The sequence below is a fragment of the Amblyraja radiata genome, chromosome 26 (genome assembly GCF_010909765.2).
Source record: "Amblyraja radiata isolate CabotCenter1 chromosome 26, sAmbRad1.1.pri, whole genome shotgun sequence".
In the NCBI taxonomy this organism is placed as follows: Eukaryota; Metazoa; Chordata; class Chondrichthyes; order Rajiformes; family Rajidae; genus Amblyraja; species Amblyraja radiata.
Genome location: NC_045981.1, coordinates 37,003,011 through 37,072,665, shown reverse-complemented (window position 1 = coordinate 37,072,665; position 69,655 = coordinate 37,003,011). Strand labels below are relative to the sequence as shown.

At 53.4% G+C, this 69,655-nt stretch overlaps 4 protein-coding genes across 10 annotated transcripts; 1 reads left to right on the top strand and 3 right to left on the bottom strand.

Annotated features, from left to right (window-relative positions):
• The first annotated feature begins 10,194 nt into the window (after positions 1 to 10,194).
• On the top strand, positions 10,195 to 27,658 carry utp6 (UTP6 small subunit processome component). Of its 2 annotated transcripts, XM_033044739.1 has the most exons (20): positions 10,195 to 10,310; positions 11,046 to 11,130; positions 11,387 to 11,428; positions 11,525 to 11,617; positions 11,802 to 11,849; positions 17,253 to 17,316; positions 17,634 to 17,752; positions 18,641 to 18,718; positions 18,989 to 19,070; positions 21,101 to 21,185; positions 21,643 to 21,845; positions 22,069 to 22,148; positions 22,613 to 22,690; positions 23,193 to 23,372; positions 23,911 to 23,991; positions 24,863 to 24,972; positions 25,190 to 25,256; positions 25,824 to 25,896; positions 26,379 to 26,540; positions 27,463 to 27,658. In XM_033044739.1, exons 1-20 carry the CDS (start codon positions 10,219 to 10,221, stop codon positions 27,630 to 27,632), a joined length of 1,992 nt encoding a protein of 663 aa, XP_032900630.1. In that variant the 5' UTR covers positions 10,195 to 10,218; the 3' UTR covers positions 27,633 to 27,658. The 2 variants fall into 2 exon arrangements, with proteins under 2 accessions (XP_032900630.1, XP_032900631.1); XM_033044740.1 differs by lacking the exon at positions 27,463 to 27,658 and having other exon boundaries at positions 26,379 to 26,664.
• Positions 27,659 to 31,086: 3,428 nt separating this feature from the next.
• LOC116988166 (rab11 family-interacting protein 4-like) lies at positions 31,087 to 48,000 on the bottom strand. 2 transcript variants are annotated; one of them, XM_033044738.1, is made up of 14 exons: positions 47,803 to 48,000; positions 45,334 to 45,421; positions 45,067 to 45,158; positions 43,210 to 43,388; positions 42,885 to 42,983; positions 36,464 to 36,499; positions 35,944 to 36,037; positions 34,829 to 34,932; positions 34,353 to 34,487; positions 34,146 to 34,227; positions 33,055 to 33,192; positions 32,444 to 32,599; positions 32,137 to 32,280; positions 31,087 to 31,878 (listed from the first exon to the last, which is right to left on the bottom strand). In XM_033044738.1, exons 1-14 carry the CDS (start codon positions 47,983 to 47,985, stop codon positions 31,762 to 31,764), a joined length of 1,647 nt encoding a protein of 548 aa, XP_032900629.1. In that variant the 5' UTR covers positions 47,986 to 48,000; the 3' UTR covers positions 31,087 to 31,761. The 2 variants fall into 2 exon arrangements, with proteins under 2 accessions (XP_032900629.1, XP_032900628.1); XM_033044737.1 differs by having other exon boundaries at positions 34,347 to 34,487; positions 43,210 to 43,385.
• A 10,244-nt stretch (positions 48,001 to 58,244) lies between these two features.
• On the bottom strand, positions 58,245 to 66,128 carry coil (coilin). 5 transcript variants are annotated; one of them, XM_033044733.1, is made up of 9 exons: positions 65,785 to 66,128; positions 62,413 to 63,152; positions 62,280 to 62,298; positions 61,862 to 62,234; positions 61,135 to 61,224; positions 60,986 to 61,033; positions 60,059 to 60,128; positions 59,143 to 59,234; positions 58,245 to 58,521 (listed from the first exon to the last, which is right to left on the bottom strand). In XM_033044733.1, exons 1-9 carry the CDS (start codon positions 66,111 to 66,113, stop codon positions 58,438 to 58,440), a joined length of 1,845 nt encoding a protein of 614 aa, XP_032900624.1. In that variant the 5' UTR covers positions 66,114 to 66,128; the 3' UTR covers positions 58,245 to 58,437. The 5 variants fall into 5 exon arrangements, with proteins under 5 accessions (XP_032900624.1, XP_032900623.1, XP_032900625.1 ...); XM_033044732.1 differs by having other exon boundaries at positions 61,862 to 62,298; XM_033044734.1 differs by having other exon boundaries at positions 61,862 to 62,346; positions 62,548 to 63,152.
• LOC116988165 lies at positions 64,065 to 65,762 on the bottom strand. Its single transcript, XM_033044736.1, has 2 exons — positions 65,278 to 65,762; positions 64,065 to 64,840 (listed from the first exon to the last, which is right to left on the bottom strand). Exons 1-2 carry the CDS (start codon positions 65,616 to 65,618, stop codon positions 64,114 to 64,116), a joined length of 1,068 nt encoding a protein of 355 aa, XP_032900627.1. The 5' UTR covers positions 65,619 to 65,762; the 3' UTR covers positions 64,065 to 64,113.
• Positions 66,129 to 69,655: the final 3,527 nt, after the last annotated feature.

Below are 69,655 nucleotides of genomic sequence, written 5' to 3'. Positions count from 1 at the left end.
GGGCGAGGTGGGTGGGGAGGGATGTGAGGCAGATATATCACCACTTTTTTCCTTCTTTCTCTTTTTGTCCCTTTATTTTTCTTATTTTTTCAATTTCTCTCTTCTTTCTTTCATTTATTCACTCTTTGACTACATCACTTTGGTAGTCTAGGGGTTCTATCTTTGCACATCTCACTTTTTCTCTTTCTTGCTTTTTCTCCTTTCTTTTCTTTGTATTGTATTGTATTTTAATGACCACACAGCCAGGCTGGTGGAATTTGTTATCAGTACAGCTCGGTCCAACATTTCGTCAAACATTAAACATATAACATAGATATACATACAGACAGACACATTACATAATACATAAGGGCCATGCTTATTCTTATTCCTCACCGTACAGAGTTTAAAATGTTAATTGCAGTGGGAATGAAACTGTTTTTGAAGCGGTTTGTTTTGGAGGCAATTGTCCTGTAACGCCTCCCAGAGGGCAGTAGCTGAAAGGCATAGTGTGCAGGGTGAGTGGGATCAGAAATGATCTTGCGGGCTCTGTGTAGTGTCCGTTTGTGGTAAAGTGATTCAAGGGATGGTAGGGGTAAGCCAATAATTTTAGATGCTCTGTTGATGATGCGCTGTAATTTCTTCCGGGAGAGTGAGTCGAGACTGCCGAACCAGACTGTGATGGATGAAGTGAGGATGCTTTCGATGATGGCTGTATAGAAGCGGAGCATGAGATGAGACCTTACTCTGAACTTCCTGAGCTGTCGGAGATGGAAAAGTCTTTGCTGGGCTTTTCCATAGATGTGGTCTGCGTTTGTCCTCCATTTGAGGTTGTTGCTGATGTGGGTTCCAAGCAGTTTGAAAGTGTCAGTGATGGAGATGGATTCACCTTTAATGAGCACAGGAGTTTTGGGGGATGGCTGGCGTCTTGGGTCGATGATGAGTTCTTTTGTTTTTGATGAGTTGAGTAAGAGATCATGGTCTGTGCACCAGGTCACTGCTTGGTTGACCTGTGCAGTTTCTTGGTTGTTGGTGATGAATCCTATGATGGTCGAGTCGTCCGCGTACTTGTACAGGTTGACAGAGCTGTGGTGGGATGTGAGCTGGTTTGTGCAAAGGGAGAATAGCCAGGGTGAGAGAACACAGCCTTGGGGTGTGCCTGTACTGAGGAACAGAGGGGAGGATGTGTTATTGTTGATCCTAACCCTCTGTTGCCTGTTCCAGAGAAAGCTGTGAATCCAGTGACAGATGCATGGGTCAATGTTCATGTCCAGTAATTTAATGAACAGTTTGGCCGGGTTTATTGTATTGAATGCCGAGCTGAAATCCATGAATAGGATGCGGGCATATGTGTTTGCGGACTCCAGGTGGTTCAGAATGTGATGAGTTGCTAAGTTGACGGTGTCCTCAACTGACCTGTTGGCTCTGTATGCAAATTGGTATGGGTCCATGAGTGGGGTGGTGACAGTTTTCAGGTGATTGAGTATGATGCGCTCCAATGATTTCATGACTGCCGATGTCAAGGCAATGGGTCTGTAGTCATTGAGGCAGGAGATGGTCTTGGTCTTGGGAACCGGGATGATAATGGATTATTTGAAGCAATTGGGTACTGAGCTTTGACAGAGGGAGGTGTTGAAGATGTTGGTAAAAACCCCAGCCAGTTCCGCAGCGCAGTGGTGGAGAACGGAGGGGCTGATGTTATCTGGGCCGGGGGCTTTATTCCTCTTAAGTGCCCTGAAGGTGCTCCTCACCTCCTCCTCGTAGATGGTGAAAGTGGGGGGAGGGAGGGGGTCGGGGGGAGATGGTGGTGGAGCCGGTGCCTGCTCAAACCTCCCATAGAAAAAGTTGAGTGTATCAGGAAGCTGATTGTCGCTGTCAGGTGTGGGGGTGGGTTTCTTTTTGTAGTTCGTCATGTTTTGGAGTTTTTTCCAGATTAAACGTGTGTCACTAGTAGTGATTTGTTCTTCTAGTTTAGTGGCATAGTTGGATTTTGCTCTTCTTATAGCAGATCTCAGTTTGTATTTGGCAGCCATATATTGTTCTTTGTTTCCTGCCAGATGTGCTGAATTTTTCTCCTTTCTTAATTTTTTAATGTCCTTGTTAAACCACGGTTTATTATTATTGTAGTGTTTGACTTTTTTGAGGGTATGCACAGGTCCACGCAGTAGTTAACATATGACATCACTGCAACGGTGACGTCGTGGAGGTCACCTGCAGCATGGAAAACATTCCAGTCTGTGCACGCGAAACAGCCCCGGAGTTTTTCGATGGCTTCAGGGGACCAGCACCGGACAAGTTTTGTTGGTGTCTTGGAGGATTTAACTTTTTGCCTGTATTGTGGAATTAGCAGCAGCATTGCGTGGTCGGACCTGCCCAGCGGATCCTTCGGAAATGCACAGTAAGCCTCTTTGATGGTAGTGTAGCAGTGGTCTAGCGTGTTGGTCCCTCTGCTGGGGCAAGTTACCTGCTGATGGTAGCCGGGGAGCTCAGATGACAAATTGGTCTGGTTAAAGTCCCCAAGGACGATGACTGCTGTGTCCGGGTGTGAATTTTCCACTGAGGAGACGTAGTCGGCTAACTCGGCTATGGTAGTGTTAGCGTTAGCCTCAGGTGGAATGTAAACACAGAACATAATTACTGATGCGAACTCCCGTGGGAGGAATGATGGTCTGCATTTGACAGTGAGGTATTCCAGGTGCGGGGAGCATGCATGGGTGAGTTCTGTAGAATTTGTACACCAGCGTTCATTGATTATTATGCAAACGCCGCCGCCTTTTGCCTTGTGCGATAGTTTGGATGATCTATCGGCACGATGTAATGTGAAACCTGGAAGTGTTACCGCTTGGTCAGGTACTGATTGATCCAGCCAGGTCTCTGTCAGGCAGATGGCAGAGCAGTCACTGTAGTCTTTGTTAGTTTGTATCATAAGTTGGAGTTCATCCATTTTGTGCCGGAGGGATCTGACGTTTGACAGCAGAAGGGCTGGGAGCAGTGGCCGGTAAGGGCGTCTCCTGAACCTGGCAAAGGTGCCGGAGCGGCGGCCATTTTTGGCCGGCAGCCATGATGTAGAGTGGCTTGAGATGTTTAAGTCCCGTAATTTCTCCTCCAGCAAGGATGTAGATGGGCCCGAATCACTGAGGTTTAAAAGCTCCGAACGGGAGTACTGGATTAAGCACGACACTTTGCAAACAAATAACGCAGACACTAAAACGGCAGACAGGAACACTGCTAGTACTGCGGCAAGCCTCACTGCCGCCATTTTTCTTTTTCATTCCATTCTTCCAACTAAAGCTAAAATTTAAAATTGAAGCTGTACAATAACTGTATTATTTTATATGTCATTAGTTTTATTTTTGTACATTTGCTTCTAATAAATAAATAAATAAATGAAATTTAAAAATAAAAAATCAGTTGTTACCATTAAAGATTCGCATACACAGTCTAGCTGGGTAGAGCAAGGCGGGGCGCAACTGTTTCTTAAACAACTCAGACATTACATTATGGAAAGACTTTCTCAACCCCATAAGCTCACGGCTTAATTCAGGAACAAACCGAAACTTGCATCCTTCATATTCAACCATGCCCAACTTTTTTGCTGCTCGGAGGATATTCTCCTTCATCTGCAAAAAGTGAAACTGAACGATCAAATGTCTCGGTTTATCTTGGAGTCCAGATTTCTTCCCGATCCTGTGTGCGTTATCCAAAATTGGAAGATTTTCATAGTGCTCGGTTGAAAGTCTCCTTTATCATTTTAAAGGCATATTTTATAACGTTATCCCCTTCTTGACCTTCAGACAAACCAACAATTCGCAAATTCAGTCGACGGCTTCTGTTTTCCAGATCCATGTTTTTAATTTTGTATTGCTCGAGTGCCCGAGTATTTTCATTCATTATCCGTTCCAGTTTGTCAATCTTCAAATCTCTTTCCTGGCCCAAGGTTCGGAAGTTATCAATTTGTTCCTTCTGTTCACGAGATTCAGCTTGTAACATAATCAGCTTGTCTTGAATTTCCTTCAATTTGCTTGAAATTCCTTTCATCATTTTTTCCAAACTGCAGAATCTTGTGTTCATTTCTCCATTCATTTTTGATATTGCTTCTAAGATACCAGAGTCAGAAGCTGCACCTTCCCCACGCTCCTTCCTTGGAGAAGCTCTTTTTCCTCTTTTCTCCATCCTTTACATGATTGAAGTGTATAAAAGTGTTATCAACACTTTAAGAAAGGTTAGACCGTGCCTTGAAATCAAGTAATAACAAGTTGCATTGAAAGAGTGGTAAGCAAGAAGTTAAAAGTTAAGGGAGCAAACAAAGTTACAACCTTTACAGCATGCTGCCACTAGGAGAGTCCCTTAGAGCTAAATCTAACTCTCTCTTGAATACATCAAGTGAATTGGCCTCCACTGCCTTCTGTGGCAGAGAATTCTACAGATTCACAACTCTCTGGGTGAAAATGTTTTTCCTCATCTCAGTCCTAAATGGCCTACCTCTTATTCTTAAACTGTGTGTGACCCCTGGTTCTTGACTCCCCCAACATCGGGAACATTTTTCCTGCATCTAGCCTGTCCAATCCTTTAAGAATTTTATATGTTTCTATAAGATATCCTCTCTTCCTTCTAAATTCCAGTGAATACAAGCCCAGTCGACCCATTCTTTCATCATGTCAGTACCGCCATCCCGGGAATTAACCTGGTGAACCTACGCTGCACTCCCTCAATAGCAAGGATGCCCTTCCTCAAATGAGGAGACCAAATCTGCACACAATACTTCAGGTGTGGACTCACCAGGGCCCTGTACAACTGCAGTAGGACCTCCTTGCTCCTATACTCAAACCCTCTTGCTATGGAGGCCAACATTGGCTTTCTTCACTGCCTACTATACCTATGCGAGGATCCTGTTTGTTGATTTTAGCTCTGCATTCAACATCATTGTGCCAGAGCTACTACACTCCAAACTCTCCCAGTTGACTGTGCCTGAACCCCTCTGTCGGTGGATCACCAGTTTCTTGACAGACAGGAAGCAGCATGTGAGGCTGGGAAAGGACATCTTGGACCCGCAAACACTCAGCATAGGAGCACCGCAAGGCTGTGTACTCTCTCCTCTCCTCTACTCTCTCTACACCAATGACTGCACCTCCACAGACACCTCTGTCAAGCTTCTCAAGTTTGCGGATGACACAACCCTGATTGGACTGATCCAGGATGGGGAGGAATCTGCCTACAGACAGGAAGTGTCACAGCTGGCGTCTTGGTGCCATAGCAACAACCTAGAGCTCAATGCTCTTAAGACAGTGGAATTGATTGTAGACTTTAGGAGAACTGCCCCTCCCCCACTCACCATCAACAACACCACAGTCACATCTGTGGAGTCGTCTCCAAGGACCTTAAATGGGGGGGGGGGGGGGGGGAACCACCATCGACTCCACAGTCAAAAAGGCACAACAGAGGATGTACTTCCTGCGGCAGCTTAGGAAGCACAATCTGCCACAGGCAATGATGGTCTAATTCTACACGGCCATCGTAGAGTCTGTCCTCACCTTCTCCATCATGGTCTGGTTTGGCTCAGCCACCAAGCACGACACCCGGAGGCTGAAGCGAATCGTCCGATCAGCCGAGAAGGTTGTTGGCTGCAACCTAATAAAATGTATTCAATTCAATTCCCTCGTCTAAATCGTTAATATACATTGTAAATAACTGGAGTCCCAGTACCGAGCCTGCGGCACCCCACTAGTCACTGCCTGCCATTCTGAAAAGGACCCGTTAATTCCTACTCTTTGCCTCCTGTCTGCCAACCAGTTCTCTATCCATGTCAATACCCTACCCCCAATAACATGTGCTTTAATTTTGCACACTAATCTCTTGTGTGGGACCTTGTCAAAGGCGTTTGAAAGTCCAGATACAGCACATCCATTGGCTCTCCCTTATCCATTCTACTTAGTCAAGTATGATTTCCCCTTCATAAATCCATGCTGACTTTGACCGATCCTGTCACTGCTTTCCAAATGCGCTGCTATTTCATCTTTAATAATTAACTCCAGCATCTTCCCCACCACCAACGTAAGGCTAACTGGTCTATAATTCCCCGTTTTCTCTCTCCCTCCTTTCTTAAAAAGTGGAGTTACATTGGCTGCCCTCCAGTCCACAGGAACTGATCCAGAGTCTATAGAACATTGGAAAATGATCATCAATGCATCCACGATTTCTAGGGCCACCTCCTTGAGTACTCTGGGATGCAGACAATCAAGCCCTGGGGATTTACCAAAATCTGACAAAGGTGAATCATTATTTCCTGAAGGGGCTGTCCCACTTGGGCAACCTAATTGGCGAGTTTAGAAGAGTTTAGGAGAGTTTGAAAAAGTGTCAAGTTGAAGACCTCCTTCGGCTATGTTGAAGACTAGCTTCGACTAGCTTTGACTAGCTTCGGGAAAATTGGACACCGAATAGTGGAGAGTGAAGACGACCTCCTTCGATCTCCTTCGACCTCCCTTCGACTATGTTGAAGACTATCTACGACTACCTTCGACTACCCTAGATTACGTACGAATAACATGCTGACCTACTACGACCTACCTCGACTAAACCTACGAGTAAAAAAAGTATTTGATTTTTTCAACATGTTGAAAAATATGCCGCGACCTAGCTGAGGCCTCGAGTACACGGGGACTACTATCGAGCATGAAGGAGAGTTACAAAGACCTCCTAGGACCTCGTGTCGACCATGTTGCGAGTATGAGTCGAGGGCAAACTCGCCAGAACTCGCAGATTAGGTCGCCCAAGTGGGACAGCCCCTTTCTCAATGCTCTGCCTATGAGAGCAACCCCACTGTACACCTTCTTAAGTACTCTGTCACCTTGTGTTGCCACCTTCATACTCCCCTACATCAATGCTAATAAGGGTCATGCCATTATTTGTACTTTTGCCCGGATTAAACTCCATCTGCCATTTCTCTGCTCATTTCTATAGTTGATCTATATCCCGTTGAACACTTTGACAGCAACCCTCAGTCCGTGAGCCCAGAAATCATCTACAAACTTCCCGACCAACCCGTCTATGTTTACGTCCATTTATACATCACTAACAGCAGAGGTCCCACCCAGCACAGATCCCCACTGGTCACAGATCCCCACTGGTCACAGATCCCCACTGGTCACAGATCCCCACTGGTCACAGATCCCCACTGGTCACAGATCCCCACTGGTCACAGATCCCCACTGGTCACAGATCCCCACTGGTCACAGATCCCCAGCCTGAATATTGTCTTTCCACCACAACCCTCTACCTTATAAACAATAGACAATAGGTGCAGGAGTAGGTCATTCGGCCCTTCGAGCCAGCACCGCCATTTGTACTCCTACGCAAAACATGTAGTACGGACATGGGCAGATTCATGGGTAATTATAGGACCCATTTTCGTAACCAGCTTCCGTCCATCTTGCTTCCGCCTCCGCTCTCGAATCCAAAGATCCGATAGCGGAGCAAAATGGACCACTCCTGCGAAAACAATCGGCAATGTAGGCAACATGACTTGTTTTTCTTCAGGTTCCCCATTAAGGAGGAAAGGTAAGAAAACATTTATTACTTCTGTGGCATATTGAAAATGTTATTTATTCTGTTCAATCTCGCACTGTAGTTAGATCATAGAGCTCAGATGGTTGAGTCCTCATGGCAACATCCTTGTAAAAATCTTCTCCTCGAGAGCTTCTTTCTACCTCTCTGTTATTTAATGCAGAATAAGAACATATTGACTCTGTTTTATATTGAGAATTTTATTAAGTCTGCCCGAACTTTCACTATAGTTCAGATCTTAGAGCTGGATGCTCCCCTTTGTCTCAGATACAGTCAAGGCCTCAATAGACAATAGGTGCAGGAGTAGGCCATTCGGCCCTTCGAGCCAACACCGCCATTCAATGTGATCATGGCTGATCATCCATAATCAGTACCCCGTTCCTGCCTTCTCCCCATATCCCCTGACTCCGCTATTATAACCTTGTAAACCTACGCTGCACTCCCACAATAGCAAGAATGTCCTTCCTCAAATTAGGGGACCAAAATGGCACACAATACTCCAGGTGTGGTCTCACTAGGGCTCTGTACAACTGCAGAAGGACCTCTTTGCTCCGATATTCAATTCCTCTTGTTATAAAAGCCAACATGCCATTCGCTTTCTTCACTGCCTGCTGTACCTGCATGCTTACATTCATAGACTGATGAACAAGGACCGCCAGATCCCGTTGTACTTCCTCTATTGCCAACTTGACACCATTTAGATAGTGCTGGAATAGGTGCAGGAGTACTAGTTGCCTCATGGCAACATCCTTGTAAAAATCTTCTCAAGAGCATTTTCTTTCTACCTCTCTGTTATTTAATGCAGAATAAAACATATTGACTGCATGATATTTTCTGTAATTTCAGATGTCGACAGTGGGTCCAGAATACTCGCCGACATGATCTCATACACCGAACTGCGGAGTATTTGTCAAATAACTGCCGTCTTATGCACATTGTGTGAAATTGTAATTTGTTAGCTGCGCAAAACAATGCAAATGGCGATTTATTTATTATTGTATCTACGTTGGACGTTTTGCTCTTTGGTGTAAGCAGGGGTGGGGCTGTCATTGTGTTACATACGTTGAATTGTACATCACTTTCACTGGTTAGCTGATATGCTGATCACTGTAACCCTGTATATCCCGCGCACAGAATAATGTGAATTGTGTAAATCTTACTATGCATGTCAGAAATAAAGTGTTAACCATGTTAATGGATTTCTATTATGAATGATTTAAAATTGAGTGGGTTGGTGCAATATTGGTGCCATATGCTGCTAATGTGTCGTTATCAGATATTCAGTGTTAAAAAGAGAAATAAATCCCAATAAAAGCGAAAAGATGTTCCTTCCACAGCGTGCGGGGAGTCTAGCCTGGATCAGCACGGCCGAGGCACCAAAGTGAAGTTGCGGGAAGGTTTACAATGTTTTTTTATTTAATGTTGTCCCTTGTCTAGTCTGAAATATAGTTCATCATTGGATATAAAAATCGGAAGAAATGTAAATGTGTGTGTTATATTATTATATACATCTATATCACATTCATGTATGTGTATTCTTTCCAGCACAATTTAATCAGCTCAAAACAAATTTAATTTTGTGAAAGACTTAATTTAGATAACCCCACCATTACAGACAGATCTCATTCCACTCTCTGGCTATTGGGAAGACCAGACCCATTTTATTGTTGAGAAACAACTCCATAGACAGAAAAACATTAAGGAACATTCCAGGGCTTGAGCAACTGCAATCTTCATATTGCTATTATTTTCCCAAATACTGCAGTTGTGAACAGTGTGATTAGATGAATGAATTACAGAGTGCAAGTGTAATACAAACATCAACTCAAACACAGCACATGAGCCATTTAAAAAGAAATGATTTAAAAAACATTAAAAAAGAAAATTACCAGAGTCAAAATTGATAAACATTTTATTCTTTAACAAGAATTAACAGAATAATGAACTAACAAAAACACACAAACGTTGATTACACTGCGAGTCGGGTCGGGTCCGGTTACTGAAATGGGTGAAAAACATGCCCACGTTCTGCTCCGTAGCTACTACACGTCAGCCCATTGTATTTAGCAGGTGTGGTCTATCTTGCTCCGCTATAGGATCTTTGTTGTGGACAACATCCCCCCCCCCTCATTGATCACCTGCCCAGTGACCCCCCCTCATTGACCACCTGCCCAGTGACCCCCCCTCATTGATCACCTGCCCAGTGACCCCCCCCCTCATTGACCACCTGCCCAGTGACCCCCTCCTCATTGACCACCTGCCCAGTGACCCCCCCTCATTGACCACCTGCCCAGTGACCCCCTCCTCATTGACCACCTGCCCAGTGACCCCCCCCTCATTGACCACCTGCCCAGTGACCCCCCCCCTCATTGACCACCTGCCCAGTGACCCCCCCCTCATTGACCCCCCCCCCTCATTGACCACCTGCCCAGTGACCCCCCCCCCCTCATTGACCACTTGCCCAGTGACCCCCCCCTCATTGACCCCCCCCTCATTGACCCCCCCCCCCCTCATTGACCACCTGCCCAGTGACCCCCCCTTCATTGACCACCTGCCCAGTGACACAAAGCCGGGGGGACAATCCCGCTGACGGACTCGGGGCCGGAACAGGAATCCTGGAGCCGACGCTGGCGGAGCGGTTTCCGGGCGGAGCGGATCGGATCCGGAAGCGGTGGTGCGATGGCGGAGCTGGTGCAGCGCGGGCTGGAGCGGCGGTTGCCGGAGTTGGAGCGGCTCGAGCGGGCGGGGCTGCTGGAGGCGGCGGAGCGGCGGTGAGGGGGGGCGGGGCTGAGGGCCCGGGGCCCGGTTCTTGCCGCCGGCATCGCCGTTGGTGCAGCACATGGTGTCCCCGTGACCCCGTGTGTCGTGTCCGTGTCCCCGTGTGTCGTGTCCCCGTGTGTCGTGTCCCCGTGTGTCGTGTCCGTGTCCCCGTGTGTCGTGTCCGTGTCCCCGTGTGTCGTGTCCGTGTCCCCGTGTGTCGTGTCCCCGTGTGTCGTGTCCGTGTCCCCGTGTGTCGTGTCCGTGTCCCCGTGTGTCGTGTCCGTGTCCCCGTGTGTCGTGTCCCCGTGTGTCGTGTCCGTGTCCCCATGTGTCGTGTCCCCGTGTGTCGTGTCCGTGTCCGTGTCCCCGTGTGTCATGTCCGTGTGTCGTGTCCGTGTCCCCGTGTGTCGTGTCCCCGTGTGTCGTGTCCCCGTGTGTCGTGTCCGTGTCCCCGTGTGTCGTGTCCGTGTCCCCGTGTGTCCGTGACCCCGTGTGTCGTGTCCGTGTCCCCATGTGTCGTGTCCGTGTCCCCATGTGTCGTGTCCCCGTGTGTCGTGTCCGTGTCCCCATGTGTCGTGTCCCCGTGTGTCGTGTCCGTGTCCCCGTGTGTCGTGTCCGTGTCCCCGTGTGTCGTGTCCCCGTGTCCGTGTACCCGTGTGTCGTGTCCGTGTCCCCGGGTGCACGCCTGCTGCATCTTGTCGGGTGTTGGGGCTGAATCACTGTCGTGTGCTTTGTGGTGTTTGCAGAGCTGTTATACGGAAGGTGACGGCGCTGGAGCACCGGGTGCATAGGAGGGTGCTGAGCAAGGACAACTTCATCAGCTACATCCAGGTGAGACCCAGGCTCTTCCTCGGGCCTGCACTGTGTGGAGGTCACACACACCTGACTCGCGCACCTGCGCGCTGACCCTGCTCTGACCCCGTGCTGACCCTGCTGTGACCCCGCGCTGACCTCGCTCTAGGCCTGTGTTGACCCCACGCTAACCCCGTGCTGAACCTACATTGACCCCGTGCTGACCTTTCCTGACCCTGGGCCAACCCTGCGCTGACCCCAGACTTCTCTCTTCATCGCGCTGTTTTATTTTCAGTATGAAATCAACTTTCTGCAGTTGGTGAAGAAGCGTCGAGCGGTGAGTCTCAGTTTTGTTGCTCATTTAGTTTTTGACTCTAATTTGCCGTTAGTTTTGAGGTTTTTACTCAATCCCTGCTGATCTCTGCCCTTCCAGAAAACCGGCTACCACTTTCAGAAAGAGGAGATTGAATATGCCATCGTTAACCGTGTCCATGGCCTGTTCCAGCGAGCCCTGGCCAAGTGGAAGGTAAAGCCCGGCCCTGGCAGCCTCCAGAGGCACCGCATGTCCAGGGTGGAGGGGGCGTGTCCAGTGGGGGGGTCGTGTCCGGGGGTGGGGGGGGGGGGGGGGGGGGGTGTTCGGCGCAGGGGGGCGTGTCCAGTGGGGGTGGGTGCTCGTAGCGTTGACTAAGTGTCGGTCTGGTGTGTTACAGGGCGATGTCCAGTTGTGGCTTTCCCACGTGGCTTTCTGCAAGAAATGGGTAAGTGTGGTCACACGCTCACACTCACTGCCCCTGATTGTATCTCCACCGGTGTTAATCCAATTACCTCACACCCCCCCCCCCCCCCCACAGCGACCCCCCCTCTCCCAGTGTAAAGGGCTCAAACTCACACAGGTTGAACCACAAACATCTTTATTGTTTAGGTCATTAGCAGGTGATCACACGTTCACACTGCTACAGGTCGACAGTGGGTCGATCTTACACTATGAATGCTATAATTAGGCGGGGTTATAATTACTAAGCATTCTAATTGGCTAACACACTACAGGTAATCTACATCTCTTCTTCTATAAATGAAGAGTAGATAAAGCGTTATCACTACATTGAGCAAATAAATTGTTAAATGCAAATTGCCACATCTAATAATAATGGGGTTAAACATAATCGCCATATCTAACAGGTGGCTTGCTAACCGCCCGGTCCTCGTACAGTAAGGAGCTGCCTCATCAACCTTTTCCTCCGAAAAGTTGAAGGCGCGTTTCTGTGAGCCCAGGCGGCTGTGGGGAGAGACCGTGGGGGAAGACCGTCGCGGGGACACCGGTGAACCGGTTACAAAAGAGAAAGAGGGAACAGCCCGACACGGGGAGTGGATGGGACTAGCAGCTGCAGGTGCTGGAACGGCTGGAACAGCGATCACTTTAAAGTTGAGTGGAGAGGCGTCAGGACCCTGGAGCGCCGTTCCTTCACAGGAAGGAGGTGTTGACGGTTGCGTCTATAGATGGTACTACCGACATCGACCAGGTAGGAATGTGGTTCCTTTGCGGGGCCATAAATGTACCCCAGTTTGGTATGTCCTTTGTCAGTCTGTAGTCGGACCACTTGGCCTTGGATGAGTGGCTTAAGTGGTTTGCTGGTTTTATCGTGTTCGTTTCTGCGCGTCTCGATTGGATTGCACACGTTTTTGAACTACGGCAGGGCTGAAAATTTTGGGCTTTAAGTGATCCTGTGTCACGGGCAGTGGAGGTCACGTTCGGCGGGACATCAGGTGCTGGGCTGGAGAGCCTAAAGCATTGTCTCTCGCAATATTTCTCAGGTTCAACAAGTCCAGGTAGACATCAGATTTGGCCAGATAGGAGCGCTCCATGAGTTGTTTAGCGCTGAGAACAGCACGTTCAGCAAGTCCGTTGGACTGTGAGTATTCTGGGCTGATGGTGACATGTTGGAAGTTCCACCATTTGGCAAAGTCTTTAAACTTTTGGCTGGTGAATTGTGTCCCGTTGTCAGTCTGGAGATGAGCTGGAATGCCACGTACAAAGTGTTGTCGGAGCTTCTGGACAACTATCTCTGAGGAGATGATTGGCAGAACCAGTACAAGTCCACTAACACAAGGTAGTGCTTCCCGTGCCAGTCGAAGATATCGGCAGCCACTGACGACCATGGCAGGGAGGGAGCCGGTTGAGACAGCAGCGGTTGTTTTTGCTGGTGTGGTGCCTGTCTGTTACAGATCGCGCATGATTCTGTTTTCTCCCGAATGTACTTGGTCATTCCGGGCCAGTAGATCATTTCTTTCGCGCGCTGTAAGGTGGCCTCCACGCCTGGGTGGCCACCGTGGATCTCCTCGTAGTACTCATTTCGCAGGGAGGGGGGGGGATAACTGTCTTGTGACCCTTTACTATCACTCCATCCTGTAGTACAAGTTCATCACGTACCAGGAAGTAGGGTCGCAGTTCAGAAGGAGTATTGGACTGTTTGTTTGGCCATCTGCCTTTGATGATTGAAGTTAGCAGCTGGGAGGTTTTGGCTGCAGCGATGTGTTCGGCGCGGTCAGTTGGAACGAACGAGACTTTCAGAACGGAGAATTCGTCTTGTTCAAATGGGTGTTGTTCGCTGGTGGCCTGTGGTGCTCGAGATGGAGTGTCTGCGATGTGCATGTCTTTACCTTTTTTGTAGACAATGCAAAAATCAAACCGTTGTGGCTGCATCATCATGCGTTGGAGCGGTTTCCTCAGCATGGATCGGTTTGCTCAGGATGGTGACTAGCGGCTGGTGATCCGTCTCCACCGTAAAAGTTTTGCCGAAGATAAAGTCTTTGAATGTAGAGCAGACAAAAACCACGGCAAGCAGTTCCTTCTCTATCTGTGCATAACGCTGCTCAGTATCCGTTAAGGTGCGCGGAGCATAAGATACCGGCATGGCATCGCCGTTGAAGGAGGTCTGCAGGCATGCAGCGCCTTGTCCATACTGGGATGCATCACAGGTAATTGTGACTGGCAGATCGATGTTGAAGTAAGACAGGGTAGGTGCACTGGCGAGCTGGAGTTTTAAAGTCTGGAAGGTTCCCTGGTGGTTTGGATACCAGGACCAGATGTTGTCCTTGTGGGTTAGTTGACGCAGAGGGACTGACAATTCGCTGAGATTGGGGTTAAATTTCCCCAGGTAGTTGACCATACCTAGAAACCGTTGTAGGCTGGTGGCGTCAGTTGGTACTGGCAGCTCGTTGATTGATGCAGTCTTCAGCGGATCAGGTTTTAGCCCATTGCTGGTGAAACATAGAAACATAGAAATTAGGTGCAGGAGTAGGCCATTCGGCCCTTCGAGCCTGCACCGCCATTCAATATGATCATGGCTGATCATCCAACTCAGTATCCCGTACCTGCCTTCTCTCCATACCCTCTGATCCCCTTAGCCACAAGGGCCACATCTAACTCCCTCTTAAATATAGCCAATGAACTGGCCTCGACTAACCTCTGTGGCAGAGAGTTCCAGAGATTCACCACTCTCTGTGTGAAAAAAGTTCTTCTCATCTCGGTTTTAAAGGATTTCCCCCTTATCCTTAAGCTGTGACCCCTTGTCCTGGACTTCCCCAACATCGGGAGCAATCTTCCTGCATCTAGCCTGTCCAACCCCTTAAGAATTTTGTAAGTTTCTATAAGATCCCCTCTCAATCTCCTAAATTCTAGAGAGTATAAACCAAGTCTATCCAGTCTTTCTTCATAAGACAGTCCTGACATCCCAGGAATCAGTCTGGTGAACCTTCTCTGCACTCCCTCTATGGCAATAATGTCCTTCCTCAGATTTGGAGACCAAAACTGTACGCAATACTCCAGGTGTGGTCTCACCAAGACCCTGTACAACTGCAGTAGAACCTCCCTGCTCCTATACTCAAATCCTTTTGCTATGAAAGCTAACATACCATTCGCTTTCTTCACTGCCTGCTGCACCTGCATGCCCACTTTTAATGACTGGTGTACCATGACACCCAGGTCTCGTTGCATCTCCCCTTTTCCTAGTCGGCCACCATTTAGATAATAGCCTGCTTTCCTGTTTTTGCCACCAAAATGGATAACCTCACATTTATCCACATTATACTGCATCTGCCAAACATTTGCCCACTCACCCAGCCTATCCAAGTCACCTTGCAGTCTCCTAGCATCCTCCTCACAGCTAATACGTGACCTACTTAGGTGAGTTCGGGAACTTACACTTCAGAGGGTTCAGTTTTAAATTAATGTCTCTGGCACGGTTCAGCACCTTGCGTAGGTTGGCATCATGCTCGGTCGCATCGCGGCCATATACTAGGTCAAATTCAACAATGATGGCACAAGGGTTCGCTGACTTCAGCAAGAACTCCAATAGAGACCATATGCTTCAATTCATCATGTATCTGCTCACGCATACCATGCGGTGAGGGGCACGAACGATCGGGGTGGCCGTATGGTCAACACTGATCTTGTATGTTGTGGGTAGTTTGCCGAGTTTGTTGTCAAACAAATCTTTGTAGTTGGATAGCATCTGTTTAGTTGGTTCCTCTGTCAATAGACAATAGGTGCAGGTGTAGGCCATTTGGCCCTTCGAGACAGAGACAGAGACTGCTCGAGACAGAGTTTGTGGACAGCACGTCCGAAATAGACCAGACCCAGGTCATGGCACACATTGATGCCTAGCAGCGTTTCAGAACTTGGCTGAACGATGTAAAAGAGTAAGTTCTTGGTCTGTTCATTGATGGTACATTTGAAGTCAGCTTTACCCAGCGGGTGAAGAATTTCTCCTCGTAAGCATGTAGAGTGGAGGAGTCTTTTTTCATGAGCTTAGTGGTTCTTATCTTGTTGAACACTTTCAGTGACATGACCTTTACCCTGGCGCCGGTATCGAATTTGGCGATCAGGGGTTTGTTATTGATTATCATGGTCACAGCAGGATCAGTGACTTTGCCTGGGATGCAGGTTTAGGGAAAGTACAGTAAACTCAGTGTCTGTGTTATCAGAGTCGTTCCCGTGGGAAGATTCGTCTTGTTCATGGGAATCCGAATCAGACGGGTCTTGTTGAATCAGGTGCAGCTTCGACCTTGAAGCTGTACTCCCACTAGACCGACAACAATTAGCAAAGTGATTGAGTTTCTTGCAATTATGACAAACTTTCCCATGGGCTACGCAAAATTGGCGCCCCCTGGGGTGGGAATAGTTACAGTTAGTGCACCTTGTGGCAGGCACATTCTGATCTTTGCGGGACGCATTGAGAAATCTTTGTGGCGAATAGCTAGCCAGATTCACATTCAATTGTTTATTAGCATTCACACTATCATAATCAGCCAGTGGTGCTGCAGTCTCAGCCATCCGACAAGCATGAATTGCTTGCTCCAAAGTCAGTTCAGCGTTCCGCAGCAGTTCGGCTCGTAGCTTGCGGTCGCTCATTCCTCCCACAATTTTATCACGAACCAGCTAATTTGTCAACTCACCAAATCTGCATAGAGAGCTGATATGTCTCAAGTCGCTGATAAATCGCTGAGTTGTCAATAGATTCAACCGGCACCACTACCAGTCCATTCCCGTCTAGTTGAGCTGGTGCAAATTCTAAAGAGTTAGCGTGGATGATAGCCTCCGGACCCGCTAGATTCAACAACAGTGAAGCCTTCAAATCATCTGGATCGTTGCGGTGAACGATGCGGTATAATGAGAGTAGTCCTTCTCAAACATTCGCCATCGCTCGGTGATATCAGAATCACACACGAGCGGTCTAGACTATCGACAAGAGTTAGCCATGTCCTCAAATCACAAACAAAACTCGAAAATAAAAACTGGTAAACTAAATAAATTGCAGTAAACAGACGCAGGGTAGACCCGATTATCTGACACCATGTAAAGAATTCAGACACACACAGGTTGAAACACAAGCATCTTTATTGTTCAGGTCATTAACGACTAAGCAGGTGATCACACGTTCACACTGCTACAGGTCAACAGTGGGCAGATCTTACACTATCAATGCTATAATTAGGCGGGGTTATAATTACTAGGCATTCCAATTGGCTAACATGCTACACCCAGCGACCCCTCCTCCCCCAGCGACCCCTCCTCCCCAGCGACCCCTCCTCCCCAGCGACCCCTCCTCCCCCAGCGACCCCGTCGCCACGATGCTACCACGACCTCTCTGTGTTTGTTGCAGAATGCCAAGGTGAGGTTGAGCAAGGTGTTCACTGCCATGTTGTCGATACATCCTGACAAACCAGGTGAGATCCCGCTCCCTCGCCACTAACTGCCAGCGCAGGCGTGTGCAGCGCTCGCTCATCGGTACTGTTACATGCCAGCGCTGGCACCGTTACACGCCAATATTTGTCCATTATGTTTACACGCCGACGACACATCACACACCAGAGCTGTCGTAGTCATGGTTACAGTTACATGAGAGTGACACGTCATCGTCATGTTACACGCCAGCATTACGTTACCGTAATGCTCACACGCACGCGACACTTCGCGGTTACACGCCAGCAACACGTCACGGGCTGCGGTTGACATGATGCTGACACGCTATGCGGTGCCGCAGAACTGTGGATCATGGCGGCAAAGTGGGAGATGGAGGAGCGACTGTCGTCACACAACGCTAGGAACCTGTTCCTGCGAGCTCTACGCTACCACCCCCACACACACAAGCTGCACCACGAGGTGGGTGGGGTGGGGTGGGGGGGGGGGGGGGGGGGTGGGTGGGTGGGGGGGTGTGTGTGTGGGTGGGGGGGGGTGTGTGTGTGGGTGGGGCGTGTGTGTGGGGGTGTGTGGGTGGGTGGGGGGGTGTGTGTGTGGGTGGGGGGGTGTGTGTGTGGGTGGGGGTGTGTGTGGGTGGGGATGCGTGTGGGTGGGGATGCGTGTGGGTGGGGGATGCGTGTGGGTGGGGATGCGTGTGTGGTGGGGATGCGTGTGTGGGTGGGGATGCGTGTGTGGGTGAGGATGCGTGTGGGTGGGGATGCGTGTGTGTGGGGATGCGTGTGTGTGGGTGGGGCTGCGTGTGGGTGGGGATGTGTGGGTGGGGATGCGTGTGTGGGTGGGGATGCGTGTGTGGGTGGGGATGCGTGTGGGTGAGGATGCGTGTGTGGGTGAGGATGCGTGTGTGGGTGGGGATGCGTGTGTGGGTGGGGATGCGTGTGTGGGTGGGGATGCGTGTGTGGGTGGGGATGCGTGTGTGGGTGGGGATGCGTGTGGGTGGGGATGCGTGTGTGGGTGGGGATGCGTGTGTGGGTGGGGATGCGTGTGGGTGGGGATGCGTGTGGGTGGGTGGGGATGTGTGGGTGGGGATGCGTGTGTGGGTGGGGATGCGTGTGTGGGTGGGGATGCGTGTGTGGGTGGGGATGCGTGTGGGTGAGGGATGCGTGTGGGTGGGGATGCGTGTGTGGTGGGGATGCGTGTGGGTGGGGATGCGTGTGGGTGGGGATGCGTGTGTGGGTGGGGATGCGTGTGTGGGTGGGGATGTGTGTGTGGGTGGGATATGTGTGTGGGTGGGGATGTGTGGATGGGGGGGGATGTGAGGTGTGGGTGTGATCATTGCCTCGTCTCCGCCAGTATTTCCGCATGGAGCTGATGCACGCGGAGAAAGTCCGGAACGAAGAGGAGTGTCTGGAGACGGCAACGGTGGAGCCGGTACGTGGGGGGGGCAATGGGGGGGAGGAGGGGGCGGGCTGGGGATGGGTAAGAGGGGGGTGGACGGGGAGGGGGGAATGCTGGAACTGGTACAGAGACGTCCGTGGGGCAATGGGGAGTGGGCCCATAGCGTGTGCGGGGCCATAGCGTGTGCGGGGCCATAGCGTGTGCGGGCCAATAGCATGTGCGGGGCCTGGCGTGTGCGGGGCCATAGTGTGTGCGGGACCTGACGTGTGGCGTGTGTGGGTGTAATGGCCGCCCCCTGTACAGGGCGACTCTGTGTCCCGGGGGGACATCGGCAGCGGGGAGCTGGCACGTCTGGTGTACAAGAACGCTGTGCAGACGGTCACCGGTAAGTAGCTGCCACTAGTAGTGGTGGATGGGCCGAAGGGCCACTCAGCACGGGGGGAAGGGAGGGGAGGGGAGCCGTCTGGAGCATCGTGGAATACAGGTGGAATATAGCGTAGCAAAGTGTGGAGTCGTGCATTTTGGTCGTAGGAATAAAGGCGTAGACTATCTTCTAAATGGGGAGAGAATCTAGAAATCGGAGGAGCAAAGGGACTTGGGAGTTGGCGCAGGATTCCCAAAAAGTTAATCTGCAGTCGAATCATTAGTAAAGAAAGCAAACTCAATGCTCGCATTTATTTCAAGAGGGCTTGTATACAAAAACAGGATGTAAGAGGAGGATGCTAGGAGGCTGCAAGGTGACGGATAGGCTGGGTGAGTGGGCAAATGCATGGCAGATGCAGTATAATGTGGATAAATGTCAGATTATCCACTTTGGTGGCAAAAACAGGAAAGTAGACTATTATCTGAATGGTGGCCGATTAGGAAAGGGGGAGATGCAACGAGACCTGGGTGTCATGGTACACCAGTCATTAAAAGTAGGCATGCAGGTGCAGCAGGCAGTGAAGAAGGCGAATGGTATGTTAGCATTCATAGCAAAAGGATTTGAGTATAGGAGCAGGGAGGTTCTACTGCTGTTGTACAGGGTCTTGGTGAGACCACACCTGGAGTATTGCGTACAGTTGTGGTCTCCTAATCTGAGGAAAGACATTCTTGCCATAGAGGGAGTACAGAGAAGGTTCACCAGACTGATTCCTGGGATGTCAGGACTTTCATATGAAGAAAGACTGGATAGACTCGGTTTGTACTCGCTAGAATTTAGAAGATTGAGGGGGGATCTTGTAGAAACTTACAAAATTCTTAAGGGGTTGGACAGGCTAGATGCAGGAAGATTGTTTCCGATGTTGGGGAAGTCCAGAACAAGGGATCACAGTTTAAGGATAAGGGGGAAATCTTTTAGGACCGAGATGAGGAAAACATTTTTCACACAGAGAGTGGTGAATCTCTGGAATTCTCTGCCACAGAAGGTAGTTGAGGCCAGTTCGTTGACTATATTTAAGTTAGATGTGGCCCTTGTGGCTAAAGGGATCAGGGGGTATGGAGAGAAGGCAGGTACAGGATACTGAGTTGGATGATCAGCCATGATCATATTGAATGCCGGTGCAGGCTCGAAGGGCCGAATGGCCTACTCCTGCACCTATTGTCTATGTTTCTATGCTGAGGCTCTATAAGGCGCTGGTCAGGCCGCTTTTGGAATATTGTGAGCAATTTTGGGCACCTTATCTAAGGAAGGATGTGCTGGCTGTGGAGAGGGTCCAGAGGAGGTTTACAAGAATGATCCCAGGAATAAGTGGGTTAACCTATGATGAGCGTTTGACGGCACAGGGCCTGTACTCGCTGGAGTTTAGAAGAATGAGGGGGGACCTCATTGAAACGTACAGAATAGTGAAAGGCTTGGATAGAGTGGATGTGGAGAGGATGTTTCCACTAGTGGGAGAGTCTAGGACCAGAGGGCACAATCTCAGAATTAAAGGACGTTCCTTTAGGAAGGCAATGAGGAGGAATTTCTTTAGTCAGAGATGTGGAGGCCAAGTCAGTGGATATATTTATGGCAGAGATAGATAGATTCCTGATTAGTACGGGTGTCGGGTTATGGGGAGAAGGCAGGAGAATGAGGTTTGGAGGGAGAGATAGATCAGCCATGATTGAATGGCGGAGTAGACTCAATGGGCCGAACGGCCTAATTCTGCTCCTATCCCTTATGGACCAATTCCTGCCCGACAACATTAACTCAGACTAGTTGGAGAGGAGGGGCTAGTGGGGCACAAATGGTGCCACCACCCCCCCCCCTGTGGCCCCACCCCCCGTGGCCCCCCCCCCCACATCCTGCCCTAGAGTCTGATACCACCCCCGTTGTGTCGTGTCGTCGTCGTCCCCCCCCCCCCGTGGTCCTACCCCCCCATCCTGCCCTAGAGTCAGATACCCCCCCCCCCCCCCCCCCCCGTGTGGGCGTTGACCGCTCGGCTCTGTGTCCAGGAGACGCCGACTTCCACGTGTCATTCTGGAACATCGCCGCGCTCTTCACCTTCACCAGCCGCCTACAGGACGACATCCTGGCAGAGTGAGTGGGTGTGTGTGTGTGTGTGTGGTGTGTGTGTGTGGGAGGTGTGTGTGTGTGGGGGCGCGTGTGTGTGGGGGCCCGTGTGTGTGGGGGCCCGTGTGTGGGGGCCCGTGTGTGTGGGGGGCCGCGTGTGTGGGGGCCCGCGTGTGTGTGGGCCCGCGTGTGTGGGGGCCCGTGTGTGTGTGGGGGTGCCTGTGTGTGGGCGCGTGTGTGTGTGTGTGTGGGCGCGTGTGTGTGGGGGCGTGTGCGTGGGGGTGCGTGTGTGTGTGGGGTGCGTGTGTGGGTGGGGGTGCGTGCGTGCGTGGGGGTGCGCGTGTGTGGGGGCGTGTGTTTGGGGGTGTGCGTGGGATGTGGGGGGGCAGTGAGAGGGTTACTGGGAGGGGGAGGATGGGCAGTGAGGGGGGGTAGATACCCACTGACGCCCCCTTGTCCCTCCCCCCCCCCCCCCCCCCCACAGCCTGCGGGAGCAGCACCCCCACCGGACACAGACGTGGGACTTCCTGGCGCGGCGAGAGCTGGTGCAGGGGTCAGCGGCCGGAGAGGGAGGGGCCGGCACCCCCGCAGAGCAGCCACGCAGGAGCAGCAATGCAGCCGAGGTGGCGCGCAAGGAGCAGCGTTGCTGGGACATGTACGAGCAGGCAGTGGGTGCCGTGCCCACAGGTCAGTGGCCGGGGGTGGGGGTGGGGTGGGGAGGGTCTCATGGGGGGGGGGGGGGCGTTCCATGGGGGGGATCGCAGGTCAATGGCCGGGGGTGGGGTGGCGAGGGTCTCATGGAGGGGGGGGCGTTCCATGAGGGGGTCTCTACGGGGGTCACAGGTCAGTGGCCGGGGAGGTGGGGAGGGTCTCCATGGGGGGTCCGGGCTGACGTTCTGCACGGTTTCAGCGCACATGTGGAAATGTTACGTCACTTTCTGCCACGAGCGCTTCCGCCGAAAGACCAACAACAGTGAACTACGGCGACAGGTAACTCCCCCCCCCCTCGCTCCCCCTCTCCCTCGCTCCCCCCCCCCCACTTGCTCCCCCCCCACTCGCTCCCCCCACCCTCGCTCCCCCCCCACTCGCTCCCCCCCCCTCGCTCCCTCTCTCCCCCCAATCTCGCTCCCCCCCACCCTCGCTCCGCCCCCACCCTCCTCTCGCTCCCCCCCACCCTCGCTCCCCCCCCCACTCGCTCTCCCCCCCACTCGCTCCCCAATCGCTCCCCTCAGCCCCTTTCTCTTCCCCCCCCACTCTCTCCCCCCCTCCCCCTCCCCCTCCCTCACCCGCTCTCTGCACCCCCCCCCCCCTCTGCCACCCCCCCGGCCCCCCCCCCCCCCCGCTCTCACGCCCCCCCGGCCCACTCTCACCAGCCTCCCCGACACTACCGTAACCTCTACCCCCCTCCGTGCCTGTGTGTGCGTGTGTGGTGACGGTGTGGGCGGTTATTACAGAGACTGGAGCAGTTGCTGTCTGTGCTGGGACGGGCACAGGACACCGCCATGTTGCCCCCGGACCTGCACCGGACCTGGGTGAGTGGGAGAGGGGGGAATTGTGGGGGGGGGGGGGGGGGGGGTTGCTCCTTGGTACGTGGTTGGTGGGCGCTCAGATACGGTGGTGCTGCATGGGGCAGGGGTGACGTGTGTGTGGGGGGGGGGGGTGACTTGTGTGTGGGGGGGGGTGACGTGTGTGGGGGGGGGGTGATGTGTTTGGGGGGGGGGGTGTGAGGGTGGTGTGTGTGTGGGGGGTGATTGTGTGTGTGTGGGGGGTGACGTGTGTGGGGGGGTGATTGTGTGTGTGGGGGGTGGTGTGTGTTTGGGGTGGTGTTTGTGTTTGTGTGTTGGGGGGTTTTTTGTGGTTTTTTGGGTGGTTTTGTTTTGGTGGGGTGCTGTATTTGTGTTTGGGGTGCTGTTTGTGTGGGTGCCCACGTGTTTTTGTGTGTGTGGGGGTGATGTGTGTGTGTGTGTGGGGGGTGATGTGTGTGTGGGGAGGTGAGGGCGAGGGCCTCCTGCTTGACCGGTGTTGTCCCCACAGCTGGCGTTGCTGGTGGGCAGCGGGCAGTGTGAGCGGGCGCTGGTCGAGGCTGAGCGGATGTGTACCGGTGCCGGCCGCTGTCTGCAGACCTGGCAGAGCGGGCTGGAGGTGTTGGTGGAGCAAGGCTGCCCCCGTGTGGCTGCACTGGTACAGCAGGCATTGCGTGAGGTCCCCCCCGCGGTGAGTGCCCCCCCCTCCGGCCAGTCTGACCCCTCCCCCGTGACCAGACTGACCCCTCACCCCTCCGGCCAGTCTGACCCCTCCCCCCTCCGGCCAGTCTGACCCCTCCCCCCTCCGGCCAGTCTGACCCCTCCCCCCTCCGGCCAGTCTGACCCCTCCCCCCTCCGGCCAGTCTGACCCCTCCCCCTCTGGCCAGTCTGACCCCTCCCCCCTCCGGCCAGTCTGACCCCTCCCCCCTCCGGCCAGTCTGACCCCTCCCCCCTCCGGCCAGTCTGACCCCTCCCCCCTCCGGCCAGTCTGACCCCTCCCCCCTCCGGCCAGTCTGACCCCTCCCCCTCTGGCCAGTCTGACCCCTCCGGCCAGACTGACCCCTCACCCCTCTGGCCAGACTGACCCCTCCCCCCTCCGGCCAGTATGACCCCTCCCCCCTCCGGCCAGTCTGACCCCCCTGGCCGCGAGCTTGGCTTCACCCTCGCCCCTTGGTGCCCCCTCCCCATGGCACAGGGGGTGTAATTGACTGCTCTGTGTCACGTTGCAGGAGTGTTTGCCCCTGTGGCTCCTGTACCTGGAGTGGAGCGAGACCAACGACTGCCCTGACCACACCGAGACCCTCTACCAGGTAGGCACAGAGTGACCACACTGACCGCACCCACACTGACCACTGACCGCACCCACACTGACCGCACCCACACTGACCACTGACCGCACCCACACTGACCACTGACCGCACCCACACTGACCACACCCACACTGACCGCACCCACACTGACCACTCCCACACTGACCACACCCACACTGACCGCACCCACACTGTCCACACCCACACTGACTGCACCCACACTGTCCACACCCACACTGACCACTGACCGCACCCACACTGTCCACACCCACACTGACCACTGACCGCACCCACACTGACCACTGACCGCACCCACACTGTCCGCACCCACATTGACCACTGACCGCACCCACACTGACCGCACCCACACTGACCGCACCCACACTGTCCGCACCCACACTGACCGCACCCACACTGACCGCACCCACACTGACCACTGACCGCACCCACACTGTCCACACCCACACTGACCACTGACCGCACCCACACTGACCACTGACCGCACCCACACTGACCACTGACCGCACCCACACTGACCGCACCCACACTGTCCGCACCCACACTGACCACTGACCGCACCCACACTGACCACTCCCACACTGACCACTCCCACACTGACCGCACCCACACTGAACCGCACCCACACTGAACCGCACCCACACTGACCGCACCCACACTGACCGCACCCACACTGACCGCACCCACACTGACCGCACCCACTGACCGCACCCACACTGTCCACACCCACACTGACCACTGTCCGCACCCACTGTCCACACCCACACTGACCGCACCCACACTGACTGACTGCTGCCCCTGTGCCAACAACACCCCCATGCTGACCACAGTGACCTCTGACCTATGCCCACAGATGGCCGTGCGGTCGGTGGTTCCGGCCGTGTCGGTGCCGGTGAAGGAGCAATACCTGGACTGGGGGCTGCGGACCGGCGGCTACAGGAAAGCCCGGCTCGTGTTTGCCCGGTAGGTGGGGGCGGTCCGAGCAGCGACACGTTGGGGGGGCTAAGGGTGGTGGGAGGGGGTTAAGGGTGGAGGGGTTAAGGGTGGAGGGGTTAAGGGTGGTGGGGTTAAGGGTGGGGGGGGGGTTAAGGGTGGGGTTGAGGTTAAGGATGTGGGGGGTTACGGGTGGGGGGGGCTCGGACAGAGTTGTGACCCCCCCCCCCCCCCCCTCATGTTCCAGTCTCCGGGAGGAACGGCCGTTTTCCCTGGAGTTCTTCAGGAAAATGATCGCGATCGAGAAGGACCAGGTGAGCTCGGGGGTGGGGAGGGGGGGGGGGTGCAGGTGCAGGGGGTGTGTGGGTGGGGGGGGGGGGGCGTGGAGGAGGGATGGGGGCGGGGCTTGTAGGGGGAGGTGCAGGAGGTACGGGTGGCCTGGGGGGGGGGGGTTGCAGGAGGGGTAGGGGTGGGGAGGGGCGTGTGGGGGGGGTGCAGGTGCAGGGGGTGTGTGGGGGGGTGGAGGTGGGGGAGGGGCGTGTGGGGGGGGTGCAGGTGCAGGGGTGTGTGGGTGGGGGGAGGTGCAGGAGGGTGTGGGGGTTGCAGGAGGGGTAGGGGAGGGGCGTGTTGGGGGGGTGCAGGTGCAGGGGGTGTGTGGGTGGGGGGGAGGTGCAGGAGGGGTGGGGGGGGAGCGTGTAGGGGGAGGTGCAGGAGGTTGGGGGTACAGGTGGCCCGGGGGGGAGGGGGGGGATGACCAGGTGTGCAGAGGGCAGGTGGGACTGAGGGAGGGGTGACGGATTGGGGTTTAGTGCTGGGGAGGCACCAGGACCTCCCCCACCCTCACTGCTCTATGTCTCTCCCCCCCCCCCCCCCTCCCCCAGGGTGGCGGGGACATGCATCGTCTGCGGGAGTATTACGAGCGAGCTGTGCGGGAGTTTGGATCCACTACTGCAGGTGGGAACATCGGGAATAACGTGAGCGTGGAGGGGCCGGGAGGGTGGAGAACTCTGGGATTCTGCAGAAGGACTTGGGCAGGTTGGGAGAGTGGGCAGATGGAATATTGTGCAGCAAAGTGTGGAGTCGTGCATTTTGGTCGTAGGAATAAAGGCGTAGACTATTTTCTAAATGGGGAGAGAATCCAGAAATCGGAGAAGCAAAGGGACTTGGGAGTTGGTGCAATATTCTCAAAAAGTTAATCTGCAGTCGAATCAGTAGTAAAGAAAGCAAACTCAATGCTAGCATTTATTTCACATTACATCCCTGTATACAAACACAGGGATGTAATGCTGAGGCTCTATAAGGCGCTGGTCAGGGTGCAGTATTGTGGATAGTTTAGGCTCCGCTGACCCCACCCCAGGGCCCTGGACAGGGGGGGTGGGTTAGGGGCGGGGGTGTCCAAGCATCGCTGACCGACTTTCTCTCCCCCCTCCCCCCAGGGCTGTGGCTGGACTACATTGGCGAGGAGCGTCGGCACGAGCAGGGCAAGGCCGAGCACTCGGGCCCCCTCCACTGGAGGGCCATGAAGGCGCTGAAGGGGCCTGAGGTGGAGAGCTTCGTGTCTCAGTACACCCTGCTTCAGACCGGGCACCTGGAGCCCACTGCCCACTGACCCACACTCTTCACTGACCCCCACTGCCCACTGCCCCCCACTGCCCACTGACCTACACTGCCCATTGACCTACACTGCCCACTGACCTACACTGCCCACTGCCCCCCACTGCCCACTGACCCCCACTGCCCACTGACCCCCACTGCCCACTGACCCCCACTGCCCACTGACCCACACTCTTCACTGACCCCCACTGCCCACTGACCTACACTGCCCACTGACCCCCACTGCCCACTGACCTACACTGCCCACTGACCTACACTGCCCACTGACCTACACTGCCCACTGACCCCCACTGCCCACTGCCCACTGACCCCCACTGCCCACTGACCTACACTGCCCACTGACCTACACTGCCCACTGCCCCCCACTGCCCACTGACCCACACTGCCCACTGACCTACACTGCCCACTGACCCCCACTGCCCACTGACCCCCACTGCCCACTGACCCACACTCTTCACTGACCCCCACTGCCCACTGACCTACACTGCCCCCCACTGCCCACTGACCCCCACTGCCCACTGACCCCCACTGCCCACTGACCCCCACTGCCCACTGACCCCCACTGCCCACTGACCCCCACTGCCCACTGCCCACTGACCTACACTGCCCACTGACCCCCACTGCCCACTGACCCCCACTGCCCACTGACCCCCACTGCCCACTGACCCACACTCTTCACTGACCCCCACTGCCCACTGACCCCCACTGCCCACTGACCCCCACTGCCCACTGACCTACACTGCCCACTGACCTACACTGCCCACTGACCTACACTGCCCACTGACCCACACTGCCCACTGACCCCCACTGCCCACTGACCTACACTGCCCACTGCCCTACACTGCCCACTGACCTACACTGTCCACTGCCCACTGACCCCCACTGCCCACTGACCCACACTGCCCCCTGACCCACACTGCCCCGGCCCCTCCCTTGATTCCTGGTGTGCACTCAGGCAGGGGGTGTCGGGGGAGAGGGGGTGGGGGGGGAGGGGTTGTCGGGGGGGATGGGGTGGGGGGGGAGGGGTTGTCGGGGGGAGGGGTGTCGGGGAACTGCAGCATCATCTCTGTAATTGACAAATAAAACTCTAGACCCAATATGACCCCGTGCCCTTTGTGTGTGAGGCCAGCCAGGGGAGATGATTGTGGGGGTGGGGAGGTGCCCGGGCTCGGCTCCCTCTATGTGGCCTGAGCCAGGTGTTGGATTTCTCTCACCTTGTCCCAGCCTGGGGTGGACGTGCACCTGGCCAGGTGTTTGCCCCATGGTGCTGTGCGAGCACCTTCTCCTTCTGTTCATGCCCGTGGTTTAGTGTGCACTGTGTTCCCCCTCAGCCTCCCACTCCCCAGCTCACTGTCTGCGTTTGTGTGCAGCTCGTTATCTACCTGACTTGTGTTCCAGTCCTGGGTTGTAGCAGGTAATGCGACCGGTACTGAAGGCAGGAATCAGCCCGTCCCAAACTCCTCGCCCCGTTCCCGAAACAGAAACATCCTCTACCTGTGTCCCAGGAAATCTCCGCCATCTCCTCCCCCGTCCCAATCTCAAGCCCCAGGTCACCACGCACCCAGCCCCTCCCACACCCGGCCCACCTATCCACACCAGGGCTGATCAGCCAGGAAAGGCCCAGACTCCATCTTTACCCCTCACTGTATTTCCCTCAACTCTCATGTTGCACAGAAAACAATCCATGTTTGTCCAACTCCCCCCTGTAGCTCACTCCCTCTGACAGAAGCAGAGAGGGGGGGGGGAGGGGGGCAGGAGTGGGAGGGGGGATGGGAACAGGAGGAGTGGGGGGGGGGGGGGGGTGATGGGAACAGGAGTGGGGGGGGTTGTGATACACAGAAGGGAGTTTACAATACCACCTGCCTGAGGAAAGGTGCAGAGGCCGAGTCGTGTGTAGAATTGCCCATGCTGCTGCACACACACAGAGTGTTGGAGTAACTCAGCGGGCCAGGCAGGAGGCCATGCCCATTCCTCATGGACCAGTACAGGAACAGGCCCTTCGGCCCACAATGTCTGTGTTTTACATGACACCAGCCCGCCTGTGCTCCGCTCCCCTCCATATCCATGAGCCTATCCCAAGCCACTACCGTATCTGCCATGTTGCTGGTGTGTCTGGCAGCTGCCGTGTGTTCACCATCTCCGTCTCAGGCAAAGCCGCGCATTGGACGCACGTCCCCGTTGGAGTGGCCCCTGGTATCCAGGGGGGGACATTGGTGAGAGAGAACATAGAGCCTTGTGGACAGCAGCTGGTCAGCCAGTCCAAGCTGCCGTGAATTGAATGTGGCCTGAGCCAGGTGTTGGATTTCTCTCGTTGGATATCCGGAAGTGGCGGCGCTGGGAACGGCTGCGGCTCGCCTGCAGTCCGTTTGTCTTTTACTTTTTTGTGTTGTTTTTTTCGTTTTGTCTAGTAACGTTTTTGGTTTTTAGGTCGTGTTTATGTGTGGGGGGGGGGGGGGGGGGGTGAAACGCGGCTTGCTGTCTCTCCCTTCGGGGGAATACGACCTTTTTGTCGTATCCCCCTTCTCTGCCTCCGTCTACGCTGAGGCCTAATGGCGGAGCTGGCGACCTCGGGACTCTGGAGGCAGCTGACAGGAATCGCCCTGAGCTCGCCCCCGTGAGGGTGGCCCAGCCCGGGGCTGGAACTGCGCTCTCGTGAGAGCGGCCTGGCGAGGGGCTGAGAGACTTTCCCGTGAGGGGCTGTGGCCCGTCGGAGTGGCCCAGCCCGAGGGTGGAACGGTACTCACGTGAGGGCGATCCGGCTCGGGGCTGGAACGGTGCTCCGGTGGCTGGGACGGCGTTCTGGCGGCGGTGACCTGAGTCCTGGGTTGAGCCGCGGGCCAGCGGCTGCGTGTGCTGGACTGGAGGGCGGCAGCTTCGACCAACCCCGGGCCGCGGTTTTTGAACCGGCCCGTTTGCGGGGTTCGGTGAGCCGCAGGACTGTTGTGCCATCGCCCGGTGGGGAATCGCCTCAGCGCAGAGGGAGAAGAGGAGGGAAGAGACAGTAACCCTAAGATTTTTGCCTCCACCACAGTGAGGAGGTGCTTGGAGGATACACTGTGGTGGTGTTAATTTGTGTTTATTGTTGTTTATTATTGTATGATTGTATGTATGACTGCAGGCACGAAATTTCGTTCAGACCGTAAGGTCTGAATGACAATAAAGGTATTCAATTCAATTCAATTGACTAGAAGCATTTTAATTTGACCGCTAGAGGGGTAGTGTGCGGTCAGATACGTCTCTATAATCACAACAATGACTGCACTTGAGACTTCATGGTGTAGGCGTGAGATTCGAGGACATTTTATTAATGTGTTTGTGTTAAATTGCCACATGTGCTGGGACCACAATATCACTTTACTACAGCTTCAAGCCCATTCAACACAATAAATGAAGATGAGATACAGATGAGTTGCTGCAGCTGAAGCAGGCGGTGTGAGGACAGGTCCATCGCAGCTCAGTGTTGCAGGGTTGGGGTCATGCAGAGGTTACTGGTGAGAAGCTCCTGAACCTTGCCCCCAATGGTGGCAGCGAGATGTGAGCGTGGGCTGGTGCCGGTCGTTACAACATTGAACAGTACAAGAACAGAACCTTATTTACCTGCGCATAATCCATCCCTCCATGTCCAACACCTCTTGTATCTGCCTCCACCACCACCACCACCCTCTGTGTGAAGAACCTGCCCCACACATCTCCTTTAAACTTTGCTCATCTTACATTACAGCTGGGCCCTCATCCTGGGAACAAGGTTCTGAGTGTCTACCCTATCTACGCTGCTCATAACTTTATCAACTTGTGTTAGGTTTCCCTCGGCTTCCGGCGAAAGCGATCCAAGTCTGTCCAAGGAAAACAGTTTTCACCCAGAGAGTTGTGAATCTGTGGAATTCTCTGCCACAGAAGGCAGTGGAGGCCGATTCACTGGATGTTTTCTAGAGAGTTAGCTCTGGGCCCCCCCCTCCCTTTCTCCTCAAAACCCCCTCCTCCCTTTCATAATTTGAAGAAGGATCCAGACCTGAAACGTCACCTATCCATGTTCTCCACAGATGCTGCCTGACCCGCTGAGTTACTCCAGCACTCTGTGAAACGTCACCTATCCATGTTCTCCACAGATGCTGCCTGACCCGCTGAGTTACTCCAGCACTCTGTCTGTCTATCTTTGTGCAAGATTGTTGTTCTCTGACACTGTTCCCCATTATTATTCCAACCAGTGTCTGTCAGTGAATGTAACGAGAGTGGAGCTGGGTTTCGTCACATGGTCACGGGGGCCGGAGGCAGGAAATGTGGGGACATGCGGAGAGGTCAGGGGTCACAGCATCATGCAGCACGGAAACAGGCCATTCGGCCCAACTTGCCCGTGCTGACCAACATGCCCCACCCACCCTGGTTCCACGTTTGGCCCATATCCCTCTACACCTGTCCTATCCATGTACCTGTCCAAACGTCATGTTGTACCTGCCTCAACGACCTCCTGTGGCAACTCGTTCCATAAACCCACCACCCTCTGTGGGGGAAAAAGCTGCCCCTCAGCTTTTTATTTAATCTTTCTCCTCTCTCCGTAAACCGGTCCTGTGGTTCGAGATGCCGTCAGGTGGCAGCAACCTGCGCTCCAAAGAATAAAATCCTAGCCTGTATCTCCCTGTATCTCAGGAGCTCTGGTCCTAGTGACATCCTTGTCAATCTGCAATCTTCCTGCCTTCAGCAGGGTGACAAGACCCCAAATGCCGCCTCACCACCATCTAGTTCAGCTGCAACGTGACACCCCAACTTCCATACTTGATAGGGTGGACACAGAGTACTGGAGTAACTCAGCGGGTCAGGCAGCATCTGTGGAGAGAAGGAATGGGTGAAGTTTCAGATCGACACCCTTCTTCAGACTGATGAAGGACAATGTACAAAGGCAGTCCTCACCTCCTTGTCTCCCTGTGACGGCACCTTCAGGGAACGATACACTGCCCCAACAACCCACCCCGGGGCCCTGCCATTCACTGTGAACGTGCTGGCTGACAAGTGACCCTTCAGCCCATTGCTCTCTACTACCCCGCTCCCCGCAGTCACCAAGGTTACAGACTGGGTCTCGGACTGACCTCTGCCCCTGGAGTCACCCCCAGAGTAACCATTGCCCCTCCCCTCCCATCCGCCGTACCCCAGTCCGGGCTGCTCCAGCACTGGAGAGCTGCCACCCTGGGGTGCTCCCTCGCTGGCACTCCCTCACTTCTTGATCTCCAGGATGGAGGGGCTGTGATCGATGATGGCCAGGATGATGCGCTCCATGTATTCCCGCAGTCGCTCACTCACTTCCTCCTGATCACGCAGCGCGAACAGTAGCTGTGGGGAGGGGGCAAAGGGTAAAGGGGAGAGTGGAGGGGGCAAGGAAGAGGGTCAGATGCAGACACAAACAGACCCCACCCACCCGGACGCACACATTCACCTGGTTGCAGCTGGTACGTGCATGAACACACCTGGTCATGCCAGGTACATGCATGTATTTACCTGTGCATGCCTGGTACACACATGCACTCCATCGATCCCGCCAGGGTCACATGTGCACACTATTCGTCATGCTAGGCACACGCATGTACTCACCTGGTCCTGGCTGGCGGTGTCGATCTCCGTGGCCAGGTTTTGGGCCCTGGCATGTGCACCGCACAGCTCAGCGGCTCCGCTCAGACTCAGCGCCAACACCTGGCCATTCAGCCCATCGTTCTGTTCCTGCAGCCGCTCATTGTCCTGTAACACACGAGGGTCAGCACACAGACACACCAACACATGGACACGCACACACACACACACACACCAACACATGCACACGGACACACACCAACACGGGCACACACACACGCATACTGACACATACACACGTACACACGCAAGACCCCCTCCCCACCCCTACCTGCGTGAGCCGCTCCACCTGGTACTGCAGCTCCAGGGGTCGGGGGGGGAAGGTGAGGTCACAGAGCCGGGTGCAGGGGGCTCCCCACGGGTTGAGACCCCCCCTCCCCCCACAGCGGCTCTGCACCAGTAGTTCACGGCGCAGGTCCTCCACAAGCTGCGGGGGTGAGAGGATCGGCAGTCATGGTATCAGTCTGTGTCACAGCCTAACCACCCCTGCCCCCATCCCCCAGCCCCACCTCCCCACCCACCCCACATCCCCACCCTCCTCACCCACCCACCTCCCCACCCACCCCACATCCCCACCCTCCTCACCCACCCACCCCCAGCCCCACCTCCTCACCCACCCCCCAGCCCCACCCCCAGCCCCACCTCCTCACCCACCTCCCAGCCCCACCACACACGCCCACCCTCCTCACCCAGCCCCACCCACACACCCTCAACTTGGCCGCAAAGCCTTCAATCCCCTCCTTCAAAGCATTAATATACAACGTGAAGAGTTGCTGCCCCAGCATCGACCCTGCGGAACTCCACTAGTCACCGGCCCTACCCATACCCCCTTCCCCCCCCCCCCCCATACCCCCTCCCTCCTCCCCCCCAGCCCCCGCCCACCTCCTGCATGGCCTCGCGCTCCCGCTGGAACTGCAGCCGGCTCTGGCGCATGCGCTCCACCATCCTGCGATGCAGGTGCAGCTCGTCCTGCAGTCGCAGCCCCGCATCCTCCCACTGGTAAGAGATGCACTGGTGTTCCTGCAGGGGGGAGAGAGAGAGGGAAGAGAAGATTTACGAGGATGTTGCCAGGACTCGAGGGGCCTGAGCTACAGGGAGAGGTTGGGGCAGGCTTGGAGGATGAGGGGAGATCTTACAGAGATTTAATAGGAATCTTTTTCACACAGAGGGTGTGGGTGTACGGAACGAGCTGCCAGAAGAGGTAGTTGAGGCTTTGACTATGCCTCGGGTACATGGATAGGACAGGTTTAGAGAGATATAGGCCAAACGCAGGCAGGTGGGACTAGTGTAGATGGGGCATGTTGGTCAGCCTGGGCAAGTTGGGCCGAAGGGCCTGTTTCCGTGCTGTATCACTCTTTAACTGCGTGCAGTTCCGGTCGCTCCATTGAGGACAGATGTGGAGGCAGGAAGTTTACCAGAACCATGCCTGGAGCTCAGGGACAGAGATGGACCTTTATTGTTTCTGAGGAACATCGGAGATTGTGGAGGCAGCGATGGTATAAACAGTGACAACCTCGCTCCCAGTGGCAATGTCCCACACTGGAGGGTTGGAGGTGAGAGGGGGGGATATATGTTACACAGAGGGTGGGGGGGCCTGGAACATGGGGGGTGGAGGGAACCACGGGCAGGTGGAGGTGTCTGCATTGAGGTAGCCACAGGTCAGGTACCTGGGGAGGTGGAGAACGTCAACGGGTGGAAGAGAGGCAGTGGGGGCGGGGAGGGGAGACCCCCAGGGTCTGCTGCTGGGTCTGTGTCGATGGGGGTGGGCCTCCCCACCACATACCCCTGCTCCCCATAAAGCACCCCACCCCCCCCACCAACCACCCTCACCCCCCCAACACCCCTTCACCCCCCCCCCCACCAACCCACCATCAACACCCCTCACCCCCCCCACCAACCACCCTCACCCCCCCCACCAACACCCCCCCACCAACCACCCTCACCCCCCCACCAACACCCCTCGCCCCCCTCACCTGTCCTAGCCGCTCGCTGCGACACTTTATCCGAGCCGCCGTCAGCTTCAGTCGCTGCGATTCCTCATCCAGCTGCTGCGCCCTGGACACAACATCTGCATTTACTGCCCCAGCGCGGGAACATCTGGGCTGTTGGGGGTCTCGGGGCGGGGCCGGTGCGGGTGACGAGGGTCGCGGGTCAGAGTCAGGGGTCACACCCACCTGTACCTCAGGCTCTGTGTCTGCGTCTCCGTCTCCCCGCGGACACGTCCCAAAAGCTGCCGGTGTCGCCACCGCGTCTCCCGCATCGTCTCGTGTGCGCCGCCCTGCTCGTCCCGGACCAGCTCCTCCGCCGCATGTACCCTGGGGTGGGGGCAGTGACGTCAGAGAGACGGGAACCCCCCGGAACAACCCCCCTCCCCCGACAACCGCCCCCAAAAATCCCCCCCCCCCGACAACCTCACCCCCCACAACCCCCTCCCCCGACCCCAAAAATCCCTTCCCCAACAACCCCCTCCCCCGACAACCTCACCCCCCACAACCCCCTCCCCCGACAACCGCCCCCAAAAATCCCCCCCTCCCCGACAACCCCACCGATAACCCCCCCCTGACAACCCCACAACCCCCTCCCCGACAACCTTCCCCCTCAACAATCCCCCCCGAGAGCCCCCACCTCACCTCCCCGCCCCACCCCCAGAAGCTACCTGTGCACCAGGTGGATGTTCTGATGCATGAGTTTACTCTTCTGCTCCCCCTTCATCAGACGCTCCATCTCCAACTCAGTCACCTTCCTCTCCAGGTAACACACCTGACAGGTAACGACATGCACTGTGTTGATGCTGGTTTAAACCAGAGATGGACACCAAGTGTTGGAGTCACTCAGCGGGTCAGGCAGCGTCTCTGGAGAAGGGAGTCGACCCGAAACGTCACCCATTACTTCCCTCCAGAGACGATGCCTGTCCCGCTGAGTTACTCCAGCACTTGGTGTTGTGAGTGTGGTGTGTGGGCTAAAACGTTGCAGCCGCCGATGGGGGTCTCGGGGAGGGGCAGTGGGGGTCTCGGGGAGGGGCAGTGGGGGTCTGCTCTCATAATAAAGGAGGGTGTCGTGGAGAAAGCCCCTGCCTCATACCGTCGCCAACACTGCCAGGTGATCGAGAACCAAAACATCCTGCAGCCATGCGTGCTCTGCCGTGTGCGGGTATACATGAGTGTGTGTGTGGATACGCGAGTGTGTGCGGGTATACATGAGTGTGTGTGGATACACGAGTGTGTGTGTGGATACATGAGTGTGTGTGTGGATACGCGAGTGTGTGTGTGGATACGCGAGTGTGTGCGGGTATACACGAGTGTGTGTGTGGATACGCGAGTGTGTGTGTGGATACGCGAGTGTGTGTGTGGATACGCGAGTGTGTATTCAGTAGTGTAATAAATTGCTGAGTGAATCAAACTGTTGGCTGAATGCGGTGATTTATTGAACACAAGTCACTCCCGGGGTCAGACACAGTCCGTGACCGTGTCCCTGGCCATGTCTGTGTGCGTGTCTATGTCCGTGTCCATGTGCGTGTCCGAGTATTGGTCGAGTTTTGTAAAGTTGACACAGTTTTAATCTGATCGCTGCTTGACTTTGTTACTGGTCTGTATTTGTATTTAATTGAATAAAAGCATTATGGATTATAATCAACGAGGGTGAGACAGTGTGAAGCCACGACCCGTCCCCTGTGTGTGAGGTTATTCATAACACTACGTGGGGGAGGGGTGGGGGAGGGGGAGGGGGGACGGGGAGGGAGGTGTACGGTGCACGGTGCCCCCCCCCCCTCACCTTCTGTGCGATGTCGGGCCGCGGTGAGTCGTCGCTGTCCCGGGTCAGGTCCTCGGTGCTGCAGCTGCCCAACGTGCTGCTGTGGAACAGCTGTCTGCAGATGTGACAGTGGCCGTGATTGATACGCCGAGCGCGGCCCAGAGACCCCCCTCCCCTCGCCCCTCAGCCCAGAGACCCCCCTCCTCTCGCCCCTCAGCCCAGAGACCCCCCTCCCCTCGCCCCTCAGCCCAGAGACAGACCCCCCTCCCCTCGCCCCTCAGCCCAGAGACCCCCCTCCCCTCGCCCCTCAGCCCAGAGACCCCCCTCCCCTCGCCCCTCAGCCCAGAGACAGGGGGGGGGGGGAGGAGAGGGGGAGAGCAAGTGGGGGTAAAGAGAGGGGGGGAGGGAGGGGAAGGGAGATGGGGAAAAGAGAGAGGGGAGAGCAAGTGGGGGGGGGAGAGGGGGGGGGGGAAGAGAGGGGGGGGAAGAGAGGGGGGAAGGAGAACATGTGGGGGCGGAAGGGGGGGAGGGAGTCTCTCACCGGCCGAATGCTGTGGACGACAGCTTGGTGCTGGAGCTATGGGATGGAGAGAGACGGGTAAGATTGTGATAGAAACATAAAGATCGCCAGTGCCGCTGATCAATGTGATCATGGCTGATCATCCACAATCAATGCCCCGTTCCTGCCTTCTCCCCATATCCCTTGTACACATAAATGCTGGAGAAACTCAGCGGGTACAGCAGCATCTATGGAGCGAAGGAGATAGGCAACGTTTCGGGCCGAAACCCTTCTTCAGTCTGAATACAATACTCCAGGTGTGGTCTCACTAGGGCCCTGTACAACTGCAGTAGGACCTCCTTGCTCCTAAACTCAAATCCTCTCACAACGAAGGCCAACATGCCATTTTATTTCAAAGTCACGTGAGAGACTACGTGATGAAGCCCGCCAGCCCGCGTGTGCGCCAATACGTTTAATGCATGGGGTACGACTGTCTGGGAGGAGGGTCGGCTCCTCCAGCGGTAAGTTTAAAAACCTCACAGGTCAGTCTACAACTTACTCTGAGGTGTTTTTGGTATTTTTGTCTCTAGCGTTATGGAGAGATCTAGGACCCAACAAATCCAGACGGGACGCGGGGAAAGCTGCTACGGAAGACCGCGGGAGTGCGGGAAACCGGCGGCCGTCTGTTGGTTCCTGTCAGGAGCACCTTGGCAACCCCTCAAGGGGGTAAAGCCAAACAAAAGTCTGACAGGCCTGTATTATCTGATGATTAAGGCCAGGAGGATTTCCCTCCCACACCAATGGGTGATGTCTTTCGCCGTTTATCACAGATGGAGCACCTCATGGAGAGGATGCTGGCACACAACATGCTCCGTGATACGGAGACATATCCAGGCAAGTCTACTCTAATGCCTGTGGCACCACCTGGTACAGGGCTGCTTAGTTCCTCCCACTCAGATGAGGGGAGTTTCGGAGGTCATTATATGGCTGACTCCGAATATGGATGTGTGTCAGATGAACACGCTGTTATGCATGATATGTGTGAATCGCATACACAAGAGTTGCCAGCTCATGCCTCCAGATGTGCAGTACCTTCACAAACAGGTGAACCACTTCAGAAAGAATTGGCCTCAAGCATCAGTTACCTGACTTCACATCAATTACAAGAGGAAACCATGACAGAAACTACTGCAAAGTACCCCACTCCAGCAAGTTGTGCAACTCTAAAAGTGCCCTTGGTCAACAATTCTATTTGGGGTTATTTTGGGGGTAGCATCAAGGCCCAAGAGATATAACTCCAACGCATCCTGAAGTTACTATCTGCAGGCATCACGGCTTTTGCCAGATCGATAGATGCCGGTCCATTATCGGATATTCAGCAAGAAGCCATGGCACTGATGTGCAACGCACACTTCGAGATAAATTGTTTCCGGAAGAACGCCATCAGGCCTGCATTGAACCCTAAGTTTGCGCATCTGTGTAGGGCCAGTAATGTCCAGCCGCCCAATCTCCTGTTCGGGGAAGACCTGAGTAAACAGGTGAAAGACTTGCACGATTAATCCAAAGCTGCAGGAATAATTAAAGCATCTCCTGTGGGCAAGTCTCTGCTCTTCCAGCGTCAGCACCCCTACGCCTCCACCAACAAGAAGCGGTTTTGCTGAAACTAGAAGCAGCTCCAGATTCGATCTACCCGGGCATCGGTCTTTTTTAGGCCAAGAAAAATGCGTAATCCTCACGCCCCAGCAGCTCAAACCTCCAGAGCAAGGGGAAGGAAACAGAACCAGTATTAGGGTCCGCTGGGCCTGCTATCGAGCCACCTGTAACCATGGAGGTAGGTGGGTCTGGTTCTTTCAGTAACACGGGGTGTGAGGAGCAGTTATAAGTTGATGGTAGATTAAACTTGTTTTTGCATGAATGGCGGTTGATAACCTTAGATCCATTTATATTGCACAGTATAAAGGGTTTCAAAATGTAATGTTTACCGAACATTTCCACCCACACGACATACGCCGAGTCGGTCGTATATTCATTCCAAACAAGAGGTTTTGGATACGCAAGCAGAAATACATGAGAGATCGCACATTGAGAGATCAATTTATGAAAAACATCAATACGTCTCTAATATATTCTCTAGGCAAAATAAAGATGGTGGATGCCGTATCATCCTTGATTTGACACAACTCAACTCATTTTGACATTTTGATAAATGCAAAGGGCCAAATCGAGCAGCTGGAAAAACAGCCACCATTTTGCCAATTACGCTAGCCACCTGGCGAATGGATGGCTGCTCCGTAATGAGAAGGTTATTACAGGCTTCTTTTAAATTTAATTTCTTTCCCCAGGGCAAGGTCACAGACATTTCCATAGAGTTCATAGTAAACCCTAATGGAATTTAAAATGGAGAATTTCTTTTCTGTCAAACTGGGAGGGAACATAAAAACTGACTGCAAAGGTTTTTATAGATATGTGAAGAGAAAGAGATCAGTTAAAACAAATGTAGGTCCCTTGCAGTCAGAAACAGGTGAATTGATCATGGGGAACAAGGACATGGCAGACCAATTGAATAACTACTTTGGTTCCGTCTTCACTAAGGAAGACATAAATAATCTGCCGGAAATAGCAGGGGACCGCGGGTCAAATGAGATGGAGGAACTGAGTGAAATCCAGGTTAGCCGGGAAGTGGTGTTAGGTAAATTGAATGGGTTAAAGGCCGATAAATCCCCAGGGCCGGATAGGCTGCACCCCAGAGTACTTAAGGAAGTAGCCCCAGAAATAGTGGATGCATTAGTGATAATTTTTCAAAACTCTTTAGATTCTGGAGTAGTTCCTGAGGATTGGAGGGTAGCTAATGTAAGACCAACCTCCCATGTACTCTGCCCCCAGGACGGAGCCGGCCTTCCTGATGAGTTTGTTGATCCTGTTGGTGTCTGCGGCCTTCGCTCGGCTGCCCCAGCACATGGCAGCGAAGAAAATGGCACTGGCCACCACCGACTGGTGGAACACCTGCAGCATCTCACTGCAGATGTTGAAAGAGCAGAACTTCCTCAGAATGTACAGCTGACTCTGTCCCTTCTTGTACAGGGTCTCAGCATTCCTGGACCAGTCCCGTTTACTGTCCAGGTAAACTCCAAGGGTACTTAAGGAAGTAGCCCCAGAAATAGTGGATGCATTAGTGATAATTTTTCAAAACTCTTTAGATTCTGGAGTAGTTCCTGAGGATTGAGGGTAGCTAATGTAACCCCACTTTTTAAAAAGGGAGGGAGAGAGAAAACGGGGAATTACAGACCAGTTAGTCTAACATCGGTAGTGGGGAAACTGCTGGAGTCAGTTATTAAAGATGGGATAGCAGCACATTTGGAAAGTGGTGAAATCATTGGACAAAGTCAGCATGGATTTATGAAAGGTAAATCATGTCTGACGAATCTTATAGAATTTTTTCGAGGACGTAACTAGTAGAGTGGATAAGGGAGAACCAGTGGATGTGTTATATCTGGACTTTCAGAAGGCTTTCGACAAGGTCCCACATAAGAGATTAGCATACAAACTTAAAGCACACGGTATTGAGGGTTCAGTATTGATGTGGATAGAGAACTGGCTAGCAAACAGGAAGCAAAGAGTAGGAGTAAACGGGTCCTTTTCAGAATGGCAGGGAGTGACTAGTTGGGTACCGCAAGGCTCAGTGCTGGGACCCCAGCTATTTACAATATATATTAATGATCTGGACGAGGGAATTGAATGCAACATCTCCAAGTTTGCGGATGACACGAAGCTGGGGGGCAGTGTTAGCTGTGAGGAGGATGCTAGGAGGCTGCAAGGTGACTTGGATGGGTTGGGTGAGTGGGCAAATGCATGGCAGATGCAGTATAATGTGGATAAATGTGAGGTTGTCCACTTTGGTGGCAAAAACAGGAAAATAGACTATTATCTAAATGGTGGCCGATTAGGAAAAGGGGAGATGCAACGAGACCTGGGTGTCATGGTACACCAGTCATTGAAAGTAGGCATGCAGGTGCAGCAGGCAGTGAAGAAAGCGAATGGTATGTTAGCATTCATAGCAAAAGGATTTGAGTATAAGAGCAGGGAGGTTCTACTGCAGTTGTACAGGGTCTTGATGAGACCACACCTGGAGTATTATGTACAGTTTTGGTCTCCAAATCTGAGGAAAGACATTCTTGCCATAGAGGGAGTACAGAGAAGGTTCACCAGACTGATTCCTGGGATGTCAGGACTTTCATATGAAGAAAGACTGGATAGACTCGGCTTGTACTCGCTAGAATTTAGAAGATTGAGGGGGGATCGTATAGAAACTTACAAAATTCTTAAGGGGTTGGATAGGCTAGATGCAGGAAGATTGTTCCCGATGTTGGGGAAGTCCAGGACAAGGGGTCACAGTTTAAGGATAAAGGGGAAATCCTTTAGGACCAAGATGAGAAAAACATTTTTCACACAGAGAGTGGTGAATCTCTGGAACTCTCTGCCAGTTGAGGCCAGTTCATTGGCTATATTTAAGAGGGAGTTAGATGTGGCCCTTGTGGCTAAAAGAATCAGGGGGTATGGAGAGAAGGCAGGTACAGGATTACAGGATACTGAATTGGATGATCAGCCATGATCATATTGAATGGCGGTGTAGGCTCGAAGGACCGAATGGCCTACACCTGCACCTATTTTCTATGTTTCTATGTTTGCATGGATCCTGGTTCACGGCATGAAATCACAGAGCTTTGAAATCTTCACGTAGTCACTCACGTGACTTCGAAATAAAATAAAAAGATTAAACGAGAACTTACCATTTGAAGTTTGATCTTTATTTTATGAGAAGTTGCGACGAGGGATTACGTGCCCTACACTCCCAATCCTATTCTCATAAAGATCATTCGGTAGTTCTAGTTCGTTAATCTTCCTATAGTTTAGGTCAGCGATTGTTCTGTGATTTCATACAGCTGCTTTAAAGGTTGACGCACATGCGGGCTGGTGGGCTTCTTCACGTAATCTAGGTATGTTACAATACTTATCTTCAGCGGCGCTGCAATTCTGCCACTGGCCGTGTGCGCGATTTTGGCGCGTTTGAGGGGGGGGGGGCGGAGTTAAAACGCGGTTTTCTCCAACCTGGTCCTGGATTATATTTTGTTGGAGTGCAAGTTTTTGCTGAAGAATCGTTCCTACGGCCGTTCTGTGTGTTTTTTTTAAAAATTCGCCCGACAAGTTAATCGCTGGAGTGATTTTAAAATCAGCTTGTGAAGCCGTCAACGCCGACAACGGGGCCAGATTTTACATCGGGGACAGGTAAAAGAAAGTGGTTTATTTTTATGTATAAAAGTGTTTCTTAAGATGCATTTAAATCACATTTTAAGTTGCGAAACGGTGATTATTTTCCCTGTACGAACCGGCAGTGTATGTGCTGCCGATACGGGTTTAAATCCACCACAACCGCAACATTCCAATTGATCGCGTTCCTGAAAAACCCACTCGCAAGCTGATTTAAAAAGCCATTAATTTACAGGTATTAAACATTAAATTCCTTCCATTTGGCGTATAAACCCATGACAATGAGATTTTAAAAGTATGTTATATTGTGAATTCTTGTGTGAATGTTATTTGGACACTGAGGCTATTTAAAAATGTTAATCTATTTTTAAGAAATGGATAGATGTTTAGATCTAATAATTGAATTTTGTAATTAGCTACAATTAAGTAACTAACTAATTATATGCTTTAATTTCAAGTAATCTAAGTAAGATTGTTTCATATTTGTTTCAGAATGCTGCAATCTAGTTCTCTTAATTTTTAAGAAAGTTATGGGATTTTAAATGTTCTCGATCACAGCTTTCGTGTTAAGTCAATGGAAAAGCAATAGGGAACAAGATGCTAATTTCCGAGTATGAAAATGGCCATAACTTTTTTAATACTGAAGATATGAAAGTGAATTAGGTGTCAAATTAAACTTCTTTTTATGCTTTATCTGATGGGATAAATTACAGACTTGATTTTTAAAATCTCAAAATTGTGTGACATTCCTACGTAATCCCTCATCGCAACTTCTCATAAAATAAAGTTCAAACTTCAAACCGTAAGTTCTCGTTTAATCTTTCTATTAGCATCCTTCACTGCCTGCTGTACCAGCATATCATCCCCCACCCCACATCCTTGGCAACCCCCTCAGTCCTCCCCTCCCCGCCTCCCTTCACCCCTCCCCCCCCTCACCCCTCCCCCTCACCCCTCCCCCCCTCACCCCTCCCCCACCCCCCTCACCCCGCCCCCCCTCACCCCTCCCCCCTCACCCTCACCCCGCCCCCCCCTCACCCTCACCCTGCCCCCCTCACCGCTCCCCCCCTCACCCTCACCCCGCCCCCCCTCACCCCCCCTCACCCTCACCCCTCCCCCCCTCACCCCTCCCCCCCTCACCCCGCCCACCCTCACCCCTCCCCCCCTCACCCCGCCCCCCCCCCTCACCGCTCCCCCTCACCTGTGCGCCTGCGCTGTGCGGAGCCGGCTCTGCAAGTTGAGGATGTCGATACTCCGCCGGCACTGAGCGCAGTCAACGTGGAGCCGCGGCTGGGCAGCACTGCGGACAGAGTGACCGTTGGGTGAGGACCTCTCACACTCCCCCTCCCCCTCTCCCCTTTCCCCTCCCTCATCCCCCTCTCCCCTCCCTCCTCTCCCCTCCCTCACCCCCCCTCCCTCACCCCCCCCTCCCTTACCTCCCATCTCCCCCCCTTCTCACCCCACCCCTCCCCTCTCCCTCTCCCTCCTCCTCCCCCAGTGGGGGGGGGGGGGTGTCTGCCCCTCACCGTGGTGGGCTGGGCAGGAGGTGGGTGCCCGTGGGTGGGGGGGTCCCGGCTCCGGGTGCTTCTGCCACAGACGGAAGGTTCTGGAAATCGCTCTCCATGTCGGTGTCCGGCTGCCTGAGAGTCATAGTGACGTCAGCGGGGTAGAGCTGACCCTCCTGTGACCTCTGCACCCTGACCTGCTGGGGCAGAGGGAAAAGGTCAGAGCCCACTCTGGTGGTGGGGGGGGGGGGGGTCACAGCAGAGATGCAGCATTTGGCCATTCGGCCCATCGAGTCTACCCCGCCATTCAATCATGGATGATCTATCTCTCCCTCTCATTCCCCTCTCCAAATATCTGTTATAGTCCCTGCTTCAACTCCCTCCTCTGGCAGCTGGTTCCACACACCCACACACACACCCAAAACACCGCCCCTCAGGTTCCTAGTAAATCTCTCCCCTCTCACCTTCAACCTACGTCCCCCGGTCCATGTTTCCACTACTCTGGTTAGAAGACTGTACATTCACCCTATTTATTCCCTCTATAAGATCACCCCTCATCCTCCTGCGCTCCAAGGAATAAAGTCCTGGCCTGCCCCAACCTGTCCCTGTCGCTCAGGCCAACATTTCCAATAATCCCGCTGCATCTATAGACAGCCTTCCCCCCCTTGTCCACTATCAGTGTTGTGTTGTCTGCAAACTTAAGGGTGTAAGGCAGAGAACACAGAATGCTGGAGTAACTCAGCGGGTCAGGCAGCATCTGTGGAGAACATGGATAGGTGACGTTTCACAGAATGCTGGAGTAACTCAGCGGGTCAGGCAGCATCTGTGGAGAACATGGATAGGTGACGTTTCACAGAATGCTGGAGTAACTCAGCGGGTCAGGCAGCATCTGTGGAGAACATGGATAGGTGACGTTTCGGGACAGGACCCTTCTTCAGCTGCATCGAATAGTGAAAGGCGTGGATAGAGTAGATGTTTCCACTAATGGGAGAGTCTTCGACTGGGTCATAGCTTCAGAATGAAAGGAAAGAAATGAGGAGGAATGTCTTTAGTCCGAGGGTGGTGAATCTGTGGAATTAATTGCCACAGAAGGCTGTGGAGGCCAAGTCAGTGGAGGCAGAGATAGATAGATTCTTGATTAGTGCGGGTGTCAGAAGTTATGGGGAGAAGGCAGGAGAATGGGGTTAGGAGGGAGAGATAGATCAGCTATGATTGAATGGCGGGGTAGACTTGATGGGCCAAATGGCCTAGTTCTACTCCTATCATTTATGACCTTATGATCACCCAAGAGCAGTGGTCACCCGTGCAGCAGTGGCATGACTGGTGACTGCGCGGGTGCAGCCCACATGCAGACTGCAATACTCGGGCTAGGCCACCAACACACATGCACAGGGCTAGTGGTAATGTCTGCATGGTGGCCACTGTGGAAGCAGAGGGTGGTGGTGGAAGGTTGTGTATGGGGCTGGACACCTGGGAATATTGAGGCCCCATCAATTACATCAACTCTTTGGTTGAAAATGTGAAAGGCAGGATTAGTAAGTTTGTACATGACACCAAAGTGTCGTAGATGGTGAAGATGGTGACCAAAGATGACAGCAGGATGTTGATCAGTTGGTCATGTGGCTGGGGACTGGTTCATGGAGTTTCATGCAGATAAGTGTGAGGTTTTGGGAAGTGCAACGAGGGCGGGATCTTGTCTCTGGGGAGTGTTGTAGAGCAGGGGGGTCGAGGATGGCAGTTACTGAAGGCTCTGGTGATCAGAGAGGCACAGTGGTCCTTATCAGTACGGGCACAGAGGATGGGACCCCCCTCGATCACCAACGTCCTTGATCTGCCCTCCCCCAAATCCCCCCTCCCCCAAATTCCCCCCCCGGTTACCTGCGGGCCGCAGTGCTCCTCCCCACCGGTCTGGCTGCCTCGGGCCAGCGAGCCGTCCACACACAGCCCCTTGTCCAGCAGCTCCGCGCAACCTGTACACAAACAGAGACATGATGGCAGCGATCCTGGGGCCAGGCACCACGCCAGGCGATGCTGACCGGCGCTGACCGGTACTGACCAGTACTGACCGGTGCTGGGGACCGACACCACTCCAGGCAATGCTGACCGGTGCTGACCGGGTTCTGTGCCGCCTCTTGCCGCTCCTACCTTTAATGGTGAAGATCCCACGGCAGAACTCAGGGAAGCTGATGTGTCCCAACTCCTGCGGGTCCAGTTGCTCTGCCACTCGCTGCAGCTGTGGAGTACAGGCGGTGTGAGACCAACAGCACGCACACGCACGCACACACGCACACGCGCACGCACACGCGCACACACACTATGTAGTACAGGCGGTGTGAGACGGACAGCACGCACACACGGTACTACACCACACCCTGGCTCTGTCCCGACTGAGATAGGAGCAGCGAGAGACCACTCTGCCCCTCTACCTGTAGTGGTAGCCCTGGACTCCCCCCCCCCCCCCCCCACCCACCCAGCACGCCTATGATGTAAATGTATCTCTCCACCATTCGGCCCATCGACTCTATGCCAACTCCAAGGACAACCCCTCCATCCTGGTCCCTACAACCTCCCACATCAAGGGTCAAAGAAACCCCCTGGTCTTCCAGCACCTTGACTGCGGCTAAAGATGAAGCCAGTATCTCGGCTCTGGCCACGGCAGCATCTGCCCCACCAGGCCACAGATGGCACTGGCCACCACCGATTGGCCACAGCGACTGACTCTGGGATTCCTCTGTGATCTTGTATCAGGCCAACACCATGACTCCCAATGTGTAGCAGAGAACTGCAGGTGCTGGTTTAAATCAAGGATAGACACAAAATGCTGGAGTAACTCAGCGGGACAGGCAGCGTCTCTGGAGAGAAGGAATGGGAGAAGAAGGGTTACTCCAGCACTCTGTGAAACGTCACCTATCCATGTTCTCCACAGATGCTGCCTGACCGGCTGAGTTACTCCAGCACTCTGTGAAACGTCACCTATCCATGTTCTCCACAGATGCTGCCTGACCCGCTGAGTTACTCCAGCACTCTGTGAAACGTCACCTATCCATGTTCTCCACAGATGCTGCCTGACCCACTGAGTTATGGTGCAGCAGCATCTATGGAGCTAAGGAAATAGGCAACGTTTCCGGCCGAAATCCTTCTGGAAATAGTCAATGTTTGGGCCGAAACCCTTCTGGAAATAGGCAACGTTTCAGGCCGAAATCCTTCTGGAAATAGGCAATGTTTCGGGCCGAAACCCGTAAGGGTTTCGGCCCGAAGCGTTGCCTATTTCCTTAGCTCCATAGATGCTGCCTGACCCGCTGAGTTACTCCAGCACTCTGTGAAACGTCACCTATCCATGTTCTCCACAGATGCTGCCTGACCCGCTGAGTTACTCCAGCACTCTGTGAAACGTCACCTATCCATGTTCTCCACAGATGCTGCCTGACCCACTGAGTTACTCCAGCACTCTGTGAAACGTCACCTATCCATGTTCTCCATAGATGCTGCCTGACCCGCTGAGTTACTCCAGCACTCTGTGAAACGTCACCTATCCATGTTCTCCACAGATGCTGCCTGACCCGCTGAGTTACTCCAGCACTCTGTGAAACGTCACCTATCCATGTTCTCCACAGATGCTGCCTGACCCACTGAGTTACTCCAGCACTCTGTGAAACGTCACCTATCCATGTTCTCCATAGATGCTGCCTGACCCGCTGAGTTACTCCAGCACTCTGTGAAACGTCACCTATCCATGTTCTCCACAGATGCTGCCTGACCCGCTGAGTTACTCCAGCACTCTGTGCTCTCTGCCTTACACCTTCTTTAAGTTTGCAGACAACACAACACTGATAGTGGACAAGGGGGGGAGGCTGTCTATAGATGCAGCGGAATTATTGGAAATGTTGGCCTGTGCGACAGGGACAGGTTGGGGCAGGCCAGGACTTTATTCCTTGGAGCACAGGAGGATGAGGGGTGATCTTATAGAGGGAATAAATAGGGTGAATGTACAGTCTTCTAACCAGAGTAGTGGAAACATGAACCGGGGGACGTAGGTTGAAGGTGAGAGGAGAGATTTACTAGGAACCTGTTTTGTGTGTGGGTGTGTGGGTGTGTGGGTGTGTGTGTGTGGGTGTGTGGGTGTGTGGGTGTGTGGGTGTGTGGGTGTGTGGGTGTGTGGGTGTGACCAGCTGCCAGAGGAGGGAGTTGAAGCAAGGACTATAACAACATTTAAAAGACTTGTAGACGGGCACAAGAGGGTTATGTGGAGAAGGTGAATGAGGTTGAGAGGGAAAGATTGATCAGCCATGATTGAATTGCGGAGTAGTTTTGATGGGCCGAATGGCCTAATTCTGCTCTTACAAATATGAACATGGACAGGATAGGTTTAGAGAAATAAACGCGGGCAGGTGTGGATGGAGCATATTGGTCAGCATGGGCAGGTTGGGCCGAAGGGCCTGTTCCAGTGAATGGCAGGGACTATAACGGCGCTGATGGGCAGCACCTTCACCGGTCACTCTGCCGGTCCGGAGTGACCAGGCCCGGCAGCGGGTCAGAACCACCGGGCAGGAGAGCGGGGCCGAATGGCCTCATCCCATCCCCATTGTTAATGACCCCGGCAACGGCGGCTCTCACCTCCTCTCCCTCCACGAAGCGAAGCCCCATCTGGATGAAGCGCCGCAGCGGCAACGAGCCGCCCGGTTCCTCGGCCACAGCATCAAAGACGAGCCGCAGCCGCTGCACAAACTCGCCCAGAGATTCCTCACCGGCCGCCGGCACCGGGACCGCAGCCGCCTCCATCACCGCCGCCGCCTCCATCACCGCTCCCCGCCGCCGCCCTCGCCGCTCCCCGCCGCCGCTCCCCGCCGCCGCAGACCCGGCACCAATGCAGCGGCCGGTGCAGCAGCGTTGCGGCACAACGCGCAGACCAATGGCACTAATGCAGCATCCGCCGGCTCAGCCTTTGATGCACAACCAATGCGAAAGAAAAGCAGAGAACTGGGTCATCGAATTCCGCTCCAATGCAGCCCCGCGCCTAGCAACGCGGCACCATTGCAGCTTCAACTGCAGCAGTCAGACCCATGCAGTGATGTTCCCAGCGTTGCACAACCAATCATGTTTTATACATCTAGTGCAGCCATGTGTCAAGGTGGTCAACAAAGATAACAGCAGGATCTTGATCAAAGATCATAGAGGATCTTCCACGACCTTCTACAATCTTTGATCTTGACCAGCGGGGCCAAGGAATGGCAAAGGGTTGGATGCAGATGAGGGCAGCTCCCGAGGAGTGTTGGAAGAGAGATAGAACTTTATTTATCCCAGGAGGGAAATTAATCTGCCAACAAACACAAAACACAAGATACATGCAACATAGACAATAGGTGCAGGAGTAGGCCATTTGGCCCTTCCAGCCAGCACCACCATTCAATATAATCATGGCTGATCATCCACAATCAGTACCCCGTTCCTGCTTTCTCCCCATATCACTTGATTTCATTGGCTATAAGAGCTAAATCTAACTCTCTCTTGAAAACATCCAGTGAATTGGCCTCCACTGCCTTCTGTGGCAGAGAATTCCACAGATTAACAACTCTGGGTGAAAAAGTTTTCCTCATCTCAGTCCTAAATGACCGACCCCTTATTCTTAAACTGTGACCCCTGGTTCTGGATTCCCCCAACATGGGGAACATTTTTCTTGCATCGAGCCTGTCCAATCCATTAGTGAAATTAAAGTGGGAAAGTTCAGGATTGGGGATGTGCAAAGATTGGGGAGGGGGGTTGTGGGGGTGGGGTGGGAGGGGACAGGGGGAGTCAGTCTATCCCACGACAGAAGGGGGAGGAGTTGTACAGTTTGACAGCCACAGGGAAGAAGGATCTCCTGTGGTGTTCTGTGCTGCTTCTTGGTGGAACAAGTCTGTTGCTGAAGGTGCTCCTCAGGTTGACCAGTGTGTCATGGAGGGGGTGAGCTGTATTGTCCAGGATGCTCCACAGTTTGAGGAGCATCCTCCCCTCCAAGACCAACCTCCCATGTACTCTGCCCCCAGGACGGAGCCGGCCTTCCTGATGAGTTTGTTGCTCCTGTTGGTGTCTGCGGCCTTCGCTCGGCTGCCCCAGCACATGGCAGCAAAGAAAATGGCACTGGCCACCACCGACTGGTGGAACACCTGCAGCATCTCACTGCAGATGTTGAAAGAGCAGAACTTCCTCAGAATGTACAGCTGACTCTGTCCCTTCTTGTACAGGGTCTCAGCATTCCTGGACCAGTCCCGTTTACTGTCCAGGTAAACTCCAAGTGTACTTAAGGAAGTAGCCCCAGAAATAGTGGATGCATTAGTGATAATTTTTCAAAACTCTTTAGATTCTGGAGTAGTTCCTGAGGATTGGAGGGTAGCTAATGTAACCCCACTTTTTAAAAAGGGAGGGAGAGAGAAAACGGGGAATTACAGACCAGTTAGTCTAACATCGGTAGTGGGGAAACTGCTAGAATCAGTTATTAAAGATGGGATAGCAGCACATTTGGAAAGTGGTGAAATCATTGGACAAAGTCAGCATGGATTTATGAAGGGTAAATCATGTCTGACGAATCTTATAGAATTTTTCGAGGATGTAACTAGTAAAGTGGATAAGGGAGAACCAGTGGATGTGTTATATCTGGACTTTCAGAAGGCTTTCGACAAGGTCCCACATAAGAGATTAGTATACAAATTTAAAGCACACAGTATTGGGGGTTCAGTATTGATGTGGATAGAGAACTGGCTGGCAAACAGGAAGCAAAGAGTAGGAGTAAACGGGTCCTTTTCAGAATGGCAGGCAGTGACTAGTGGAGTACCGCAAGGCTCAGTGCTGGGACCCCAGCTATTTACAATATATATTAATGATCTGGACGAGGAAATTGAATGCAACATCTCCAAGTTTGCGGATGACACAAATCTGGGGGGCAGTGTTAGCTGTGAGGAGGATGCTAGGAGGCTGCAAGGTGACTTGGATAGGCTGGGTGAGTGGGCAAATGCATGGAAGATGCAGTATAATGTGGATAAATGTGAGGTTATCCACTTTGGTGGCAAAAACAGGAAAGTAGACTATTATCTGAATGGTGGCCGATTAGGAAAGGGGGAGATGCAACGAGACCTGGGTGTCATGGTACACCAGTCATTGAAAGTAGGCAGAAGTTACACACAAATGCTGGAGAAAATCAGCGGGTGCAGCAGCATCTATGGAGCGAAGGAAATAGATGACGTTTCGGCCCGAAACGTCACCTATTTCCTTCGCTCCATAGATGCTGCTGCACCCGCTGAGTTTCTCCAGCATTTTTGTGTACCTTCGATCTTCCAGCATCTGCAGTTCCTTCTTGAACACATTGAAAGTAGGCATGCAGGTGTAGCAGGCAGTGAAGAAAGCGAATGGTATGTTAGCATTCATAGCAAAAAGTATTTGAGTATAGGAGCAGGGAGGTTCTACTGCAGTTGTACGGGGTATAGGTGAGACCACACCTGGAGTATTGCGTACAGTTTTGGTCGCCTAATCTGAGGAAAGACATTCTTGCCATAGAGGGAGGACAGAGAAGGTTCACCAGACTGATTCCTGGGATGCCAGGACTTTCATTTGAAGAAAGACTGGATAGACTCGGTTTGTACTCGCTAGAATTTAGAAGATTGAGGGGGGATCTTATAGAAACTTACAAAACTCTTAAGGGGTTGGACAGGCTAGATGCAGGAAGATTGTTCCCGATGTTGGGGAAGTCCAGAACAAGGGGTCACAGTTTAAGGATAAGGGGGAAATCTTTTAGGACCGAGATGAGGAAAACATTTTTCACACAGAGAGTGGTGAATCTCTGGAATTCTCTGCCACAGAAGGTAGTTGAGGCCAGTTCATTGGCTATATTTAAGAGGGAGTTAGATGTGGCCCTTGTAGCTAAAGGGATCAGGGGGTATGGAAAGAAGGCAGGTACAGGATACTGAGTTGGATGATCAGCCATGATCATATTGAATGGCGGTGCAGGCTCGAAGGGCCAAATGGCCTACTCCTGCACCTATTGTCTATGTTTCTATGTTTGTACTCCCTGGTAAACTGCACATTCACACCATTGATGGAGACAGGGGTGTTTCTCTCCTCCAGTGTTATAAATATTGCTTAGTGATTTTAGATTTATTTAGCAGGTGGATTGAAGCTCTACCAACCACTAATAATACTGCTGAAACTACGGTAACATTGTTGTTAAGAGAAGTTATTCCCAGGTTTGGCCTACCTACTGTCATAAGCTCGGACAATGGTCCCCATTTTATTGCCACTATTAATAAGGAAATATGTGCACATTTTAATATCCGACAGCAATTTCACTGTGTACACCACCCACAGGCATCTGGGATGGTGGAAAGAGCCAATGGGGCATTAAAAACCAAAATTACCAAGCTGATGGGAGAAATGGGACAGACATGGATTGAAGTATTACCCTTAGCATTATTTGAAATGAGGGTAACTCCCCACAGTGTTACAAAGCTATCCCCAGCAGAAATTATCTACGGTAAACCTCTACGAACCCCCTGGGGAGCAAGCATTACTCATGAAGGAACCTTAGATTTACACGCATTAAACGATGAAATAATTACCTATGTTCAACGTCTCACCCATATTCTGTCAGCATTGCATTTACAGGTAAAGGAGTCCCAGAGGCCGCTACCTGATGCTGACTAGAGCGAAATAGTCCAACCAGGGGACTACGTACTTATCAGAAATTGGAACCGCAAGAAACTCGGCCCCCGTTGGAACGGACCATACCAGGTGCTGCTGACAACACCAACAGCAGTGAAGGTTGAAAACCATCCATGTTGGATACATCTCTCCGACTGCAAAAAGATTGGATACAAGGATGGCACGAGTGATGCTCGCTCTACTGACGATCCTAACCATGGCCAGGGTAACATGGACTAATACCTATCTGGCTATGAGCTATGAGTTTGCCGTACGGGCACATGGGACTGAATGTTGGGTATGCACAGGTGTTTCGACTAAGGAAGGAATTCCCTTGGTCCCCATTCCATTAAACTTTACCGAGAGACTAGCGATGAGGTGCTTTTGTAACTCCGCTAAAAAAACGTCCTGTCTAAAAACATACGGATAACAAATACCAAAAACAAAACAATAAGCATCACCTATGGAGGCCCGAAATACAATAACTTTGAAGGATGGCACACCCCTCCATTTAAACGAGATTGGAAATTGAACGTGACAAATGCAGCAGATATACCCCGACTACAGATAGTAAGAGATCTGCACAGGCCAGTTAATACTACCTGTTTTTGCCACCACCAAGGCACAGGTGTATTCTTGGGAAACTGTACTTGTATGTCAACTCAGGCAGCCACCATTATCGGCCCACCCCGACCAGTTAATGGCACATATTTTGTATGTGGATCCTGGGCCTACCCATGGTTACCAGGAATGCCACCGGCAGACGAGGCAACTTGGGAACGACTAAAAGGACCCCATCGCTGGACAGGGTGTTGTGTTGCATATGTGGTCCCACGTATGAGAAGCATGAGCCAGTTGCACCAGCACATGGGGATTTCCAATCGAAGCCTAACGAAGGCTGAGCATTTTTTTATGATCCTCTTCCCTTCCTGGGCGAGTGGGCAAATGCATGGCAGATGCAGAATAATGTGGATAAATGTGAGGTTATCCACTTTGGTGGCAAAAACAGGAAAGCTGACTATTATCTAAATGGTGGCCGATTAGGAAAAGGGGAGATGCAACGAGACCTGGGTGTCATGGTACACCAGTCATTGAAAGTAGGCATGCAGGTGCAGCAGGCAGTAAAGAAAGCGAATGGTATGTTGGCATTCATAGCAAAAGGATTTGAGTATAGGAGCAGGGAGATTCTGCTGCAGTTGTACAGGGTCTTGGTGAGACCACACCTGGAGTATTGCGTACAGTTTTGGTCTCCAAATCTGGGGAAGGACATTATTGCCATAGAGGGAGTACAGAGAAGGTTCACCAGACTGCTTCCTGGGATGTCAGGACTTTCTTATGAAGAAAGACTGGATAGACTCGGATTGTACTCGCTAGAATTTAGGAGATTGAGGGGGGATCTTATAGAAACTTACAAAATTCTTAAGGGATTGGACAGGCTAGATGCAAGAAGATTGTTCCCTATGTTGGGGAAGTCCAGGACAAGGGGTCACAGCTTAAGGATAGAGGGGAAATCCTTTAGAACCGAGATGAGAAAAACATTTTTTACACAGAGAGTGGTGAATCTGTGGAATTCTCTGCCACAGAAGGTAGTTACGGCCAGTTCATTGGCTATATTTAAGAGGGAGTTAGATGTGGCCCTTGTGGCTAAAGGGATCAGGGGGTATGGAGAGAAGGCAGGTACGGGATACTGAGTTGGATGATCAGACATGATCATATTGAATGGCGGTGCAGGCTCGAAGGGCCGAATGGCCTACTCCTGCACCTATTTTCTATGTTTCTATCCTATGGTAGTATAATAGTGTCACGGGAACTAATTAATATGGCTTCCGCTTGAGAGACATTTACTAATGCCACTGCCGTCTCCTTGAGTGCAACCCAGGAGGAGGTAGAAGGGGTGACAGCCGAGATGGTAGTTATGAGGACTGTAGTATTACAAAACAGAATGGCCTTAGATTTTATTTTAGCAGAAAAAGGAGGGACATGTGTAATAATAGGTCGAGAATGTTGCACTTTTATTCCCGATACTTCCTCCAACATTACCAACAGCTGCCTATATCAGAATGGAAGTTGCTAAAATAAGGAAGGTAGGAGCTGAATTCCATGATTATAGCTCCGGGGGAGGTTGGTGGCCATTTAATATGTTTGGATGGACTTGGGGAACTATGGATTGATTGTATTACTCGTTGTACTATTAATTTGTCTGATGAGATGCTTATGGTCTTTCGTATGTACTTGGCAAGGACTGTAATTGTTATCAAAATTTTGAAATGATAAGGAATGTTAAGGCTGAATTATGTTAAAAATATAAGAAGATATTTGTCCCTGGGCCAGCTTACAACATATATTTAGTCTCAAATCAGGCTTTTCTCCAGTAGATTAATACAGAAAGGCAAGTCTAGGCTTGCCTCAGGTTGCTGTGTATTGAGATAATGAATGACTATAACATTTGTCTACCATTTGACGAGGCAGGAAGCCCAGGTTAATCCCAGTAAGGGGTACTGACAAATGGCCGATGCCTTTAATATGTAAGATATCTTGTACCAAATGTCCGATGCCTATGATATGTAAAATCCTTGTACCATATGACAAGATGCCTTTGATGTGACGCATCCTGTAGTAACCTGTATTCTCTGTACCTCTGACCAGGACTAATGTTTGTTGAATGTGCTAAGGTGACAAAAAAACACTATATAATACGATGTAATTCTGTTGTTCGGAGAAATGGACTGAGGACAACTAAGTGTCTGTATTGCTCACTTGACTGGGGTTTTCCTAGCCACTTCCATCGGCCGATAATAAGTAAAGTTTTGAACTGGTCTACCAACCGTATTGTAAGTTGTCTGTGTATTAAGAAGCGATTGTTATAAAAGTAACTTTTTCACAGGTGTCAAAGGTTATGCAGAGGGATTTAAATGCATTAGCGCTACTGAGAACTCCCAATGTTAGCAACGTTAAGGGAATCCCCGATCAGAGGGGAATCCCCAACCTTGGGGAGGAGCGCAGGTACAGCAAGAAGCTTACCTGTAAACACCGGGGAGGCCTTCATGCAATCGAGGATGTTGGGCAGGATCTCCCAGCAGCAACGGAGCTGGAGGTGCCGCCTGTATGGGAATACCCGATCTCAGGGGATTCCCAACCTCGCGAAGACCCGTAAGTATTCTACCTGTAAACACCGAGGAGGGCTCCATGGAGTACGGAAACATGGCCTTCGGGCAGGACTATAAGTAAGACTGAAGTAGAGGGGACTTTGGACCCCTCTCCCTACTATCCTACTGGCCAATGTAGAGTGACTTGAAAGCAAAGTGGAGGACTGAAGGGCAAGGCTGCTTTATCAAAGGGAGCTGAGGGAATGCTCTGTGTTCTGTTTCACAGAGACATGACTCACCCCCAGCTCCCCAGACTCAGCGGTCCAGCCTGAAGGGTTCTCCATCCACCGTATGGACCGTACCCTGGCATCTGGGAAAGGGAGAGGAGGGGGCGTCTGCCTCATGGTCAACTCTGCGTGGTGCTCAGACGTGGCAGTCCTGTCCAACTCCTGCTCTCCACACCTGGAACATCTGGCGGTGAAGTGTCGTCCCTTCTACCTCCCAAGGGAATTCACCTCCATCATCCTGACCGCGGTCTACATCCCACCCCAAGCAGACGTCCGTCTGGCACTGAAGGAGCTGCATGCTGTGGTCAACAAACACCAGACATCTTACCCCGAGGCATTTACCACCATTGCTGGGGACTTCAATAAGGCAAACCTCAAGAAATCACTCCCCAACTTCCACCAACACGTCTCCTGCTACACCAGAGGACCTAACACCCTCGACCACTGCTACACCACCATCAAGAATGCCTATCGTTCTATCCCTCGCCCTCACTTCGGTAAATCCGACCATACCGCAGTGCTGCTTCTTCCTGCTTACAGGCAGCAATTGAAGAGCGCACCCCCAGAAGTGAGGACAGTACAGAGCTGGTCGGGAGGGGGTGGGGTCAAAAACCTTCCGAGTGTTTCCCAATCAGGAGCCTTGGATGAACTTTGAGATCCACACTCTTCTGAAGACCAGACACCGGGCATTCATGTCTGGAGATACAGAGGTTTACAAGTCCAGATACGACCTTAGTAAAGCCATCAAAAAGGCCAAAGGGACTTTGCTCCAAACTGGAGGATGAGACAGATGTTCAGCAACTGTGGCAGGGCCTGAATGCAATGACCTCCTACAAGGCGAAATCAGGAGGCAGCTCAAATGTCAGCGAAGCATCACTCCCTGACGAGCTCAATGCGTTCTACGCACGCTTTGATAGGGAGAATACTGATGTGCCCTCCCGAGCCCCCATTTGCTGTGATATTTCTGTCACAGTCACAGAGGTCGATGTCAGGAAATCCTTCAGAGGGGTGAACCCTCGAAAAGTGCCTGGACCTGATGGTATACACGGTCGTGTTCTAAAAACCTGTGCGGACCAACTGGCTGGAGTTTTTACGGACATTTTCAACCTCTCACTTCTGAAGTCTGAGGTCCCCACCTGCTTTAAAAGGGCATCAATATTACCGGTGCCCAAGAAGAGTAAGGTGACGTGCCTCAATGACTATCGACGAGCGGCACTAACGTCTGTGGTGATGAAGTGCTTTGAGAGGTTGATCATGAAACAAATCAACTCCTACCTCGACAAAAACCTGGACCCACTGCAGTTCGCTTACCGCCACAACAGATCAACGGTGAATGCGATCTCGCTGGCTCTCCACTCCGCTCTGGACCACTTGGACAACAAAAACTCATATGTCAGGCTGTTATTCATTGACTACAGCTCGGCATTTAACACAATCATCCCCTCCAAGCTGGTTACCAAACTCGCAGAACTAGGTCTCTGCGCATCCCTCTGCAATTGGATCCTCGACTTCCTCATTCACAGACCACAGTCTGTTCGTATTGGTGGAAATGTGTTAGCCTCGATAACAATCAGCACGGGAGCACCTCAAGGCTGCGTGCTCAGCCCACTGCTATACTCATGACTGCGTAGACGGTCATAATGTGAACTCCATCAACAAGTTCGCTGGCGAAACCACTGTTGTGGGACGTATCACTGATGGAGATGAGTCAGAGTATAGAAGTGAGATCGACCATTTGACCATTTGGTGCCAGCACAATAACCTGGCTCTCAACACCAGCAAAACCAAGGAACTGATTGTGGACTTTGGAAGGAGTAGGAGGGGGACCCACAGCCCCATTTATATCAACGGGTCGATGGTGGAAAGGGTCAAGAGCTTCAAATTCCTGGGCGTGCATATCTCTGAACATCTCTCCTGGTCCGTGAACACTGATGCAATTATAAAGAAAGCACATCAGCGCCTCTACTACCTGAGAAGATTACGGAGAGTCGGTATGTCAAGGAGGACTCTCTCGAACTTCTACAGGTGTACAGTAGAAAGAATGCTGACCGATTGCATCGTGGCTTGGTACGGCAACTTGAGCGCAAAGGAGCGGGAAAGACTACAAAATGTTGTAAACACTGCCCAGTCCATCATCAGCTCTGACCTCCCTACCATCGAGGGGATCTACCACAGTCGCTGCCAGCATCATCAAGGACCCACACCATCCTGGCCACTCACTCATCTCCCCGCTACCTTCAGGTAGAAGGTACATGAGCCTGAAGACTGCAACAACTCTGATCATTAATAGCCTATTGCACTTTATCTGTTTATTTATGTGTATATATATATTCACTGGTATATGGACACACTGATCAGTTCTGTATTTATTTATGCCTACTATATTCTGTTTGAACCTGTTTGGAGGGATATTGGCCAAATGCAGGCAGGTGGGACCAGTGTAGCTGGGGCATGTTGGCCGGTGTGGGCAAGTTGGGCTGAAGGACCTGTTTCCAGGCTATATCACTCTGACTCTATGAGAGGGCAGGGTGGGGATGATCTATGGTGTGTTGGCTACGGAACACAGGAGCAGAGGTCCCGGCACAACCTGACCAAACACCGCCGGACAAATGGACATCTGGCCACCATGCCACGGCAAAGGTCACTGTGCCTGGGCAAAGGTCATCGCAACAGGACAAGGGTCACCGGGCAGTGGGGTCACAGTTGCGGGTCAGAGGAGGACGCTGGCCGACGGCTGTAACCCTGTGGTTGGCAGAGTGGACACTGTCCGCACCCTGACCCCTGGGGATTAAGTTCAGCCCGTGCCCTGACCACATGTGGTGGGGCCCGCACAAGGGGCAGTGGAGCTGCATGGGTGCCGGGGATGCGCCGGCAATGGACTGCACGGGTGCCAGGGACAAGGGTAGTGGCGCTCAGTCCATACATGCAGTTGTCTGCAGTGCTGCGTCCTCAGCTTCACTCTTACACACTGAACATGCGTGTGCTGCAACATGCCACAGAAAACTAGAAGCAGGAATTATAAAAACACATTTATTCAACAATTCACAAGGTCGCGTCAGCAACAATCCAATCCCACTGGTCATTTAAAAGCAGCCGTGACCTCCGACCCCGCGGACCACACAGCCAGTGACCCCGGGGGAAGGACCTTGGTGGGGTCATGGCGGGTTTAGACTGTGACCCCCTGGGGTGAGGACACGATGGTGGTGGGGTCAGCAGGCGGGCAGGGTCAGGCCGGCCTCGGTGTGAGTGACCATCAGACGCGGTTCCACCAGGGAGCTCCAGGCCCGGGTCATCTGCATGGAAAGGCAAAGACACGGTTAAAACACGCACGCGGTTAGTGGCTGCAGGCTAGAGCTGTCCACACACGCACATGCAAACACCCATATGCAAACACGCACCCACAAACACACACACTCAGACACGCCACGCACCCGCAAACACCCACACGCATCCGCATGCAAACACACCCGCACCCGCAAACACACACACACATGCACCCACAAACACACACACGCAAAGAAACGCACACGCAGACACGCACCCACAAACAGGCAAAGACACGCACCCGCAAACATACTTTCGCGCGCACACACACTCACTTACACACACACACACTCTCCACCCCGTGCTCCAGGCCCGTGTGCATGTCCGTGTCCATGTCCCTGTGCGTGTCCGTGCCTGTGTGCGTGTCCGTATGCGTGTCAGTGCCCATGTGTGTGTCCGTGTGCATGTCCGTGCCCGCGTGTGTCCGTGCTCGTGTGCGTGTCCGTGACCCTGTGCGTGTCAGTGCCCGTGTGTGTCCGTGTGCGTGCCCGTGCGCGTGTCCGTGTGCATGCCCCTGTGCGTGTCCGTGCCCGTGTGCGTATGCGTGCCCGTGTCCGTGTGCGTGTGCATGTACGGTGTGTGCCGTGTACCTGGGGCTCCCGTGTCACCGCATACTCCACCACCGCCTCGCCGGTCTCAGACTGGTAAATCAGGTCAAACTTGCCCGGCTCTTTGGAAGTTTCTGGAAGAAAGCAGATCTGTGATGTAACGCGCCGATGGGGCAATAAGTGAAACTGTGGCAGGCTACGTAAACAAGGACGTGTCTAGAACCAGACACACCGGGGCAAGGATAGCGGGGCTGTGAGGCGCAGATAATTCACATGGAGGGTGTGGGTGGGTGGAACCAGCTGCTGGAGGAGGCGGTTGAGGCAGAGACTAGAATGTTTAAGACACTTGTCCAGGAGTAGAGGCCATTCGGCCCTTTGAGCCAGCACCGTCAGTCAATATGATCATGGCTGATCATCCACAATCAGTACCCCGTTCCTGCTTTCTCCCCATATCCCTTGATTCCGTTAGCCCTAAGTGCTAAATCTAATTCTCTCTTGAAAACCTTCAGTGAATTGGCCTCCACTGCCTTCTGGGTTAGGACAGTTGTGAGGGTCAGGGACCACACGCGGGTCATGTGACCAGCTGAAGAAGGCACCTTGGACAGCATGGTTGTCTGGGCTGAATGGCCATTAATGGGGTAAGGTGGCAGGTTAGTGAGGGGATTGGAGGGGTGGTGGTGCTTAGCCATGCTGGTAAGTGTGGGGGAGGGTACAAGGCGTTGGGGAGCAGTGTGAGGGTCAGTGTGAGGGGCTGTGGGCCACAGGGAGCTGAGTTACAGTATCACGCGTGAGAAGATGGTTATAGGTGGGGACAGACTGGGCCTGGGGAAGAGGCTGGACCCTGGGGCAGCCCACCGCTCCGCTCCACTCTCCCCCCCCCCCCCCACACAACCCCACTCCCAGGGTCAGACCACCTCCCCCCCTCCCCGGCGGGTTGCCTTGGCAACGGGGCCCTCACCTGGGGGCTGGGTGTCCAAGCTGAGCTCCACCTCTCCGGTCGCCGCATCCCACCGCACGACTCGTCCCTCCTTGGACACAAGATTCCCATCACACACACGGAACACGCAGGCACATGCACACACGGTACATGGAACACGCACATGGAACACGCACACATGGCACACGCAGACACACGGTACATGGAACACGCACATGGCACATGGAACACGCACACATGGCACATGGAACACGCACACACGGCACATGGAACACGCACACATGGCACATGAAACACGCAGACACGGTACATAGAACACGCACACGGAACACGCACACGGTACATGGAACACGCACATGGAACACGCACACACGGTACATGGAACATGCAGACACACGCACACGGTACACGGAACATGCACATGCACACATGGCACATGGAACACGCAGACACACGGTACATGGAACACGCACACACAGCACATGGAACACGCACACATGGCACATGAAACAAGCAGACACACGCACACGGTACATGGAACACGCACACGGCACATGGAACACGCACACATGGCACATGGAACACGCAGACACACGGTACATGGAACACGCACACGGCACATGGAACACGCAGGCACACGCACACACGGCACATATAACACGCAGATACACGGCACATGGAATACGCAGACACAAGCACACACAGTACATGGAATACGCACACGGTACATGGAACACGCAGACACGGCACATGGAACACGCAGACACGGTACATTGAACACGCACACATGGTACATGGAACACGCAGACAGTCCCAGCTCACCCTCTCCACCCACTTGTAGACCGCTCCCCCCCTCACCACTGGCATCACCATCTCCCCCCCCCCCCCCCACGACAGCCTCCCGGCGCCAGTCAGTCAGCAGAGTCGGGGGTCAGAGTTCATGGGTACCTTGTAATCTGACATCTCGGGCGTGTAATTGTCCGACAGCTCTAATACCTGCAGAGAAAAGGCAGGTCACACGGGGGTCATTCAAGGTCACGCACGGGGGGGGGGGGTCATGGGGGGGAGGGGTCACGGGGAGGGGGTTCCATGTTTACCTTGAACGCGATCCTCTCCCCGAGCTGTGGTGGAGCGGCCAGTAGGGGCAGCGTGCTGTAGTCTCTGTGTAGTGGCCCTGGGGCCCTCTGCTGCAGGGACACAGAGAGTCAGTAATGGGGTCACCCCACCCCACCCCCCCAATCCCTGGGACCCCAGGATCCCCGCCCCAACCACCCCACCCCACCCCACCCCCCCAATCCCTGGGACCCCAGGATCCCCGCCCCAACCACCCCACCCCACCCCCCCCACCCCAATCCCTGGACCCCAGGATCCCCGCCCCAACCACCCCACCCCACCCCACCCCCCCAATCCCTGGGACCCCAGGATCCCCGCCCCAACCACCCCACCCCACCCCCCCACCCCAATCCCTGGGACCCCAGGATCCCCGCCCCAACCACCCCACCCCACCCCACCCCACCCCACCCCCCCAATCCCTGGGACCCCAGGATCCCCGCCCCAACCACCCCACCCCACCCCCCCACCCCCACCCCAATCCCTGGGACCCCAGGAACCCCGCCCCAACCCCCCACCCCAATCCCTGGGACCCCAGGATCCACGCCCCAACCACCCCACCCCACCCCACCCCCCCAATCCCTGGGACCCCAGGATCCCCGCCCCAAACCCCCCCCCCCCCCCCCCGGCCCCATACCCTCCCCAGTGCCAGTGACTGCCCATAGTTGGCACCTGCTCCTCCCCCCTCTCCCTTGCCCCAGCCCCCTCCCTTACCTCCGTGGTCTCTCGTGGCCCTGCCGTGGGATCTTGCCATTCCCCAGGCTTTGGCCAGCCATTGATGGGGGGTGGGGCCCCTTGCCCCCGGCCTCGGAAGTGCCCATGGTGCTGCCAATCCCAGTTGGAGATGCCCCTCCCGCGACCCCTTCCATAGCCTCGCACCATGGCACAGGCTGGCGTGGGGGGCAGGACGGGCAGGCGACCATGGGCATCACTGCGCCCCCCACAGCGGCCACCATCGGGCCCCTCCCAGCCGTCACCGCGGGCACCACCGGGCGAGCAGCGGGGAGCAGCGGCGGCTGGGGCAGGGTCCAGGGGCGTGCTCAGCCCCTCTGCTGCAGCGCCGGCCTGCTGTACGCTCTCCCCGTCGCTGCATGGTGCTGCAGTGTTGCGCTGTACTCCTCTCTCCCTGTCGCTGCATGGTGCTGCAGTGTTGCGTTGTACTCCTCTCTCCCTGTTGCTGCACGGTGCTGCAGTGTTGCGCTGTACTCCTCTCTCCCTGTCGCTGCTTGGTGCTGCAGTGTTGCGTTGTACTCCTCTCTCCCTGTCGCTGCACGGTGCTGCAGTGTTGCGCTGTACTCCTCTCTCCCTGTCGCTGCACGGTGCTGCAACATCGCTCTGCACTCTCCTCTCCCTGACATTGCTCGTTGCAGTATTGCGCTGAGCTTTCCTCTCCTTGTTGCTGCACGGTGCTGCAGTGTTGCGCTGCGCTCCTTTCTCCCTGTCGCTGCATGGTGCTGCATCATTGTGCTGCGCTTCTCTCTCACCGTCCACACCGCAGTGGCCACGCTCACCATTGGTCAGCTGCTGGCAGCCGCCGGCTTCACCGGACGGGCTCTCACTGTCCGATTCAGCATCATTGCATTTACTGCGGCTGCTGTGCTGCACCCCCTGGGAGCTGCGACTGACCACTGCTCCTTTGCTGGAAGGTTCCGTCCGCTCCTGCTCCTTGCTGAATTTATCCTTTTTCTTTTTGAGTTTTTGTGTTTTCCGAGCGCTGCATTTCACCTCCACCTCCACCTCTGGAGCCGTCTTCCTCTTCCTGGAGCGCACAGCATCGGCGGGGAAGACAGCTCCATTGCTGCACGGCACGTCCTGCTCCTCACTGGAAGCGGTGCATTGATCCACACTGCATGGCATGCGCTGCTCCTCGCACTGCACTCCGACCGTCCTCCTCTTCTTCCGCTCCCTGCCCTCGCTCAACGCCGGCCGCTCCCTCTTCCTGCAGCTCTCGGGCAGCCCGTCCACCCCATCTCCAAGGCCATCGGTCAGCTCCTCTTGCTTCACCCTGGCACAGAGCAGAGGCTGGTCACCACTCTGTCAGTTACACTGTCCCACACTGACCCTCACAGTGCCCACTGCCCCACACTGAACCTCACAGTGCCCACTGCCCCACACTGACTGTCCCAGTTACTCTGGCCCACACTGACCGCCCGTTACTCTGGCCCACATGTGCCTGGGACTGGCTTGTTGGAACTCAGTGCCTGGTTTCCCCGTACCCTTGTGCCGGCTATCCTGTACCCCTGTATCCTGTACCCCTGTATACCCCTGTATCCTGTACCCCTGTATACCTCTGTATCCTGTACCCCTGTATCCTGTAGCCCTGTATCCCCCTGTATAGAAACATAGAAATTAGGTGCAGTAGGCCATTCGGCCCTTAGAGCCTGCACCGTCTTTCAATATGATCATAGCTGATTATCCAACTCAGTATCCAGTAGCCTTCTCTCCATACCCCCTGATCCCTTTAGCCACAAGGGCCACATCTAACTCCCTCTTAAATACAGCCAATGAATTGGCCTCAACTACCTTCTGTGGCAGAGAATTCCAGAGATTCACCACTCTCTGTGTGAAAAATGTTTTTCTCATCTCGGTCCTAAACGATTTCCCCCTTATCCTTAAACTGTGACCCCTTGCATACCCCTGTATCCTGTATACCCCTGTATCCTGTATATCCCTGTATCCAATATATCCTTGTATCCCGTATACCCCTGTATCCCCCTTACATCCCTGTATACAGCTGTATCCTGTATACCGTATACCCCTGTATCCTGTATATCACTGTATCCTGTATATCTCTGTATCCTGTATATCCCTGTATCCTGTATATCCCTGTATACTCCTGTATCCTGTATATCTCTGTATCCTGTATATCTCTGTATCCTGTATATCCATATATCCTGTATCCCCCTGTATCGTATACCCTTGTATATCCCTATATACCCCTGTATATCCCTGGATCCTGTATATCCCTATATACCCCTGGATCCTGTATATCCCTGTATCCTGTATATCCCTGTATACCCCTGTATCCTGTATACCCCTGTATCCTGCATCCTGTATACCCCCGCATCCTGTATACCCCCGTATCCTGTATATCCCTGTATCCTGTATATCCCTGTATCCTGTATACCCGTATCCTGTATATCCCTGTATACCACTGTATCCTGTATATCCCTGTATCCTGTATACCCCTGTATCCTGTATACCCCTGTATCGTGTATACCCGTGTACCCCTGTATACCCCATGTATCCTGTATATATCTGTATACCCCTGTATATCCCTGTATACCCCTGTATCCTGTATACCCCTGTATACCCCATGTATCCTGCATACCCATGTATCCTGTATACCCCATGTATCCTGCATACCCCTGTATCCTGTATATCCCTGTATCCTGTAAACCCCATGTACCCCTGTATACCCCATGTACCCCTGTATATCCCTGTACCCGAATCCTGTATACCCCATGTACCCCTGTATCCTGTATATCCCTGTATCTTGTATATCCCTGTATCCTGTATACCCCTGTATCCTGTGTACCCCTGTATCCTGTATATCCCTGTATCCTGTATATCCCTGTATCCTGTATATCCCTGTATACCCCTATATCCTGTATACCCCTGTATCCTGTATACCCGTATATCCCTGTATACCACTGTATCCTGTATATCCCTGTATCCTGTATACCCCTGTATCTTGTATATCCCTGTATACCCGTATCCTGTATAACCCTGTATCCCCCTGTATCTTGTATACCCGTGTACCCCTGTATACCCCATGTATCCTGTATATCTCTGTATACCCCTGTATCCTGTATACCCCATGTATCCTGCATACTCCTGTATCCTGTATATCCCTGTATACCCCATGTATCCTGCATACCCCTGTATCCTGGATATACAGGATACAGGGATATACAGGATACAGGGATATACCTGTATATCCCTGTGTACCCCATGTACCCTTGTATCCGGTATATCCCTCTATCCTGTATATCCCTGTATACCCCATGTACCCCTGTATACCCCATGTACCCCTGTATGTCCCTGTACCCCTGAATCCTGTATACCCCATGTACCCCTGTATATCCCTGTATCTTGTATATCCCTGTATCCTGTATATCCCTGTATACCCCTGTATCATGTATATCCCTGTATCCTGTATATCCCTGTATCCTATATATCCCTGTATCCTGTATACCCCATGTACCCTGTATATCCCTGTATCCTGTATACCCCATGTACCCCCCTGTATCCTGTATATCCCTGTATATCCCTGTATCTTGTATATCCCTGTATACCCCTGTGCCCCTGTATACCCCGTGTACCCCCCTGTGTATCCCTGTATACCCCTGTATCCTGTATACCCCATGTACCCCCCTGTATATCCCTGTATCCTGTATACCCCGTGTACCCCCCTGTGTATCCCTGTATACCCCTGTATCCTGTATACCCCTGTATCCTGTATATCCATGTATCTTGTATATCCCTGTATCTTGTATATCCCTGTATCCTGTATACCCCTGTATCCTGTATACCCCGTGTACCCCTGTATCCTGTATATCCCTGTATCTTGTATATCCCTGTATACCCCTGTGCCCCTGTATACCCCGTGTACCCAGTACCGGGCGCGCGCTCACCGGAGGCAGTCGTTGTCGCGCACGAGCAGCGCGCTCTCGTTGGGCGGGAGGAGCGCGCCGTCCAGGTAGAGGTGTAGACGGGCGCGGCGACCGAAGCCGAGACGGCGGCGGATGATGCTCTCCAGGTCGGCGACCACACGGCACTGCTCGGCGGGCAGGAGCAGCCAACAGAGCCGGGCGGCGGGGAGTAGAGGCGGCGGGTACTCGAAGGCGAGGCGCAGGCGGAGCGCCGCCATGCTAGGCCGCGGGGGCGGGGCCATGGTCGTCACGTCCGCCGGCACCTGCTGGGCGGGGCGTCGGAGTGCGTCACTTCCGGTGGGGCGGGGCATCTCGGCTGGGACGTCACTCACCGCCCCCCTGGGGCCGGCCCTTCGGCCCACGGTGTCCGTGCTAGCCCAGCCCTGGTCTCACATCCCAATGCACGGGGCCGACCCACAGGTTCAACTGGTGATCGCCCGGCCAGTCTGGGGCTGGACACAGCAGGTAGAGGAAAAGGTTCACACCTGAACAAGGGTGGCCACCCCAAACCTCTCCACAGATGCTGCCTGTCCCGCCCAGTTACTCCAGCACTTTGTGTCTGTCTCCGGAGTAAACCAGCATCTGCAGTTCCTCCCTGCACTCACGGTACTGGGTCCTGTCTGTCATCTCTGGATAGGACAGGTACATGGACAGGTACATGGACAGGTACTTACACAGGTACGTGGACAGGTACGTGGACAGGTACGTGGACAGGTACGTGGACAGGTACGTGGACTGGTACGTGGACAGGTACGTGGACAGGTACGTGGGCAGGTACGTGGACAGGTACGTGGACAGGTACGTGGACAGGTACGTGGACAGGTACGTGGACAGGTACGTGGACTGGTACATGGACAGGTACATGGACAGGTACATGGACAGGTACATGGGCTGGTACATGGACAGGTACGTACACAGGTACGTGGGCTGGTACATGGACAGGTACGTACACAGGTACGTGGACAGGTACGTGGACAGGTACGTGGACTGGTACATGGACAGGTACATGGGCAGGTACAAGGTTTCTCCGTCCACGTTTGTGTTCCTTGCGGGAACGATTCACGAGCGCGTCCCCTGAACGAACTGCTCCCGACACGGACAGTCAGAAGGTCAGAAGTGATAGGAGCAGAATTAGGCCATTCGGCCCATCAAGTCTACTCCGCCAATCAATCATGGCTGATCTATCTCTCCCTCCTAACCCCATTACCCTGCCTTCTCCTCATAACCCCTGACACCTGCTTGTACATCAGTCACTGAAAGTAAGCGTGCAGGTACAGCAGGCAGTGAAGGAAGCCTTCGTTGCGAGAGGATTTAAGTTTAGGAGCAAGAATGTCCTTACTGCGGGTACTGATTTTAGATGATCAGATATGATCGTATTGAATGGCGGTGCTGGTTCGAAGGGCCGATTGGCCAACTCCTGCACCTACTGTCTATGTTCCTAATCAAGTCACCCACCGTGACTAGTCCCGTTTCCCTGCATTTGACCCATGGCCCTGGAAACCCTCCCTGTCCAATATATGTCCAAATGTATTTTAAAAGTCATAATTGCATCCACTTGTATAGTTGACGTTGGCAGTTCATTCCAGGAGTGGACTCCCATCTGAGTGAAACTGAGGTCCCTGAGTGAGGTTCCTTTTAAATCTCTTCCGTCTCATCTTCAGCTTATGCCCTCTGCTTTTAGAATCCTCTACCCTGAGGAACAGACTGAGCGTTCACCTTATCTGTGCCCTTCGTGATCTTGTACCTCAATACGGCCGAACCCCTCCCCCACCCCAGTCTCCCACGACCCATAGAGAAAGGGTCTGAGGCAGCCTGTCCATCCCAACCCCTCGAGCCCAGGCATCTCCGTCACTCGAGCTACACCTAGTGCTCTAGGTGTGGTCTCACCACCGACGTACACCTGCACCGTGATGTCCCAATCCTAGCCCACACTACCCTATCTACCCGAGTGGCCTTTGTTAGGCACCCGAGCGCTTGTTCCACCACACTCTCCCGGGCTCCACCATTGACAGTGTCAGGCCTGCCCTGGCGTGACACGTTTGTCAGAGTTAAACTCTATATGCCATTCCTTGGCCCACCTTCCCAGCTTTCCTTGAACCTTGTTGCAGACTCAGATGTCCACTGTCCGCCAATGTTGGACGCATCTACATATTTACCAACGACGTTGACGACATTGTCATCCAACTTGTTAATGGACACATCACCTGAACTGCTGCCTACCTCATTGGTGACCCTCGGACTATCTTTGATCAGTGTTTGCTGGCTTTGCCTTGCATTGAGCAGTTCTCTAATCATGTATCTGTCACTGTAAATACATCGATTGTAATCATGTGTTGTCTTTCCGCTGACATAGAACAAAAGCTTGTGACTGAATCTCGGAGCACGTCACAATGAACGGCACTGACCCGACCCTGGAGCACTGGTCACTGGGTCAATCAGTAACACCCTCTGCAAAGGGATGAAACTGGTGGCCGCTTCTCCGGGGTTGGAGTCACCGACACGCGGGACAGCGACTAATACACGCGGGACAGCGACTAACACACGCGGGACAGCGACTAACACACGCGGGACAGCGACTAACACACGCGGGGCAGCGACTAATATCCTTTCTCCAAATCCCTTGGCAATAAAAACCAACTCGCCATTTACTTAACCGCTTAATCAATCTACGGGTAGGGTTTCGGCCCGAAATGTCGCCTATTTCCTTCGCTCCATAGATGCTGCCTCACCCGCTGAGTTTCGGGGACGGGGAGGGTGGGGTGGGGGAGGTGTGGGGGAGTGAGGTGGGGGAGGGGGAGATGGGGAGGAGGAGATGGGGAGGGGATGCTGCTCGGACAGATTAAGTGAAGCGGGAGCCAGAAGCAGACACTGTGTAACATCTGCAGACGACCTGGCAAATCCACAAGAAGTCAACTTCTGAATCTCACACAGCCCATTGAAGACGGGTTCCAGAAAGGACTGGTGACAGGAGCCGTCTTTGTTGATCTGTCTGCCGCGTATGACACTGTGAACCACCGCCTCCTCCTAAAAAAGATCTTGGAGAATACCAAAGACCTGGCACTCACGGACCTCATCGGAGCCCTCCTGAAAGATAGGCGCTTCTATGTTGTCCTTAACAACAAGCAAAGTCGCTGGCGTCGACAACGGAATGGCTTGCCTCAAGGTAGTGTGCTGGCTCCACTACTATATAACATCTACACCAATGACCAGCCAATGGACCAGAACACTGAGCGGTTCATCTACGCCGACGACCTCTGTGTAACATCCCAAGAGAGTACATTTGAAGCTGTAGAAGCGAATCTCACCTCAGCCCTAGATGAGCTACACCTCTACTACGAGCGCAACCACCTACACGCAAACCCTGCGAAGACCCAAGCCTGCTCGTTCCATCTCAGGAACCGGGAAGCAAACAGACCCCTTAACATCACATGGTCTGGAACACCTCCCGTCTGCACCAACCCTGTCTACCTCGGTGTAACACTGGATCGCACTCTCTCCTATAAGGAACACGTCAAAAACACCAAACTGAAAGTTAACTCCCGAAATAACATCCTCCGGAAGCTGACCAACTCCAAATGGGGAGCCACAGCACACACATTAAGATCTACTGCTCTGGCCCTGTGCTACTCCTCTGCGGAGTATGCGTGTCCTGTTTGGGACAGATCATCCCATGCCAAGAAACTAGACCCAGCGTTGAATAACACCTGCCGCTCAATCACTGGCTGCCTGAAGCCCACCAACATAAACAACCTGCACCTCCTCGCTGGCATTGCCCCTGCTGATGTGAGACAGGAAGTCGCCAGCCGAGTAGAGATGACCAAGGCCACCAGTGATGAACGCCACCTCCTCTACG

Bases quoted from the DNA above. Each gene is read 5' to 3' on its own strand.
- LOC116988165 (XM_033044736.1), bottom strand. From the start codon at position 65,618: ATGGATATACAGGATACAGGGGTATACAGGATACAGGGGTATACAGGG. The intron at 64,841-65,277 runs GTATACAGGGAT...GGGATATACAAG, and splicing joins GGGATATACATGATACAGGG to ATACAGGGGTATACAGGATA.
- LOC116988166 (XM_033044737.1), bottom strand. From the start codon at position 47,985: ATGGAGGCGGCGGCGGTGATGGAGGCGGCTGCGGTCCCGGTGCCGGCG. The intron at 36,500-42,884 runs GTGAGGGGGAGC...TCCATCCCATAG, and splicing joins CGCACAGCGCAGGCGCACAG to CTCCAGCACCAAGCTGTCGT. The intron at 32,600-33,054 runs GTGGGCGGGGGC...TCACCCCCGCAG, and splicing joins AGCGCGAGGCCATGCAGGAG to CTTGTGGAGGACCTGCGCCG.
- coil (XM_033044730.1), bottom strand. From the start codon at position 66,113: ATGCCCCGCCCCACCGGAAGTGACGCACTCCGACGCCCCGCCCAGCAG. The intron at 61,225-61,861 runs GTAAGGGAGGGG...GTGTCCCTGCAG, and splicing joins GGCCACGAGAGACCACGGAG to CAGAGGGCCCCAGGGCCACT. The intron at 61,034-61,134 runs GTAAACATGGAA...TTTTCTCTGCAG, and splicing joins GGGAGAGGATCGCGTTCAAG to GTATTAGAGCTGTCGGACAA.
- utp6 (XM_033044739.1), top strand. From the start codon at position 10,219: ATGGCGGAGCTGGTGCAGCGCGGGCTGGAGCGGCGGTTGCCGGAGTTG. The intron at 11,618-11,801 runs GTAAAGCCCGGC...GGTGTGTTACAG, and splicing joins GAGCCCTGGCCAAGTGGAAG to GGCGATGTCCAGTTGTGGCT. The intron at 17,317-17,633 runs GTGAGATCCCGC...GCGGTGCCGCAG, and splicing joins GATACATCCTGACAAACCAG to AACTGTGGATCATGGCGGCA.